The 72,089-nt window shown below is 42.8% G+C and overlaps 7 pseudogenes; 5 read left to right on the forward strand and 2 right to left on the reverse strand.

Moving 5' to 3' along the window:
* Positions 35,841–35,991, reverse strand: LOC110467520 (RNA, 5.8S ribosomal pseudogene; annotated as a pseudogene).
* On the forward strand, positions 36,684–42,538 carry LOC102723688 (serine/arginine repetitive matrix protein 1-like; annotated as a pseudogene).
* LOC110467534 (RNA, 18S ribosomal pseudogene) lies at positions 37,032–38,880 on the reverse strand (annotated as a pseudogene).
* Positions 42,539–43,824: 1,286 nt separating the features above from the next.
* Positions 43,825–45,780, forward strand: CDC27P7 (cell division cycle 27 pseudogene 7; annotated as a pseudogene).
* DUX4L40 (double homeobox 4 like 40 (pseudogene)) lies at positions 62,692–63,634 on the forward strand (annotated as a pseudogene).
* Positions 63,635–64,962: 1,328 nt separating this feature from the next.
* On the forward strand, positions 64,963–65,518 carry PCMTD1P4 (protein-L-isoaspartate (D-aspartate) O-methyltransferase domain containing 1 pseudogene 4; annotated as a pseudogene).
* Positions 67,940–68,923, forward strand: DUX4L41 (double homeobox 4 like 41 (pseudogene); annotated as a pseudogene).

A 72,089-nucleotide genomic window follows, 5' to 3' on the forward strand; every position in this document is an offset into this window, starting at 1 on the left:
TACTGTAGATAAAATAGCAAATAACACCAAATACATATTATATACTGTACATAAAATATCAAAGTACACCACATACATATTATATACTGTACATAAAATATCAAAGTATACGAAGTACATACTATATGGTGTAGATAAAATATCAAACTACACGAAAAACATATTATATACTGTACATAAAATATCCAAAAACACCAAATACATCATACATACTGTACATAAAATATCAAAGAACCCCAAATGTATTATATACTGTACATAAAATATCAAACTACACCAAATATATATTATATACTGTACCTAAACTATCAAAGTACAACAAATACATATTATATAATGTACAAAAAATATCAAAGTACACAAAATATATAATATATTTCTCTTAAAATATCAAAGTACACAAAATACATATTATATACTGCACATAAAATATCAAAGTACTCAAAATAAATATTACATACTGTACATAAAATATGAAATTACACAAAATACATATTATATACAGTACAGAAAATATCAAAGTACACAAAATACGTATTATATAATGTACATAAAATATCAAAGTACACAAAATACGTATTATATACTGTACATAAATTATCAAAGTACCAAATACAGATTATATACTGTATATAAACTATCAAAAAGTACACCATATACATATTGTATACTGTACATAAAATACCAAAATACATGAAATACATATTATATACAGTACATAAAATATCAAATACACCAAATACATATTATATACTGTACATAAATTATCAAAAAGTACACCAAATACATATTATATATTGTACATAAAATATCCAAATGTACACCAAATACATATTATATACTGTACATAAAATATCCAAAAGTACACCAAGTACATATTATATACTGTACATAAGGTATCCAAATTACATCAAATACATATTATATGCTGTACATAAAATATCAAAAAGAACACCAAATACAGTTTATATACTGTACATAAATTATCAAAAAGTACACCAAATACATATTATATAAGGTACATAAAATATCCAAAAGTACACCAAATATGTATTATATACTGTACATAAAATATCCAAAACTACACCAAATACATATTATAGGCTGTACATAAAATATCCAAATGTACAACATATACATATTATATAATGAACAAAAAATATTCAAAAGTACACCAAATACTTATTATATACTGTAAATAAAATTTCCAAATATACACCAAATACAAATTATATAATCTACATAAAATATCAAAAGTACACCAAATACATATTATATACTGTACATAAAATATCAAAAAGTTCACCTAATACATATTATATACTGTACATAAAATATCAAAAAGTACAACAAATACATATTATTTACTGTACATAAAATATCAAAAAGTACTCCAAATACATATTATATTCTGCACATAAAATATCAAAAAGTACACCAAATACATATTATATACTGTACATAAAATATCAAAAAGTACACCAAACACATATTATATACTGTACATAAAATATCAAAAAGTACACCAAAAACATTTCAGTCCTATGGTGAAAAAGGAAATATCTTCACATAAAAACCAGACAGTAGCATTCCTAGAAACTATTTTGTTATGTATGCATTAATCTCATGGTGTTGTACCTTTCTTTTGATTGAGCAGTTTTGAAACACACTTTTTGCAGTATCTGCAAGGGGATACTTGGAGCGCTTTGAGGCCTATGGTGGAAAAGGAAGTATGTTCACATAAAAACCAGACAAAATCATTCCTAGAAACTACTTTGTTATGTGTGCATTAATCTCATGGTGTTGTACCTTTCTTTTGATTGAGTAGTTTTGAAACACACTTTTTGCAGAATCTGCAAGGGGATACTTGGAGCACTTTGAGGTCTATGGTGGAAAAGGAAGTATCTTCACATAAAAACCAGACAGAAGCATTCCTAGAAACTACTTTGTTATGTGTGCATTAATCTCATGGTGTTGTACTTTTCTTTTGATTGAACAGTTTTGAAACACACTTTTTGCAGAATCTGCAAGGGGATACTTGGAGCGCTTTGAGGCCTACAGTGGAAAAGGAAGTATCTGCATATAAAAACTAGACAGACACTTTCTGAGAAATTTCTTTGTGATGTGTGCTTTCATCTCACAGAGTTGAACCTTTCTTTTGATTGAGCAGTTTGGCAACAGTCTTTTTGTGGTATCTGCAAATGGATATTAGCAGCCCTTTGAGACATATGGTGAAAAAGGAAATATCTTCCCATAAAAACTAGTCAGAAGCATTTTGAGAATCCTCTTTGTGATGTGTGCATTTATCTCACAGAGTTAAACCTTTCTTTTTATGGAGTAGTTTGGAAACAGTCTTTTTGTAGTATCTGCAAATGGTAATTTGAGCGCTTTGAGGCCTATGTTGGAAAAAGAAATATCTTCACGTTAAAACTAGACCGAAGCTTTCTGAGAAACTTATTTGTGATGTGTGCATTCATCTCACAGAGTTGAACGTTTCTTTTGATTGAGCAGTTTTGAAACACTCTCTTTATACTATCTGCAAATGGATATTTGGAGTGCTTTGAGTCCTATAGTGGAAAAGGAAATATCTTCACAGAAAATCTAGAAAGAAGAATTCTGAGAAACTTCCTGGTGATGTGTGCTTTCATCTCACACTGTTAAACCTTTCTTTTAATTGAGCAGCTTTGATACAGTCATTTTGTCGAATCTGAAATGTAATATTTGTGAGCCCTTTGAGGCCTCTGGGGAAATAGGTAATATCTTCACATAGAAACTAGACCAAAACTTTCTGAGAAACTTTCTTGTGATATGTGCATGCGTCACACAGAGGTGAACTTTCTTTTGATTGGGTAGTTTGTAAACACTCATTTGCAGTATCAGCAAATGGATATTTATAGCGTATTGAGGCCTTTGGTGAAAAAGGAAATATCTTCACATAAAAATCAGACAGAAGCATTCTGGGAAACTTCTTTGTAATGTGTGCATTCATCTCACAGGCTTCAACCTTTCTTTTGATTGAGCAGTTTTGAAACAGCCTTTTTTTAGAATCTGCAAGTGGATATTTGGAGCACTTTGATTCCTATAGTGGAAAACGAAATATCTTCACACAAAAACTAGACAGAAGCATTCTGAGAAACTTCTACCTGATATGTGCATTGACCTCACAGGGTTGAACGTTTCTTTTGATTAAGCAGTTTGGAAACAGTCATTTTGTAAAATCTACAAAGGGATATTTGTGAGCCCTTTGAGGTCTCTGGGGAAATAGGAAATGTCTTCACATAAAAACTAAAGAGAAACTTTCTGAGAAAATTCTTTGCAATATGTGCTTTCATCTCACAGAGTTGAACGTTTCTTTTGATTGAGAAGTATTGAAACACTGTTTTTGTAGAATCTGCAAATGGTTATTTGAACATTTTGAGATGTATGGTGAAAATGGAAATATCTTCACATAAAAATTAAACAGAAGCTTTCTATGAAACTTCTTTGTGATGTATGCACTCATCTCACAGAGTTCAACCTTTCTTTTGATTGAGCAGTTTGGAAACAGTCTTTTTCTACAATCTGCAAAGGGATATTTCTTAGCCGTTTGAGGCCTCTGCTTAAGAAGTAATATCTTCACATAAAAACTAGACAGAAGCTTTCTTAGGAACTTCTTTTTTATGTGTGCTTTCACCTCACAGAGCTGAACTTTTCTTTTGATTGAGCAGTTTGGAAAGAGTCTTTTTGTAGTATATGTGGAGTGATATTTGTGAGTGTTTTAAGGCCTATGGTGAAAAAGAAAACATCCTCACATAAAAACTAGACAGAAGCTTTCTGAGAAAAGTCTTTGTGATGTGTGCATTCACCCCAAAAAGTTGAACCTTTCTTTTGATTGAGTAGTTTGGAAACAGTCTTTTATAGTATCTGCAGAGAGATATTTGTGAGCATTTTGGGGACTGTGGTGAGGAAGGAAATATCTTCACATAAAACCTAGTCAGAAGCATTCTGAAAAACTTCTTTGTGATGTGTGCATTCATCTGACAGAGTTGAAACTTTGTTTTGATAGAGCAGTTTGGAAACAGTCCTTTTGTAGGATCTGCAAAGGGATATTTCTGAGCCCATTGAGGCCTAAGTTGAAAAAGGAAATATCTTCACATAAAAACTAGACAGAAGCTTTCTGAGAAACTTCTTAGTGATGTGTGCTTTCATCTCACAGATTTGAAACTTTCTTTTGATTGAGCAGTTTGGAGACAGTCTTTTTGTAGAATATGCAAACAGATACTTGGAGTGTTTTGAGGCCTATGGTGAAAAAGGAAATATCTTCACATTAAAACTAAACAGAAGCTTTCTGAGAAACCTCTTTTTGATGAGTGCATAAATCTCATAGAGTTGAACCTTTCTTTTGATTGTGCAATTTAGAAAGAGTCTTTTTGTACAATCTGCAAAGGGATATTTCTGCAAAGTTTGAGGACTGTAGTGAAAAAGAAATATCTTCAGATAAAACCAGACAGAAGTATTCTGAGAAACTTCTTTGTGATGTATCCATTCATCTCACAGAGTTGAACCTTTCCTCTGATGGAGCAGTTTGGAAACAGTCTTTTTGTAGTATCTGCAGAAGGATATGTGAGAGCAGTTTGAGGCCTATGGTGAAAAAGGAAATATCTTCACATAAAAACTAGGCAGAAGCATTCTGAGAAACTTCTTTGTTACGTGTGCATTCATATCACTATGTTGAACCTTTCTTTGAATTGAGCAGTTTGGAAACAGTCCTTTTGTAGAATCTGCAAAGGGATATTTCTGAGCCCATTGAGGCCTGTGGTGAAATTGGAAATATCTTCACATAAAAACGAGACTGAGGATTTCTGAAAAACTTCTTTGGATATGTGCTTTCATCTCACAGAGTTGAACCGGTCTTTTGGTTGAGCAGTTTAGAAACTCTTTTTGTACGATCTGCACAGGGATATTTCTGTTCCCTTTGATGCCTATGGTGAAAAACGACATATCTGCACATGAAAACTAGACAGAAGCTTTTGGAGAAACTTCTTGTGATATGTCCATTCATCTCACTGGGTTGAACCTTTCTTCTGATTGAGCAGTTTGGAAACAGTCTTTTTGTAGAATCTGCAATGGGATATTTGTGAGTCCTTTATGGCCTATGATGAAATAGGAAATATCTTCACATAAAAACTAGATAAAAGCTTTCTTATTAACTTCTTTTTATGTGTGCTTTCATCTCACAGAGTTGAACTTTTCTTTTGATTGAGCAGTTTGGAACCAGTGTTTTTGTAGAATCTGCAAATAGATATTAGGAACGCTTTGAGGACTATGGTGAAAAAGGAAATATCTTCACATAAAAACAAGACATAAGTTTTTGAGAAAATTTTTGTGATGTTTGCATTCATCTCACATAGTTGAACATTTCTGTTGATTGAGCAGTTTGGAACCCATCTTTTTGTATAATCTGCAAAGGGACATTTCTGATCGTTTTGAGGCCTATGGTGAAAAAGAAATATCTTCACATAAAAGCTAGACAGAAGTATTCTGAAAAACTTCTTTTTATGAGAGCATTCATTTCACAGATGTGAACATTTCTTTTCATTGAGCAGTTCAGAAACAGTCTTTCTGTACAATCTCCAAAGAGACATTTCTCAGTGGTTTGAGATGTATGGTGAAAAAGAAATATCTTCAGATAAAAACAAGACAGAAACATTCTGACAAACTTTTTGTGATTTGAGTATTCATCTCACAGAGTTGAACGTTTCTTTTGATTGAGCAGTTTGGAAACAGTTTTTTTTGGTAGTATATGTGGAGTGATATTTTTGAGTGGTTTAAGGCCTATGGTGAAAAAGGAAATATCCTCACATAAAAACTACACAGAAGCTTTATGCAAAACGTCTTTGTGATGTGTGCAGTCATCTCACAGAGTTGGACCTTTCTCTTGATTGAGCAGTTTTGAAACACTCTTTTTGTAGAACCTGCAAATGGGTATTTTGCTCACTTTGACACCTATGATGAAAAAGGAGATGTATTCACATAAAAACTAAACAGAAGCTTTCTCAGAAACTTCTTCATGATGTGTGCATTCATCTCACACAGTTTAACTTTTCTTTTGATTCAGCAGTTTGGAAACAGTATTTTTATACAATCTGCAAAGGGATACTTCTTAGCAGATTTAGGCCTATGGTGAATTAGGAAATATCTTCACATAAAAACTAGACAGAAGCTTTCTGAGAAACTTCTTTGTAATGTGTGTTTTCATCTCACAGAAATGAAACTTTCTTTTGATTGAGCAATTTGGAAACTCTCTTTTTGTAGGATCTGCAAATGGATATTTGGAGCACTTTGAGGCCTGTGGTGAAAAAGGAAATATCTTCACATAAAAACTAGACAGAAGCATTCTGGAAACATCTTTGTGATGTGAGCATTCATCTCGCAGAGTTGAACCTTTCTTTTGATTGAGCAGTTTGGAAACAGTCTTTTATAGTATCTGCAGAGAGATATTTGTGAGCATTTTGAGGACTTTGGTGAGAAAGGAAATATCTTCACATAAAACCTAGTCAGAAGCATTCTGAGAAACTTGTTTCTGATGTGTGCATTCATCTGACAGAGTTCAAACTTTGTTTTGATTGAGTAGTTTGGAAACAGTCTTTTTGTAGGATCTGCAAAGGGATATTTCTGAGCCCATTGAGACCTATGGTGAAAGAAGAAATATCTTCACTTAAAAACTAGACAGAAGCCTTCTGAGAAGCTTCTTAGTGATGTGTGCTTTCGTCTCACAGATTTGAGCCTTTCTTTTGATTGAGCAGTTTGGAAACAGTCTTTTTGTAGAATCTGCAAAGGATATTTTGAGCGCTTTGAGGCCTATGGTGAAAAAGGACATAACTTCACATGAAATCTAAACAGAAGCTTTCTGAGAAACTTCTTTTTGATGAGTGCATACATCTCACAGAGATGAAACTTTCTTTTCATTGAGCAATTTGGAAACAGTCTTTTTATGAAATCTGCAAAGGGATATTTCTGTGAAGTTGGAGGCCTATGGTGAAAAAGAAATATCTTCAGATAAAATGTAGACAGAAGTATTCTGAGAAACTTTTTTGTGATTTATCCAGTCATCTCACAGAGTTGAACTTTTCTTTTGATGGAGCAGTCTGGAAACAATCCTTTTGTAGTATCTACAGAGAGATATGTGAGAGTGGTTTAAGGCCTATGGTGAAAAAGGAAATATCTTCACATAAAAACCAGCTAGAAGCATTCTGAGAAACTTCTTTGTGTTGTATGCATTCATCTCAAAGAGTTGAACCTTTCTTTAGATTGAGCAGTTTGGAAACAGTCCTTTTGTAGAATCTGCAAAGGGATATTTCTGAGCCCATTGAGGCCTATGGATGAAATAGGAAATATCTTCACATAAAAACTAGACAGAGGATTTCTGAGAAACTTCTTTGTGATATGTGCTTTCATCTCACAGAGTTGAACCATTCTTTTGGTTGAGCAGTTTGGAAACAGTCTTTTTGTAGGATCTGCAAAGGGATATTTCTGTTCCCATTGATGTCTATGGTGAAAAAGGACATATCTTCACATAAAAGCTAGACAGAAGATTTCTGATAAACTTCTTAGTGATGTGAGCTTTCATCTCACAGATTTGAACCTTTCTTTTGATTGAGAAGTTTGGAAACAGTCTTTTTGTACAATCTGCAAAGGATATTTTGAGCACTTTGGAGCCTATGGTGAAAAATGACATATCTTCACACGAAATCTAAACAGAAGCTTTCTGAGAAACTTCTTTTTGATGTGTGCATACATCTCACAGTGTTGAAAGTTTCATTTCATTGAGCAGTTTGGAAACAGTCTTTTTGTACAATCTGGAAAGGGATATTTCTGCGAAGTTGGAGGCCTATGTCGAAAAAGAAATATCTTCACATAAAAACTAGACAGAAGTATTCTGAGAAACTTCTTTGAGATGTATCCTTTCATTTCACAGAGTTGAACCTTACTTTTGATGGAGCAGTTTGGAGACAGTCTTTTTGTAGTATCTGCAGAGAGATATCTGAGAGCAGTTTAAGGCCTACGGTGAAAAAGGAAATATCTTCACAAAAACCTAGGCAGAAGCATTCTGAGAAACTTCTTTGTGATGTATGCATTCATCTCAAAGAGGTGAAACTTTCTTTGGATTGAGCAGTTTGGAAACAGTCCTTTTGTAGAATCTGCAAAGGGATATTTCTCAGCCCATTGAGGCCTATGGTGAAATAGGAAATATCTTCCCATAAAAACCAGACAGAAGCTTTCTGAGAAACTTCTTTGAGATATGTGCTTTCATCTCACAGAGTTGAACCTTTCTTTTAGTTCAGCAGTTTGGAAACAGTCTTTATGTAGAATCTTCAAAAGGCTATTTGTGAGCCCTTTCTGGACTATGGTGAAACAGAAAATACCTTCACATAAAAATTAGACAGAAGCTTTCTGAGAAACTTCTTTATGATGTGTTCTTTCACCTCACAGAGTTGTAACTTTCCTTTGATTGAGCAGTTTGGAAACACTCTTTTTGTAGAATCTGCAAATGGATATTTGGAGTGCTTTGAGGCCTATGGTGAAAAAGGAAATATCTTCACATAAAAACTAGACAGAAGCATTCTGAGAAACTTATTTGTCCTGTGTGCATTCACCTCACAGAGCTGAACCTTTCTTTTGAAGGAGCAGATTGGAAACAGTCTGTTTGCAGTATCTGAGGAGGTATATGTGTGAATGGTTTAATGCCTATGGTAAAAAAGGAAATATCGTCACATAAAAACTAGACAGAAGCATTCTGAGAAACTTCTTTGTGACGTGTGCTTTCCTCTGAGAGAGTTGAACCATTCTGTTGATTGAGCAGTTTGGAAACAGTCTTTTTCAATTATCTGCAGAGGGATATTTGTCAGCGATTTGAGGCCTAAGGTGGAAAAGGAAATATCTTCACATGAAAGCTAGACAGAAGCATTCTGAGAAATTTCCTTGTTATGTGTCCATTCGTCTCACAGGGATGAACCTTTCTTTTGATTGAGCGATTCAGAAACAGTATTTTTAAAATCTGCAATGGGATATTTGTGAGCCCTTTGTGGTCTATGATGAAGTAGGAAATATCTTCACATAAAAACTAGACAGAAGCTTTCTTAGAAACTTCTTTTATATGTGTGCATTCATCTCACAGAGTTGAACTTTTTTATGATGAAGCAGTTTGGAAACAGTCTTTTTGTAGAATCTGCAAATGGATATTAAGAAAACTTCAGGCCTTTGGTGAAAATGAAATATCTTCACATGAAAACTAGAAGGAATATTTTTGAGTAAACACTTTATGTTGTTTGCATTCATATCACAGATTTGAAATTTTCTTTTAATTGAGCAGTTTGGAGACCGTCTTTTTGTAGAATCTGCAAAGGGATATTTCTGATAGGTTTTAGGCTTACAGTGAAAAAGAAATATTTTCACATAAAAGCTAGACAGAAGCATTCTGAGAAACTTCTTTTTATGTGTGCATTCTTCTCACAGATGGGAACCTTTCTTTTCATTGAGCATTTCAGGAACAGTGTTTTTGTAGAATCTGCAGAGGGACATTTCTGACCCCTTTGAGGCCTAAAGAGGAAATAGGAAAAATCTTCACATAAAAACTAGACAGAAGTATTCTGAGAAACTTTGATGTGTTATGTGCTTTCATCTCACAGAGTTGAACGTTTCTTTAGATTGAGCAGATTGGAAACAGTCTTTTCAGAGGATCTGCAAATGGATATCTGGAGAGCTTTGAGACCTATGGTGCAAAAGGAAATATCTTCATATAAAACTAGACACAAGCATTCTGAGAAACTTCTTTGTGATGTGTGCATTCAACTCAAAGAGTTGAACATTTCTTTTGATTGAGTAGTTTGGAAACACTCTTTTTGTAGAATCTGCAAGTGGATATTTGGAGCGCTTTGAGGACTATAGTGGAAAAAGAAATATCTTCACATAAAAACTAGACAGAAGCATTCTGAGAAACTTCTTTGTGATGTGTGCATTCACCACAAAGAGTAGAACGTTTCTTTGGATTGAGCAGTTTGGAAACAGTCCTTTGTAGAATCTGTGAAGGGATATTTCTCAGCCCATTGATGCCTACAGATGAAATAGGAAATATTCTCACATAAAAACTAGACAGAGGATTTCTGAGAAACTTCTTTGTGATATGTGGTTTCATCTCACAGAGTTCAACCATTTTTTTTGTTGAGCAGTTTGGAAACACTCTTTTTGTAGAATCTGCAAGTGGATATTTGGAGCACATCGAGGCCTATGGTGGAAAACAAAATATTTTCACATAAAAATTAGACAGAAGCATTCTGAGAAACTTCTTTGTGATGTGTGCATTCAACTCACAGAGTTGAACCTTTCTTTTGATTCAGCAGTTTTGAAACCCTCTTTTTGTAAAATCTATCAGTGGTTCTTTGGAGCGCTTTGAGGCTTATGGTGGAAAAGGAAATATCTTCACATAAATAGTAGACAGAAACATTCTGAGAAACTTATTTGTGATGTGTGTATTCAACTCACAGAGTGGAACCCTTCTTTTGATTGAGCAGTTTTGAAACACTCCTTTTGTAGAATCTGCAAGTGGATATTTGGAGTGCTTTGTGGTCTTAAGTGGAAAAGGCAATATCTTCACATAAAAACTAGACAATAGAATTCTGAGAAACTTCTTTGTGATGTGTGCATTCATCTCACAGAGTTGAAGCTTTCTTTCAATTAAGCAGCTTTGAAACACTCTTTTTGTAGAATCTCCAATTGGATATTTGGAGCACTTTGATGCCTATGGTGGAAAAGGAAATATCTTCACATAAAAAATACACAGAAGCATTCTCACAAATTTGTTTTTGATGTGTGTATTCAACAAATAGAGTTGAACCTTTCTTTTGATTGAGCAGTTTTGAAACACACTTTTTTTAGGATCTGCAAGTGGATATTTGGAGCGTTTTGAGGCTTATGGTGGAAAAGGAAATATCTTCACATAAAAACTACAGAGAAGCATTCTGACAAAATTCTTAGTGCTGTGTCTGTTCAACTCACAGAGTTGAACCTTTCTTCTGATTGAGCAGTTTTGAAACACTCTTTTTTTAGAATTTGCAAGTGGATATTTCAAGCACTTTGTGGCCTCTGTTGGAAAAGGAAATATCTTCACATAAACTAGACAGAAGCATTCTGAGAAATTTCCTTGTGATGTGTGCCTTCATCGCACAGAGTTGAACCTTTCCTTTGATTAAGCAGTTTTGAAACACTCTTTTAGTGGAAAAGGAAATATCTTCACATAAAAACTAGACTGAAGCATTCTGAGAAACTTCTTTGTGATGTATGCATTCATCTCACAGAGTTGAACTTTCTTTTTGTTGAGCAGTTTTGAAACACTCTTTTGGTAGAATCTGCCATTGGATATTTGGAGTGCTGTGAGGCCTATGGTGGAAAAGGACATATCTTCACATAAGAACTATAAAGCAGGTTCTCTAAAAACAACCTTGTGATGTGTGCATTCATCTCACAGAGGTAAATGATTTTTCTCTGATCAGTCTGGAAACTCTGTTCTTGTACAATCTCAAAAGGGGTATTTTTGAGCACTTTGAGGCCTATTGTGACAAATGAAATATCTTCACATTCAAAGTATAAAGAAAGTTTCTGAGATACTTCTTTGTGATACGTGCATTCATCTCACAGATTTGAACCTCTCTTTTAATTCAGCCATTTGGACACAGTCTTTTTGAAGAATCTGCAAATGGATATTTGTGAGCACTTTGAGGCCTATGCAGGAAAATAAGTATCTTCACAGAAAACTGTAAAAAAGGTTTCTGAGAAACTGTTTTGTGATGTGTGTCTTCATCTCACAGAGGTAAAAGATTCTTTTCTTTGATCAGTTGGGAAACTCTGTTCTTGTAGAATCTGCTAAGGGACATTTGTGAGTGCCTAGAGCCCTATGGTAAAAAAGATATTGTCTTCACATAAAAACCAGACAGAAGCCTACTGAGAAACTCCTTGGTGATGTGTGCATTGATCTCACAGAACTGAAACTTTCTTTTGATTGATCAGTTTGGAAACGTCTTTTTGTGGAATCTGTAAAGGGATATTTCTGAGCACTTTGAGGCCTATGGTGAAAGAGAAATTATCTTCACATAAAAACTAGACTAAATATTTCTGAGAAACTGCTTTGTGATGTATGCATTCATCTCACAGAGTGCACCAATTCTTTGGATTGAGCAGTTGGGAAACCATCTTTTTGTAGAATCTGCAAAGGGTTTTGTGAGTGCTTTGAGGTCTATGGTTAAAAGGAAATATCTTCACATAAAAACTATAAAGAAGGTTTGTGAGAAACTTCTTTGTGATGTGTGCATTCATCTCACAGAGTTGAACCATTCCTTTGACTCAGCAGTTTGGAAACAGTCTTTTTTTAGGATCTGCAAAGGGATATTTTTGAGCACTTTGAGGCCCATGGTGAAAAAGGAAACACTTACACATAAAAACAAGATAGAAGCTTTCTAAGAATCATCTTTTTGATATGTGCGTTCATCCCACAGAGGTGAAACTTTCTTTTGATGAGCATTTTGGAAACAGTATTTTGTAGAATTTCCAAATGGTTATTAGTTCACGCTTTGTGTCCTATGTTGGAAAAGGAATTATCTTTACATAAAAACTAGAGAGAATATTTCTGAGAAACTGCTTTGTGATGTGTGCTTTCATCTCACAGAGGTAACCATTTCTTTTCATTGAACAGATTGGAAATTCTGTTCCTGTAAAATTTGCAAAGAGATATTTATCAGCACTTTGAGGCCTATGGTGAAAAAGGAATTATCTTCATGTAAAAACTAGACAGAAGCTTTCTGTGAAACATCTTGGAGATGTGAGAATTCATCTCACAGAGTTGAAACATTCTCTTGATTGGGCAGTTTGTAAACAGTATTTTGGTAGAATCTGCAAAGGGACAATTTTGAGCGCTTTGCATCCAGTGTTGAAAAAGGAAATACCTTCACATAAAAACTAGACAGAATGTTTCTGAGAAACTGCTTTGTGATATGTGCATTCATCTCCCAGATGTGTCTGTTTCTTTTCATTGAGAAGATTGGAAACTCTTTTCTGGTAAAATCTGCAAAGGGATATTTGTGAGCCCTTTAAGGCATATGGTGAAAAAGGAAATATCTTTACATAAAAACTACACAGAAGTTTCTGAGAAACATTGTGGCAATGTGAGCATTCATCTCACAGAGTTGAAACATTCTTTTGATTGAGCAGTGTGTAACAAGTCTTTTTGTGGAATCTGCAAAGGGATATTTGTGAATGCTTTGAGGCCTATGGTGAAAAAGGAAATATCTTCACATAAAACATAGAGAGAAGCTTTCTGAGAAATCTCTTTGTGGTGTGCATGCATCTCACAGAGTTGAACCTTTCTTTTGATTGAGCAATTTAGAAAAAGTATTTTTGTAGAATCTGTAAAGGGATATTTGTGAGCACTTTGAGGCCTATGGTGAAAAAGCAAGTGTCTTCACATAAAATCTAGACAGAAGCATTCTGAGAAACTTCTTTGTGATGTGTGCATTCATCACACAGAGTTGAACCTTTGTTTTGATTGAGCAGTTTGGAAACAGTCTTTTTGTAGAATCTGCAAATGGATATTTTGAGTGCTTTGAGGCCTATGGTGAAAAAGGAAATATATTCACATAAAAACTAGACTGAACGTTTCTGAGAAACTTCTTTGAGATGTGTGCATTCATCTCACAGTGTTCAAAAATTCTTTTTATTGAGCAGTTTGGAAACAGTCTTTTTGTAGAATCTGCAAAGGGATATTTGTGAGAGCTTTGAGGCCTATGGTGAAAAAGGAAATATCTTCAAAGAAAAACTATAAAGAAAGTTTCTGAGAAACTTCTTTGGATGTGTGCATTCATCTCACAGAGTGGAAACATTCTTTGGATCAAGCAGTTTGGAAACGTCTTTTTGTACAATCTGCAAAGGGATATTTAGGAGCGCATTGAGGCCTATGGTGAAAAAGGAAATATCTTCACATAAAAACTAGAAAGAAGCATTCTGAGAAGCTGCTTTAAGATATGTGTATTCATCTCGCAAAGGTAAATGTTACTTTTCATTGAGCAGTTTGTAAACGCTGTTATTCTAGAATCTGCAAAGGGAAATTTTTGAGTGCTTTGAGACCCACGATGAAAAAGGAACTATCTTCACATAAAAACTAGTGAGAGGCTTTCTGAGAAACTACTTTCTGATGTGTGCATTCATCTAACAGAGTTGAAACTTTCTTTTGATTGAGCAGTTTGGAAATAGTCTTTTTGTAGTTTCTGCAAAGGTATATTTGGGAGTGAGTTGATGCCTATGTTCAAAAAGGAAATATCTTCACAAAAAAGCGAGAAGGAAGTTTTCTGAGAAACTTCTTTGTGATGTGCACATTCGTCTCACAGGGTTGAACTATTCTGTTTATTGAGCAGTTTGGAAACAGTCTTTTCATAGAATCTGCAAAGGGATATCTGGGAGCACATTGAGGCATATGGTGAAAAAGGAAATATCTTCACATAAAAGTAGAAAGAAATTTTCTGAGTAGTTCCTTTGTGACATGTGCATTCATCACACAGAAGTAAAAGTTTCTTCCCATTGAGCAGTTAGTTTTTATGTGAAGATATTTCCATTTTCAACATAGACCTCAAACCACCTACATATATCCCTTTGCAGATTCTACAAAAAGACTGTTTCCAAAAGGCTCAAAGAAATCTTCCACTCTGCAAGATGAATGCACACATCACAGAGAAGTTTCTCAGAAAGTTTCTGTCTAGTTTTTATTTGTTGATACTCCCTTTTTCACCATAGGCCTCAAACTACTCATAAATAACCCTTTGCATATTCTACAAAAAGACTGTTTCCAAACTACTGAATGAAAAGAAAGGTTCAAATCTGTGAGGTGAATGCACACATCACAAAAAAAGTTTCTCAGAAAGCTTCTATCTAGCTTTTATTTGAAGATGTTTCCTTTTTCAATATAGGCCTCAAAGTGCTCACAAATGTCCCTTTACGGATTTTACAAAAAGACTGTTGCACACTTCACAAAGAAGTTTCTCAGAAAGCTTCTGTCCAGTTTTTATGTGAAGATATTTCCTTTTTCACCGTAAGTCTCAACGCATTCAAATTATCACTTTGAAGATTCTACAAAAAACATTTTCCAACCTGCTCTATCTAAAAAAGGTTCAACTCTGTGAGAAGAATGCACACATCAAAAATAAATTTCTCAGAATGCTTCTGTCTAGTTTTTATGTGAAGATATTTCCTTTTTAACTTTTCTCCACAAACTGCTCACAAATATCCCTCTGCATATTCTACAAAAAGACTGTTTCCAAACTGCTCAATCAAAAGAAAGTTTCAACTCTGTGAGATGAATGCACAAATCACAAAGAAGTTTCTCAGAAAGCTTCTGTCTAGTTTTTATGTGAAGATACTTCCTTTTTCACCATAGACCTCAAAGCCCACCAAATATCCTTTTGCAGATTCTACAAAAAGATTGTTTCCAAACTGCTCAATCAAAAGAAAGTTTCAACTCTGTAAGATGAACACACATATCACAAAGAAGTTACTCAGAAAGTTTCTGACAAGTTTTTATGTGAAGATATTTCCTATTTCACCATAGGCCTCAAAGGGCTCAAAAATATCCCATTTCAGCTTCTGCAAAAACACTGTTTGCAAACTGCTTAATGAAAACAAAAGTTAGTCTCTGTGAGATGAATGCACACGTCACAAAGAACTTTCTCAGAATGCTTCTGTCTAGTCTTTATGTGAAGATAGTTCCTTTTTCACCATAGGCCTCAAACTGCTCAAAAATATCCCTCTGTAGATCCTACAAAAAAAGTGTTTCCATACTGCTCAATCTAAAGAAACTTTCAACTCTGTGAGATGAATGCACACATCAGAAAGAAGTTTGTCAGGAAGCTTCTGTCTAGTTTTTATTCGAAGACACTTCCTATTGCACCCTAGGATCAAATTGCTCCAAATCTCCATTTGCATTTTCTACAAAAAAGACTGTTTCCAAACTGCTCAATCAAAAGAAAGGTTCAACTCTGTGAGATGAATGCACACATCACAAAGAAGTTTCTCAGAATGCTTCTGTCTAGTTTTTATGTGAACATATTTCCTTTTTCAACATAGGCCTTAAACTGCTTACAAATATCCCTCTGCAGATACTCAAAACAGACTGTTTCCAAACTGCTCAATCAAAATAAAGGTTCAACTCTGTGAGATGAATGCACACACAATACAGAAGTTTCTCAGAAGGCTTCTGTCTAGTTTTTATGTGAAGATATTTCCTATTTCAACAGAGGCATCATTGGGTTCAGAAATATCCTTTTGCAGGTTCTACAAAAGGATTGTTTCCAAACAGCTCAATGAAAAGAAAGGTTCAAATCCGTGTAATGAACGCACACATTACGAAATTTTCAGAATGCTTCTGTCTAGTTTTTATGTGATGATATTTCTTTAACTCCATAGGCCTCAAAATGCTCAGATATATACCACTGCAGATACTACAAAAAGACTGTTTCCAATCTGCTAAATCAAAAGAAAAGTTCTACTCTGTGAGATGAAAGAACACATCATAAGGAAGTTTCCCAGAATGCTTCTGTATAGTTTTCTGTGAAGATATTTCCTTTTTCACCATAGGCCACAAACCCCTCACAAATATTCCTATGCAGATAGTACAAAAAGACTGTTTCTTAATTGTGCATTCATAAGAAAGGTTCTACACTGTGAGAGTAATACACATGTCAGAAAGAAGTTTCTCAGAATGTTCCGTCTAGTTTTTATGTGAAGACATTTCCTATCTCACCTTAGTCCTCAAAAGGCTGACAAATATCCCTTTGCAGATTCTACAATAAGACTTTTTTCCAAACTGATCAACGAAAAGAAAGGTTCAACTCTGATCAAGGAATGGACATCACACAAAGAAGTTTCTCAGAGTGCATCTGTCTAGTTATTATGTGAAGACATTTGTTTTTCACCATAGGCGTCAAACAGTTCAGAAATATCCCGTTGCAGATTGTACAAAAAGACTGTTTCCAAACTGCTCAATCAAAACAAAGGTTCGACACTGTGAGATGAATACACTCATCACAAAGACGTTTCTCAGAACGCTTCTGTTTAGTTTTTATGTGAAGATATTTCCTTTTTCACCATAGGCCTCAAAGCACTCCAAATATCCATTTGCAGACTCTACAAAAGGAGTGTTTCTAAACTGCTCAATCAAAAGAAAGATTCAACTCTGTGAGATGAATGCAAACATCATAAAGTAGTTTCTCAGAATGCTTCTGTCTAGTTTTTACGTGAAGATATTTCCTTTTTCACCATAGGCCTTAAACTGCTCACAAATATGCCTCTGCAGATACTACAAAAAGACTGTTTCCAAACTGCTCAATCTAAAGAAAGGTTCGACTCTGTGAGATGAAAGCACAAATCACAAAGAAGTTACTCAGAATGCTTCTTTCTAGTTTTTTTGTGGAGGTATTTCCTATTACACCATGGGCCTCAAAGGGCTCACAAGTATCCCTTTGCAGATTCTACAAAAGGACTGTTACAGAACTGCTCAATGAAAACTAAGTTTCAACTCTGTGAGATGAATGCACACCTAAAAAAGAAGTTTCTCAGCATGCTTCTGTCTAGTTTTTATGTGAAGATATTTCTTTTTCATCATAGGCCTCAAACCACTCAGAAATATCCCTATGCAGATTTTACAAAAAGACTGTTTCCAAACTGTTCAATGAAAAGAGATTATACACTGTAAGATGAAAGCACACATTAAAAAGAATTTTCTCAGAAAGTTTCTATCTAGTTTATATGTGAAGATATTTCCTCTTTCATCATAGGCCTCAAAGGGCTCAAAAATATCCCTTTTCAGATACTACAAACGGCCTCTTTCCAAACTGCTCAATCAAAAGAAAGTTTCAACTCTGTGAGATGAAAGCACACATCACAAATAAGTTTCTCAGAATGTTCGTCTAGTTGTTAAGTGAAGATATTTCCTATTTCACCATAGGCCATAAAGGTATCACAAATATCCCTTTGCAGAATCTACAAAAAGACTGTTTCCAAACAGCTCAATCAAAACAAAGGTTCAACTGTGTGAGATGAATGGACACATCACAAAGTAGTTTCTCAGAAAGCTTCTGTCTAGTTTTTATGGGAAGATATGTCTTTTTCACCATAAGCCTCAAATGGCTAAGAAATATCCCTTTACAGATTGTACAAAAAGACTGTTTCCAAACTGTCAAATGAAAAGAAAGGTTCAACTCTGTGAGATGAATGCAAACATCACAAAGAAGTTTCTCAGAAAATTTCTATCTAGTTTTTATGTGAAGATAGTTCCTTCTTCACAATAGGCTCAAAGCGCTCCAAATATCCATTTGCAGATTCTACAAAAAGACTGTTTCCAAACCGCTCAATCAAAAGAAAGGCTCAACTCTGTGAGATGAATGCACACATCACAAAGAAGTTTTTCAGAAAGTTTTATGTGAAGATATTTCCTTTTTCAACATAGGCTTCAAAGCACTCCACACATCCATTTGCAGATTCTACAAAAAGAGTGTTTCCAAACTGCTCAATCAAAAATAATGTTCAACTCTGTGAGATGAAAGCACACATCATAAAGAAGTTTCTCATAATGCTTCTGTCTAGTTTTTATGTGAAGATATTTCATATTTCACCATAGGCCTCAAAGAGCTCACAAATATCCCTTTGCAGACTCTACAAAAAGACAGTTTTTGAACTGCTCCATGCAAAGAAAGTTTCAACTCTGTGAGAGAATGCACACATAAAAAAGCAGTTTCTCAGAATGCTTCTGTCTAGTATTTATATGTAGATATTTCTTTTTCAACATAGGCATCAAACCGTTCAGAAATATCCCTTTGTAGATTGTACAAAAAGACTGTTTCCAAACTGCTCAATTAAAAGAAAGGTTCAACCCTATGAGATGAATGCACACATCACAAAGAAGTTTCTCAGGATGCTTCTGTCTAGTTTTCATATGAAGATATTTCTTTTTCACCGTAGGCCTCAAACCCCTCAGAAATATCCCTTTGCAGATTGTAGAAAAAGACTGTTTCCTAACTGCTCAATCAAAAGGATGGTTCAACTCTGTGAGATGAAAGCACACAACACAAAGAAGTTTCTCAGAAAGCTTCTGTCTAGTTTTTATGTGAAGATACTTCCCTTCTAACGATAGGCCTCAAAGTGATCCAAACATTGATTTGCAGATTCTACAAAAGACTGTTTCCAAACTGCTCAATAAAAAGAAATTTTTAACTCTGTGAGATGAAAGCACACATCACAAAGAAGTTACTCAGACAGCTTCTGTCTAGTTTTTATGTGAAGATATTTCCTATTTCACCTGAGGCCACAAAGGACTCACAAATATCACTTTGCAGATTCTATAAAAAGACTTTTTCCAAATTGTTGAATCAAAAGAAAGGTTCAACTCTGTGACATCTCAAAACAGTTTCTCATAATGCTACTGTCTACTTTTTATGTGAAGGTATTTCTCTTTCACCATAGGACTCTAACGGCTCAGAAATATCCCTTTCCATATTGTACAATAATACTCTTTCCAAAATGTTCAACCAAAAGAAACATTCAACTCTGTCAGATGAATGTAGACATCACAAACAAGTTTCTTGGAAAGTTTCTGTTTAGTTTTTATGTGAAGATATTTCTTTTTTCACCATAGGCCTCAAAGCACTCCAAATATCCATTTACAGATTCTACAAAAAGAGTCTTTCTAAACTGCTCAAATAAAAGACACTTTCAACTTTGTGAGATGAAAGCACACATCACAAAGAAGTTTCTTAGAAAGCTTCTGTCTAGTTATTATGTGAAGATATTTCATATTTCACCGTTGGCCTCAATGGGCTCAGAAATATCCCTTTTCAGATTCTACAAAAGGACTGTTTCCAAACTGCTCAAACTAAAGAAAGGTTCAACTCTGTGAGATGAATGCACACATCACAAAAGTTTCTCAGAATGCTTCTGTCTAGTTTTCATGTGAAGATATTTCTTTTTCACCATAGACCTCAAACTGCTCACAAATATCCCCCTGCAGATACTACAAAAAGACTGTTTCCAAACTGCTCAATCAAAATAAATGTTCAACTCTGTGAAATGAATGCACACGTCACAAAGAAGTTTCAGAGAATGCTTCAGTCTACTTCTTATGTGAATATAATTCCTTTTTCACGATAGGCCTCAAAACTCTACAAATATCTATTTGCAGATTCCAGAAAAAGAATGCTTCCAAACTGCTCAATCAAAAGAAAGTTTCAACTCTTTGAGATGAAAGCACACATCACAAAGAAGTTTCTTAGAAAGATTCTGTCTAGTTATTATGTGAAGATATTTCATATTTCACCGTAGGCCTCAATGGTTCAGAAATATCCCTTTGCAGTTTCTACAAAAGGACTCTTTCCAAACTGCTCACTCCAAAGAAATTTTCAACTCTGTTATATGAATTCACACATCACAAAATTTCTCAGAATGCTTCTGTCTAGATTTTATGTGAAGATATTTCCTTTTTCACCATAGGTGTCAAACTGCCCACAAATATCCCTCTGCAGATACTACAAAAAGACTGTTTCCAACCTGCTCAATCAAAAGAAATGTTCAACTATGTGAGACAAATGCACACATCACAAATAAGTTTCTCAGAAAGCTTCTGTCTACTTTTTATGTGAATATATTTCCTTTTTCAACATAGGCCTGAAAGCTCTCCAAATATCCCTTTGCAGATTCTACAAAAGGACTTTTTCCAAACTACTCAATCAAAACAAAGATTCAGCCCTGTGAGATGAATGCACACATCACAAAGTAGTTTATCAGAATACTTCTGTCTAGTTTTTATGTGAATACATTTCTTTTTCACCACAGGCCTCAAATGACTCAGAAATATCCCTTTGCAGATTGTCCAAAAAGACTCTTTCCAAACTGCTCAATCAAAGAAAAGGTTCAACATGTGAAATGAAAGTGCACATCACAAAGAAGTTTCTCAGATGGTTTCTTTGTAGTTTTAATGTGAAGATATTTCCTTTTTCATTATACGCCTCAGTGGATTCAAAAATATCCCTTTGGAGATCCTACAAAAGGCCTCTTTCCAAACTGCTCTAACAAAGGAAAATTTCAACTCTGTGAGGTGAATGCACACATCACAAATAAGTTTCTCAGAAAGCTTCTAATTTTTATGTGAAGATATTTCATATTTCACCTTAAGCCATAAAGGGATCACAAATATCCCTTTACAGAATATACAAAAAGACTGTTTCCAAGCTGCTCCATCAAAAGAAAATTTCAACTGTATGAGATGAATGAACACATCACACAGAAGTTTCTCAGAAAGCTTCTGTCTAGTTTTTATGTGAAGATATTTCTTTTTCACCATAGGCCTCAAACGTCTAAGAAGTATCCCTTTGCAGATTGGACAAAAAGACTGTTTCAAAACTGCTCAATAAAAAGAAATTTTCAGCTTTGTGTGATGAATGTACACATCACAAAGAACTTTCTCAGAATGCTTCTGTCTAGTTTTTATCTGAAGATATTTACTCTTTCACCATGGGCCTTAAACCAATCCCAAATATCCCTCTGCATATACTTCAAAAAGACTGCTTCCAAACTGCTCAATGAAAAGAAAGGTTCAACTCTGTGAGATAAAAGCACACATCACAAAGAAGTTCTTCAGAAGGTTTCTAACTAGGTTTTATATGAAGATATTCAGTTTTTCACCACAAGTCACAAAGCGCTCCAAATATCCATTTGCAGATATATCAAAAAGACTGCTTCCAAACTGCTCAATCAAAACAAAGTTCCAACTCTCTGAGATGAATGCAAATATCACAAAGAAGTTTCTCAGAATGCTTCTGTCTAGTTTTTCTGTGAAGATATTTCTTATTTCACCATGGGCCTCAAGGGGCTCACATAGATCCTTTGGCAGATTCTACTAAAAGACTGTTTCTGAACTTCTCAATGAAAAGAAACGTTCAACTCTGGGAGGTGAATGCACACATAAAAAGAAGTTTCTCAGAATGCCTCTGTCTAGTTTTTATGTGAAGATATTTCTTTTTCACCATAGGCCTGAAACAGCTAAGAAATTTCCCTTTGCACCTTCTACAAAAGACTGTTTCCAAACTGCTCAATGGAAAGAAAGGTTGAATTCTGTGACATGAATTCACACATCACAAAGAAGTTTCTCAGAAATTTTCTGTCTAGTTTTTATGTGAAGGTACTTCCTTTTTCACCATGGGCCTCAAATAGCTCCAAATATCCATTTGCAGATTCTACAAAAAGATTTTCCAAACTGCTTAATCAAAAGAAACGTTCAACACTGTGAGATGAAAGCACACATCACAAAGAAGTTTCTCAGAATGCTTCTGTCTAGTTTTTATGTGAAGATATTTTGTATTTCACCACAGGCCCTAAAGGGCTCACAAATATCCCTTTGCAGATTCTACAAAACGACTGTTTCCAAACTGCTCAATCAAAAGAAATGTTCAACTCTGTGACATGAATGGACACATCACAAAGAAGTTTCTCATGAATGCTTCTGTCTAGTTTTTATGTGCAGATGTTTCATTTTCACCATAGGCCTCAAATGGCCCAGAAATATCCCTTTGCAGATTGTACAAAAAGACTGTTTCCAAACTGCTCAATCAAAGCAAAGGTTCAACACTGTGAAATGAAAGTGCACATCACAAAGAAGTTTCTCAAAATGTTTTTGTCTAGTTTTTATGTGAGTATATTTCCTTTTTGACCATAGGCCTCAAAGCTCTCCAAATATCCTTTTGTAGATTCTTCAAAAAGACTGTTTCCAAAGTGATCAATCAAAAGAAAGGTTCAACTCTGTAGGATGAAAGCATATATCACAAAGTAGTTTCTCAGAAAGCTTCTGTCTAGTATTTCTGTGAAGATATTTCCTATTTCACCATAAGCCTCAAAGGGATCACAAATATCCCTTTGCAGATTCTACAAAAACACTGTTTCCAAACTGCTTAATGAAAAAAAATGTTCAACTCTGTGAGGTGAATGCACATATAAAAAAGAAGTTTCTCAGAATGCTTCTGTCTAGTTTTTATGTGAGGATATTTCTTTTTCACCACAGGCCTGAAACCACTCAGAAATATTCCTTTGCAGATTGCACAAAAAGAATGTTTCCAAACTCCTCAATGAACAGAAAGGTTCAACTCTTTGAGATGAATGCAAACATCACAAAGAGTTATCTCAAAAACTTCTGCCTGGTTTTTATGTGAAGATATTTAGTTTTTCACCATAGGCTTCAAACTGCTCAAAAATATACCTTTGCAGATTCTATACAATGACTTGTTCCCAAACTGCTCAATGAAAAGAAAGGTTCAAATCTGTGATATGAAAGCACGCATCACAAAGAAGTTTCTCAGAATGCTTGTGTCTAGTTATTATGTGAAGATATTTCCTATTTCACTATAGGACTCAAAGGGCTCAGAAATATCCCTTTGCAGATTCTACAAAAGGACTGTTTCCAAACTGCTCAATCAAAAAAAAGGTTCAATTCTGTGAGATGAAAGCACGCATCACAAAGAAGTTTCTCAAAAAGATTCTGTCTAGTTTTTATGTGAAGATATTTCCTATTTCACCATAGTCCTCAAAGGGCTCAGAAATATCCCTTTGCAGATTCTATGAAAAGACTGTTTCCAAACTACTGAATGCAATGAAAGGTTCAACTCTGTGGGATGAATGCACACATCACAGAGAAGTTTCCTGGAATGTTTCTGTCTAATTTTATGTGAAGATATTTCTTTTTCACCATAGGCCTCAAATCACTCAGAAATATCCCTTTACAGATTGTGCAAAAAGACGGTTTCCAAACAGCTCAATGAAAAGGAAGATTCAACTCTGGGAGATGAATACAAACATCACAAAGAGGTTTCTCAAAAATCTTCTGTCTGGTTTTTATGTGAAGGTATTGCCTTTTTCACCACAGGCCTCAAGCCACTCATAAATATTCCTTTTCAGATTCTCCAAAAAGACCGTTTCCAAACTGCTCAATGAAAGAAAGGTTAAACTCTGAGATGAAAGCACACATCACAAAGAAGTTTCTCAGAACGCTTTTGTCTAGTTTTATGTGAAGAAATTTCCTTTTTTCACCATAGGCCTCAAAGCGCTCCAAATATCCACCTGCAGATTCTACAAAAAGACTGTTTCCAAATTGCTCAATCAAAAGAACTGTTCAACTCTGTGAGATGAATGCACACATAACAAAGAAGTTTCTCAAAAAACTTCTGTTTACTTTTTATGTGAAGATATTTCCTTTTTCACCATGGGCCTCAAAGCACTCCAAATATCCACTTGCAGATTCTACAAAAAGAGTGTTTCCAATCCACTCAATCAAAAGAAAGGTTCCACTCTGTGAGATGAAAGCACACATCACAAAGAAGTTTCTTAGAAACCTTCTATCTAGTTTTTATGTGAAGATATTTCACATTTCAAAGTAGGCCTCAATGAGCTAAAAACTGTTTCCAAACAGCTCAATCAAAAGAAAGGCTTAACTCTGTGAGATGAATGCACACATCACAAAGAACGTTCTCAGAATGCTTCTGTCTAGTTTTTTTGAGAAGCCATTTCCTTTTTCACTATAGGCCTTGGTCCACTCACTAATAGCCCTCTGCAGATACTACAAAAAGACTCTTTCCAAACTGCTCAATAAAAATAAAGGTTCAAATCTGTGAGATGAAAGCCCACATCACAAAAAGTTTCTCAGAAAGATTCTGTCTAGTTTTTATGTGAAGATATTTCCCATTTCACCTTAGGCCTCAAAGGGATCACAAATATCCCTTTTCAGATTCTACAAAAAACTGTTTCCAAACTACTTCATAAACAGAAAGGTTCAACTCTGTGAGATGAATGCACACATAAAAAATTAGTTTCTCAGAATGCTTCTGTCCAGTTTTTATGTGAAGATATTACTTTTTCACCATAGGTCTCAAACCACAAACAAATATTCATTTGCAGATTGCACAAAAAATATGTTTCCACACTGCTCAATAAACAGAAAGGTTCAACTCAATGAGATGAATGCAAACATCACAATGAGTTTTCTCAAAATGTTTCTGTCTAGGTTTTATGTGAAGATATTTACCTTTTCACCATAGGCCTCAAGCCGCTCACAAATATCCCTTTGCAGATTCTACAAAATGACTTGTTGCCAAACTGCTCAATGAAAACGAAGGTCCAAATCTGTGAGATGAAAGCACGCATCACAAAGTAGTTTCTCAGACAGTTTCTGTCTAGTGTTTATTTGCAGATATTTCCTTTTTCACCATAGGCCTCAAAGCACTCCAAGTATCCATTTGTAGGCTCTACAAAAAGAGTGTTTCCAAAGTGCTCAATCAAAAGAGAGGTTGAACTCTGTGAGCTGAAAGCACACAGCATGAAGAAGTTTTTCAGAAAGCTTCTGTCAAGTTTTTATGTGAAGATATTTCCTATTTCACCATAGGCCTCAATGGGCTCACAAATATCCCTTTGCAGATTCTACAAAAGGACTCTTTCCAAACAGCTCAATCAAAGGAAAGTTTCAACTCTGTGACATGAATGCACACATCACAAATCAGCTTCTCAGAATGCTTCTATCTAGTTTTTATATGAAGATATTTCCTGTTCATCATAGGCCTAAAATGCTGCAAATATCCATTTGCAGATTCTACAAAAAGACTGCTTATAACCTGCTCAATCAAAGGAAAGTTCAACTCTGTGCGATGAAAGCACACATCACAAAAAAGTTTCTCAGAAAGCTTCTATCTATTTTTTCTGTGAGGCTATTTCCTATTTCCCCACAGGCCTCAATGAACCCACAAATATCCCTTTGCAGATTCTACAAAAAGACTGTTTCCGAACTGCTCAATGAAAAGAAAGTTTCAACTCTGTGATGTGAAAGCACCCACAAAACAGAAGTTTCTCAGATTGCTTCTGTATAGTTTTTATGTGAAGATATTACTTTTTCACCATAGGCCCCAAACCGCTCAGAAATATTCCTTTGCAGATTGTACAAAAGGACTGTTTCCAAACTGCTCAATGAAAAGGAAGATTCATCTCTGTGAGATGAATGCACACATAAAAAAGAAGTTTCTCAGAATGCTTCTGTCTAGTTTTTATGTGAAGATATTTCCTTTTTCACCATAGGCCTTAAACTGCTCACAAATATCCCTCTGCAGATACCACAAGAAGACTGTTTCCAAACTGCTCCATGAAAACAATGGCTCAACTCTGTGAGATTAATGCACACATCACACAGAAGTTTCTCAGAATGATTCTTTTTAGTTTTTATGTAAAGGTATTTCCTATTTCATCATAGGCTGTAAAGGGCTCAACAATATCCGTTTGCATATTCTAAAAAAAGACTGTTTCCAAACTGCTCAAACAAAAGAAATGTTCAACTCTGTGAGATGAATGCACACATCAAAAGGAAGTTTCTCAGAATGCTTCTGTCTAGTTTTTATGTGAAGATATTTCTTTTTCACCATAGGCCTCAAACGGCTCAGAAATATCCCTTTGCAGATTTTACAAAAAGACTGTTTCCAAACTGCTCAATCAAAAGAAAGGTCCAACACTCTGAGATGAATGCACACATCACAAAGAAGTTTCTCAGAAGGCTTCTGTTTTGTTTTTATTTGAAGATATTTCCTTTTTCACCATAGGCCTCAATGGGCTAAGAAATATCCCTTTGCAGATGCTACAAAAGGAATTTTTAGAAAACTGCTGAATCCAAAGACAGATTCAACGCTGTGAGATGAATGCACACATCACACAGAAGTTTCTCAGAATGCATCTGTCCAGTATTTTTTATGTGAATATGTTTTCTTTTTCACCATAGGCCTCAAAGCAGTCCAAATACCCATTTGCAGATTCTACAAGAAGAGTGTTTCCAAACTGCTCAATCAAAAGAAAGGTTCAACACTGTGACATGAAAGCACACATCACAAAGAAGTGTCTCAGAAAGCTTCTGTCTAGTTTTTTTTTGTGAAGATATTTCCTATTTCACCATGGGCCATATAGGGCTCACAAATATTTTTTGCAGATTCTACAAAAAGACTGTTTCCAAACTGCTCAATCCAAAGAAAGTTTCAACTCTGTGAGATGAATGGACACATCACAAAAAAGTTTACCAGAATGCTTCTGTCTAGTTTTTATGTGAAGATATTACTTTTTCACCCTAGGCTTCAATGGGCTCAGAAATATCCCTTTGCAGATCCTACAAAAGGTCTGTTTCCAAACTGCTCAGTCAAAGAAAAGTTCACCTCTATGAGATGAATGCACACATCACAGAGATGTTTCTCAGAATGCTTCTGCCTAGTTTCTATGTGAAGGTATTTCCTTTTTCACCATAGGCCTCAACGCTCCAAACATCCATTTGCAGATTCCACAAAAAGACTGTTTCCAAACTGCTCAATCAAAAGAGAGGTTCAACTCTGTGAGTTGAAAGCACACATCACAAAGAAGTTTCTCAGAAAGTTTCTGTCTAGTCTTTCTGTGAGGATAATTCCTGTTTCACCATGGGCCATAAAGGGCTCACAAATATTTTTTGCAGATTCTACAAAAAGATTGTTTCCAAACTTCTCAATACAAAGAAAGGTTCAACTCTGTGAGATGAATGGACACAACACAAAGAAGTTTCTCAAAATGCTTCTGTCTAGTGTTTATGTGAGATATTTCCTTTTTCACCATAGGCCTCAAAGCGCTCCAAATATCCATTTGCAGATTCTACAAAAAGACTGTTTCCAAATTGCTCAATGAAAAGAAAGTTTCAACTCTGTGAGGTGAAAACACACATCACAAAGAAGTTTCTCAGAATGTATCTTTCTAGTTTTTTTTGTGAGGATCTTTTCCTTTTCACCATAGGCCTCAAACCACTCCAAGTATCCATTTGCAGATTCTACCAAAAGACTGTTTACAAACTGCTAAATCAAAAGAAAGGTTCAGCCCTGTAATATGAATGAACGTATCACAAAGAAGTTTCTCAGAAAGTTTCTGTTTAGTGTTTATCTGAAGATATTTCCTTTTTCACCATAGGCCTCAAAGTGCTCTGAATGTGCATTTCCAGATTCTACAAAAAGTCTGTTTCCAAACTGCTCAATGAAAAGAAAGGTTCAACTTTGTGAGATGAAAGCACACATCACAAAGAAGTTTCTCAGAATGTTTCTTTCTAGTTTTTTTGTGAAGATATTTCCTTTTTCACCATAGGCCTCAAAGCACTCCAAATATCCATTTACAGATTCTACAAAAAGACTGTTTACAAACAGCTCAATCAAAAGAAAGTTTCAACGCTGTGAGATGAATGCACGCATTACAAAGTAGTTTCTCAGAAATCTTTTGTTTAGTTTTTATGTGAAGATATTTCCTTTTTCACCATAGGCCTCAAAGCACTCCAATTATCCACTTGCAGATTCTGCAAAAAGAGTGTTTCCAAACTGCTCAGTCAAAAGAAACCCTCAGTTCTTTGAGATGAAAGCACTCATTAAAAGAGGTTTCTCAGAAAGCTTCTGTCTAGCTTTTATGTGAAGATATTTTCTATATCACCAAAGGCCTCAATGAGCTCAGAAATATCCCTTTGGGGATTCTACAAAGGACTGCTTCCAAACTGCTCTAGCAAAAGAAAGCTTCAACTGTGTGAGATGAATGCACCCATCACAAAAAAAGTTTCTCAGAATGTTTCTGTGTAGTTTTTATATGAAGATATTTCCTACTTCACAATAGGCCTCAAAGGGTTCACAATTATCCCTTTGTAGATTTTACAAAAAAAAAGTGTTTCCAAATCTTCAATCAAAGAAATGTTCAACAGTGTGAGATGAATGCAAATGTCAGAAAGAAGTTTTTCAGAATGCTTCCATCTAATTTTTATGTGAAGATATTTCATTTTTCACCATAGGCCTCAAAGCGATCCAAATATCCATTTGCAGTTTCTACAAAAAGACTGTTTCCAATCTGCACAATTGAAAAACATTTTCAAATCTGTGAGATGAAAGCACACATCACAGAGAAGTTTCTCAAAAAGCTACTGTCTAGTTTTTATGTGAAGATATTTCCTATTTCACCATAGGCCATAAAGGGCTCACAAATATACATTTGCAGATGCTACAAAAATACTGTTACCAAACTGCTTAATCAAAAGAAAATTTCAACTCTGTGAGATGAATGGACACATCACAAAGTAGTTTCTAAGAATGCTTCTGTCTAGTTTTTATTGGAAGATATTTCTTTTTCATCATAGGCCTCAAACGGCTCAGAAATATCCCTTTGCAGATTGTACAAAAAGACTGTCTCCAAACTGCTCAATCAAAAGAAAGGTTCAACTCTGTCAGATGAATTCAAACATCACAAAGAGGTTTCTCAAAATGCTTCTGTCTAGTTTTTATGTGAAGGTATTTCCTTTTTCACCACATGCCTCAAATGGCTCACAAATATCCCTTTGCAGATTCTACAAAAAGACTGTTTCCAAACTGCTCAATGAAAAGAAAGTTTAAACTCTGTGAAATGAAATCTCTCATCACAAAGAAGTTTCTCAGAATGCTTCTGTCTCGTTTTTATGTGAAGAACTTTCCTTTTTCACCATAGGCCTCAAACCGCTCCAAATACCCATTTGCGGATTCTACAAAAAGACTGTTTCCAACTGCTCAATCAAAAGAATGGTTCAACTCTGTGAGATGAGTGCATGCATCACAAAAAAAGTTGATCAGAAAGCTTCCATTTAGTTTCTATGTGAAGATATTTCCTTTTTTACCATGGGCCTCAAAGTCCTCCAAATATCCATTTGCAGATTCTACAAAAAGAGTGTTTCCAAACTGCTCAATCAAAAGAAAGGTTCAACTCTGTGAGATGGAAGCACGCAGCACAAAGAAGTTTCTTAGAAACCTTCTGTCTAGTTTTTATGTGAAGATATTTCATAATTCACCATAGGCCTCAATGGGCTCAGAAATATACCTTTGCAGATTCTACAAAATAATTGTTTCCAAACTGCTCAATCCAACGAAAGGTTCAACACTGTGAGATGAATTCACACATCACAAAGAAGTTTCTCAGAAAGCTTCTGTCTAGTTTTTATGTGAAGATATTTCCTTTTTCAACATAGGCCTCAAACCACATGCAAACATCCCTTAGGAGATACTACAAAAAGACTGTTTCCAAACTGTTCAATCAAAAGAAAGGTTCAACTCTGTATGATAAATGCACATGTCACCAAGAAGTTTCTCAGAATGCTTCTGTCTAGTTTTTATGTGAGGATATTTCCTTTCTCAACAAGGTCTCAAACCTCTCCAAATGTCCATTTGCAGATTCTACAAAAAGATGTTTTCCAAACTGCTCAATGAATAGAAAGGTTCAACTCTGTGAAACGAAAGCACATATCACAAAGAAGTTTCATAGAATGTTGCTTTCTAGGTTTCTGTGAAAATATTTCCTTTTTCACCATAGTCCTCAAAGTGCTCCAAATATCCATTTGCAGATTCTACAAAAAATGTGTTTCAAAACTGCTCAATAAAAAGAAAGGTTCAACTCTGTGAGATGAAAGCACACATCAAAAAGAAGTTTCTCAGAAATCCTCTGACTAGTTTTTATGTGAAGATATTTCCTATTTCACCATAGGCCTCAAAGGGCTCACAAACATCCCTTTGCAGATTCTACAAAAGGACTGTTTTGAAACTGCTCAATCAGAAGAAAGATTCAACTCTGTGAGATGAATGTATACATCACAAAGAAGTTTCTAAGAATGCTTCTGGCTAGTTTTTATGTGAAGATATTTCCTTTTTCACCATAGGCCTCAAAGCGCTCCAAATATCTATTTGCATATTCTACAAAAAAGACTGTTTCCAAACTCCTCAATGAAAAGAGAGCTTCAACTCTGTGAGATGAAAGCACACTTCACAAAAAAGTTTCTCAGAATGCTTCTGTCTAGTTTTTATGTGAAGATATTTCCTATTTCACCTTAGGCCATAAAGGACTCATAAATATCCCTCTGCAGATTCTAGAAAAGGACTCTTTCCAAAGTGCTCAATCAAAAGAAAGGTTCAACTCTGTGAGATGAATGCGCACATCACAAAGAAGTTTCTCAGAAAGCTTCTGTCCAGTTTTTTATATGAAAATATTTCCCTTTTCACCATACCTATCAAAGCGCTCAAAATATCCCTTTGCAGATTCTCTAAAAAGACTCTTTCCAAACTTCTCAATCAAAAGAATGGTTCAACTCTGTGAGATGAATGCGCATATCACAAAGAAGTTTCTCTGAAATCTTCTGTCTAGTTTTTATGTGAAGATATTTCCTTTTTCACCATAGGCCTCAAGCCACTCACAAATATCCCTTTGCAGATTTTACAAGAACAGAGTTTCCAGACTCGTCAAAAAATAGAAACTTTTATCTCTGTGAGATAAATGCACACCTTGCAAAACAGCTTCTCAGAAACATTCTTTATACTTTTTATTGAAGATATTTCCTTTTTCACCATAGGCCTCAGAGAGAGGACAAATATACCTTTGCCAATTCTACAAAAATACTGTTTCCAAACTGCTCAATCAAAAGAATGGTTCAACTCTGTGAGATGAATGCACACATAGCTATGAACTTTCTCAGAAACTTCTGTCAAGTTTTTATGCCATGATACTTCCTTTTTCACCATAGGCCTCAAACTCCTCACAAATATCCCTTTGCAGATTGCACAAGAAAAGAGTTTCCCATCTGCTCAATGAAAAGAAACGTTTACCTCTGTGAGATGAATGCACACATTACAAAGCAGTTTCTCAGAAACCTTCTGTCTAGTTTTTATGTGAAGATATTTCCTTTTTCACCATAGGTCTCAAAGTGTTCACAAATATCCCTTTGCATATTCTACAAAAAGACTGTTTCCAAATTGCTCAATCAAAGGAATGGTTCAACTCTGTGAGATGAGTGCACACATCACACAGATGTCTCTCAAAAGCTTCTGTCTAGTTTTCATGTGAAGATATTTCCTTTTTCACCATAAGCCTGAAAGTGTTCACAAATATCCATTTGCAGATTCTACAAAATACTGTTTCCAAAATGCTCAATCAATAGAAAGGTTCAACTCTGTGAGATGAAGTCACACATCACAAATCAGTTTCTCAGAAACCTTCTTTCTAGTTTTTATGTGAAGACATTTCCTTTTTCAACATAGGCTTCAAAGCGCTCACAAATATCCCTTTGCAGATTCTACAAGAAGACTGTTACCAAACTGCTCAATCAGAAGAATGGTTCTACTCTGTGAGATGAACTACACATCAAAAAAAAAAGTTTCTCAGAAATCGTCTGTCTAGTTTTTATGTGAAGATATTTCCTTTTTCATCATTGGCCTCAAAGTGCTCACAAATATCCCTTTGCCAATTTTACAAAAATACTGTTTCCAAACTGCTCAATCAAAAGAATGGTTCAACTCTGTGAGATGAATGCACACACAACCAGGAATTTTCTCAGAAACTTCTGTCAAGTTTTTATGCGATGATATTTCCTTTTTCACCACAGGCCTCAAACTGCTCACAAATATCCCTTTGCAGATCCTACAAGAACAGAGTTTCCAATCTGCTCAATGAAAAGAAACATTTACCTCTGTGACATGAACACCCACATCACAAAGCAGTTTCTCATAAATCTTCTTTCTAGTTTTTATGTGAAGATATTTCCTTTTTCACCATAGGCCTCAAAGTGCTCACAAATATCCCTCTGCAGATTCTACAAAAACACCATTTCCAAGCTTTTCAATCAAAAGAATGGTTTAACTCTGTGAGATGAATCCACACGTCACAAAGTAGTTTCTCAGAAAGCGTCTGTCTAGTTTTTATGTGAAGATATTTCCTTTTTCACCATAGACCTCAAAGCACTCACAAATATCACTTTGCAGATTGTACAAGAACAGAGTTTCCAGACTGATCAAGGGAATGAAACGTTTAACTCTGTGAGATGAATGCAGACATCACAAAGCAGTTTCTCAGAAACATTCTTTATAGTTTTTATGTGAAGGTATTTCCTTTTTCACCATGGCCTCAAAGTGCTCACAGATATCCCTTTGCAGATTCTACAACAACAAAATTTCCAAACTGCTCATAATTAGTTTTTAGGACCAACATGAGCATTTAGAAACACTGCTTGTGGTGCAGCACACATGTGTTATCCACACTGAAATGAGGAATTCAACAGAAGTTCATGTAGAGCCCAAAATGTGAATATTTGGGGGACCTTGGAGATGATCTAGTTCACTTTATTTTGTAGAAAAGAAAACAGATTCAGGGAAATGGCATGCATTGCCTAAGGTGATTCTGCAGCTTTGGTGCAGAAACAAAACACAGCTAAGGTGATTCATCAGGTTTGGAGCAGAAACGCAATACAATCTCTGTTCTTTTGCTTCTCAGATCCAGAATTTTTTCACAATACTGAACTACTTACGTTTCTGATTCCTTATTTTTTCTTTTAAAATTTTGCCAGTATTGTCTTACAAAGATCCTATTCTTTACCCTAAATATTTAAATTGGTTACCACTATTGTCTCTTTATAAGTAAAATTACTAGTAGTTATTATAAATGATTATTCAATCACTTTTCATTTTTGGGGGTCCAGTACAAAGTTAGTAACAAAGAAACACTATTGGCCTTGGCAATCCAAGAGGAGCTCAAGTCCTCCAGGGCACGTCAGAAAAAGGCTAAATGACAGCTGTGCTGCGAGTGGACAGGATACAGCTCTCATACAGACTATTGAATATTTGATGTTCTTCAACAATTTCATTAATCTTCAGTTTTTTTCCTCTTTGAAGTGAAAGTCTGCTATGACTTTCAAGTTTCTTTTGAAATAATTATAGATTCACAGGAAGTTGCAAAAGGTACAGGGATGTCTTAGGTACTCTTCACTAATTCCAGTGGTGACATCTCGCATAGCCATAGAGCATTATCAAAACCTGGAAACTGACATAGGTACAATTCAGAAAGCTTACTCAGATCGCAACTGTTTTGCATGCATTCATTTTTGTACGTGTGTATGCGTGTGCGGGTGTTCTGTTCATTTTTATGTGGTGTAGATCTCTGTAACTACCACTTCGACAGTCAAGATGCAGAACTGTAGCCTCACCATCAGGCTCCATCTTGGGATCTTTGCTGACACTCTAACACATTTTCCTCCACCCCTTCCCCTTGGCAACCCCATAGTCTGTTCTCCATCTTTACAATTTTATTTCAATAATTTATATAAATGTAATTGTACAAAATCGTATCTTTAAAGGGAAAAAACAAGCCACAGATAGTTTTGTTAGCACTGTAAAATAGTCTTTAACATTCATCTGTTTTATGTTCTATTTGTCTCAGAAAATGTGCTTTGTTCTTTCCCATACTTTCTGATATCAGGATAGGAAATCAATACCAAACAAAACAATTCCATTCATTTTTTTCCACAGCTTTGTTTTCACTGTTGTTGCCTAACATTTATTGTTGCATTTACTCTTTCTCTCTGTTTTCCATCACATAAAAGTAACTTTGTGTTCTTTATCTCTTCTAAGAAAACTTGGTAATGAGCCTTTAATGTGACGACTGGACCACCCTTGTTTTGATTTTATGTTATGGATGTTCTTTTATGTGATCGTTCTCATGGAGAATCCTTGTGAAGCTGGGCTTTTCCAGTGGTTTGTCAAAATGGAAATAGATATTTAACAAACCAAACACAAAATGACCTTGTTCCAGGAATGCATCATTTCTGAGAAAACACTACCTCTTCCAACTAGATATTGTGAATATTACTCATATTATCTTTTACTCCCTTTTATTAAAACTGTATTTTTTTACACTTTTGTGTAACTCGGGTAATGAAATGTGAAACTAAGTGATTGCCTACCAATTACAATTGATGTTAATGATGCTACTGGGAGGCCACCCCTACAGTGGCTGCACCAAGTCTAGGGACATGCTAGCTTTGTTAAGTTACATGAGATTGCCTACGTACTAAATGGAGGTGGGGCATGGGTCCGAGGATGCGGCGGTGCTGCCCTGCCCCAACATGGAAGCTCCGGATGGGGCCCCAGGCACCGCGTGGCCCAGAGCCGGAGGTGGGCACGCGATAGTGGACGACACCACAGCGTCCAGCGGATCTCCAGCAGGGGCAAGCGAACCATGGGACCATGGCCACGAGCACTGCCAGACGGGCCGTGTGGCAGGCTTCCGGGCCCGGACACACCATGACGTGCCGGGCGGGCGGGGGGTGGGCAGGGGGTGGGCGGGCGAGGAGGATGGTGCCTCAGAGGAGTGTTGGGGACGAGGGGCACTGGAGCTGCGGTCAGCCAGTCACTGGGCCGCCTCCAGGGGTGGACGGTGAACCGCAGCGACTGGGACGTGCTCCCCCACCCTCTCCCCGGTGGACCCTTCCTATTTGCCTTCCTCCCAACCCCCAGCAAGCCTCCACCACCGACGACATGAGACAACGACGGCATGGGACCTTCCACCCCGCCAGGGCCAATGAACCCTGCACCATGAGCTGCATGAGGCATGAGGGAGCCCCCAAGGGAGGATCCCAGACCATGAAGGTGGCCACAGGAACTCAGCCACAGCCGGCTATCTTCCCTTTCTGTTTTCACAAGTGGCGGTGCTGCCCTCTCTCTCTTCCTCACAGCCGGGAGCCCCCCTTCCCCACGCCACCCAACGCGTGACCACACAGGGCCTGCGGGGGGAGGGGGAAGGGACGGGCACAGTGGGAGAGGAGGGCGGATGTCACCGGTCTGCACTTGGGGGGACAGAGGGCCCTGTGGGCCCTGCCACAGAACAGCTGGGCACCCCAAGGAGCCCAGAGGCAACCCTGGGGAATTTTGATCGGCAAGCGACGCTCAGACAGGCATAGCCCTGGGAGGAACCCAGGCCACAAGTGCATTCAAGTGTCGATGATCAATGTGTCCTGCAGTTCACATTAATTCTCCCAGCTAGCTGCATTCTTCATTGATGCAGGAGCTGAGTGATCCACCACTAAAAGTCATACAAGGTTGATTTGGCGAGGGCACTCCCAACAACGGGAGGCCCTCCTGGCACAGCACGTCCCCCAGAGGGGTTACCTCAGGCCGGCCAGTCAGACAGCAACGGGACCAGACTCCAGAGAGGGGTTGGAAGGTTTCACAACACAGGGAGGTGGTGCCAACCACGGGGGGGACAAAGGCTGACACCACCCCATGGGAGCCCAGGGGTTCCCGCCCCCACAGTGCGGGGTACAGGCCACATGCAAGGCATGTGTGACAGCACGATGGCCGCTGGGTAAAGCCCCCACCGGCATCAGCGGCGACACGCAAGTGTGGCGTGGCCCCCGGCTGGCCGGGGGGATGGAGTCAGCAGGGGAGGCGAGGGAGGGGCGGGCCCCTCCTGAACGGACTCCACTGAGGGCCCACTGCACCTGACCCACAGGCAGACTGGCGACCCCCCAAGGGGTCCTTAAACCTCCGCACCAGAATGCGCTAGGTACCTGGATGGTGGGGGCGGATGAGGGGGGTGGGACCGGCGTCCAGCCCCCTACCCTCGAGACCCCCTAGCGGGAAGGCTGGGGAGAGCAAGCAGGCTGGGCCGGGCCAGTGGCATGGTTTGACAGAGGCGACGATGGTGGCAGCGGCAGCGATGGGAACCTGGCCAGCCCCAACGGGAGCGGGCGGGATGGGGCCAAGACAGTGCGACAGGGCATGATGACGGCCCCAGTGGGGAGGGCACCGAGACCCCCACCCCACCATGACGCCGAGAACCACCCCCGCGCCCACCGACGCACACATGGGGGCCACAACAGGGGACCGCTCCCCACTGCTCACCAGGCCGGCGAGCCATCCAGCCCACCCCACGACAAGCACACAGTTTCATCCCCACACGCATGTCTCTCTCTACCCCCTCTCTCCCTTCTGAGTTCTCTGGCTCTCGGGGCAGATGGGGCCATGCAACGAACAAAGGGCATGACCCCACCCATGCATGCGCCACAGGGGAACACAGTCAGCCAAGGAGGAAGGACATGGCGGCATCTCCATGGCTTTGCTCTTCTCTGTTAATGATCCCTCCGCAGGTTCACCTACCGAAACTTTGTTACGACTTTTACTTCCTCTAGATAGTCAAGTTCGACTGTCTTCTCAGCGTTCCGACAGGGCAGTGGGCTGACCCGGAGGGGCTGATCCGAGGGCCTCACTAAACCATCCAATCAGGAGTAGCAACCTGCAGTGTGTACAAAGGACAGGGACTTCATGCAAGCTTATGACCAGCACTTACTGGGAATTCCTCATTCATGGGGAAAAATTGCAATCAATGATCACCATTGCCAATGAGGTTCAACAGGTTACCCACATCTGCCACATAGGGTAGGCACACGCTGAGCCAGTCAGTGCAGCGCACGTGCAGCCCTGGACATTTAAGGGCATCACAGACCTGTTATTGCTCAATCTCAGGTGGCTAAACTTGTCCCTCTAAGAAGTTGGGGGATGCCAACCACTCGGGGGTCGCATAACTAGTTGGCATGCCAGAGTCTCGTTCATTATTGGAATTAACCAGACAAATCACTCCAGCAACTAAGGCCATGCACCACCACCTGTGGAATTGAGAAAGAGCTATCAATCTGTCAATCCTGTCCGTGTCCAGGCCAGGTGAGTTTTCCCATGTTGAGTCAAATTAAGATGCAGGCTCCACTCCTGGTGGTGCCCTTCTGTCAATTCCTTTAAGTTTCAGCTTTGCAACCATACTCCCCTCGGAACCCAAAAACCCAAAGACTTTGGTTTCTTGGAAGCTGCCCAGCGGGTCATGGGAATAACGCTGCCACATCGCCAGTCGGCATCGTTTATGGTCGGAACTACAACGGTATCTGATCGTCTTCGAACCTCTGACTTTCGTTCTTGATTAATGAAAACATTCTTGGCAAATGCTTTCGCTCTGGTCCAAACTGTGCCAGTCCAAGAATTTCACCTCTAGCGGTGCAATATGAATGCCCCCGGCCGTCCCTCTTAATAATGGCCTCAGTTCCGAAAACCAACAAAATAGAACCGTGGTCCTATTCCATTATTCCAAGCTGCAGTATCCAGGCGGCTTGGGCCTGCTTTGAACACTCTAATTTTTTCAAAGTAAACGCTTCGGGCCGCAGGACACTCAGCTAAGAGCATCCAGGGGGCACCGAGAGGCAAGAAGCAGGGACAGGCTGTGGCTCGCTAGCCCACCCGTTCCCAAGATTCAACTACGAGCTTTTTAACTGCAACAACTTTAATATACGCTATTGGAGCTGGAATTACCATGGCTGCTGGCACCAGACTTTCCCTCCAATGGATCCTCATTAAAAGATTTAAAGTGGACTCATTCCAATTACAGGGCCTTGAAAGAGTCCTGTATTGTTATTTTTTGTCACTACCTCCCGTGTCAGGAGTGGGTAATTTGAGTGTCTGCTGCCTTCCTTGAATGTGGTAGCCGTTTCTAAGTCTCCTTCTCCAGAATTGAACCCTAATTCCCTGTCACCCGTGGTCACCATGGTAGGCACAGCGACTACCATAGAAAGTTGATAGGGCAGACGTTCGAATGGGTCATCGCTGCCACGGGGGGCATGCGATTGGCCTGAGGTTATCCAGAGGCACCAAAGCTGGCGGCACCCGACCCCCCGGCCGGGGCCGGAGAGGGGCTGACTGGGTTGGTTTTGATCTGATAAATGCATGCATCTTCCCCGTGAAGGGGGTCAGTGCCCTTCGGCATGTAATAGCTCTAGAATTACCACAGTTTTCCAAGTAGAAGAGGAGCCAGCGACCAAAAGAACCATAACTGATTTAATGAGCCATTCACAGTTTTACTGTACCGGCCCTGCATACTTAGACATGTATGGCTTAATCTTTGAGACAAGCATATGGTTCTGATAGAATCAACCAGGTAGGTAGAAAGCGGCCTCTGGGACTCGCGAGGATGAGCCCGGCGTCCCAGTTGCGAGATTGGGCGTGGCAGGGCGGGCGATGGGGCGTGGGGTAGGGAGGGAGGAGCTCCGGGTGGTGGGAGGGGGGTGGTGGGGCGGCGAACCGGACATCCCATCCACCCACAGGACACAACACCCCCCGACGGGCTCACCACTCCCGACCCTTCGTGCCCATGTGCGAGGAGGCCAACCGCCCGACCCGTGTGCGGCAGCCGTGAGGGACCAGCGGCCACTCATGCGCGGAGGGCGCTGGGCGGCCCCGACGTTTGGGCAGCGAACGAGAGGCGGACCGCGGTGCCTGGGGTCTCACAGCCAGTGGCCTCCGAGCATGAAGGCGGCCCCGAGCGGCACCTGGAGTGGCCGACTGGCCTTCCGCGGGCCTGCGGCTCCCCCACCACCGCCACTGTCGAGGCCAGCCCCCTGAACCCTCTTCCCTGCACGCACTGCTGGCCAACCCCAAACCTTCCGGGTGCCCACCAGGCCCACTCGGGGTGCCGCCGACCTGGTCCCGAAGGCGCACGCCCGGGGACATGGACAATGGGCCAACCAGTGGCCGGCGGCAGCGCCACACAAGGCGGAGCCGGGTTTGGTCCCAGACGGGGCCACCACAGCCTAAGCCGGTGAGCTGCTCGGGGAGAGAGGATACGCGGGCGGGGAGGGGGGCACAGGGACCATGAGGGCAAGGGCACCTGGAAGCCCGCAGAGGGGCGGCTCGGGGAGAAACCTCAGGCATGGCCGGGCCACCAGGAAAACACGGCCACGGGATCCCACCACCACAGACACGAGGGAGGTCCCGCAGTGACCCGCCTAGGATGCCGGATGGCCCTCGGCACCCACCAAGACCCGCCTCATGAGCCCCGGGTCCCGCCATCAGGACCCCGAGGCGACCTCAGCCACAAACCCAACGCCAGGGCCACGTTGCTCGTTTCTCATCCATCCTCCAACCCGGTCAAGCTCCAGGAGACCGACATGCCCCCCACTTGGGATGCTTCCCAGGGCCAGGTGGCCCAACCTCGTGCCACGCAAACGCGGTCGTCGGCACCGGTCGCTGCTCTGCAGGGGAGCGGGCAGAGAGCCGGCTCACAGCGGAATGGGTCACAAGCTGGACTGAACGCCAGGCACAGCCACCGCTCACGCAGCCTCCCAAATGCTAGGACGCCGGCCCGGCCCGGCCCGGCGGGATCCTCCCCCGACTCGGAAGGGGGAGGCGCGGGCCACACAGTAGGCGACGAGCTTCCCTGGGTCCCCACCGTGGAGGCTGGCGGAACCCTTGCTCTCCCCCCCTCACCCCATCAAGGGGGCAGTGGAGGAGGGTCCTCTGCAAGCCAGTCGCCACGGCAGCGCTACCATAACGCAGAGAGAGGCGGCAGGCCGGGGGATCCGGTACCCCAAAGGCACACCTCTCAGATCGCTAGAGAAGGCTTTCTCACTGAGGGTGAGTCACAGTTCCCACATGCCAGTCGCCCCTCGTCGGGCCCGCAGAGGCGCACAGGGACGCCTGGGGAAGGGAGGGGGCCTGCTGTACCAGGAAAAATCTGCGTGCGGCAACCTTGAGCCTTCGCGGTCTGGGCAGGGGGCCTGGCCGCTGCACGTGTGCGCAATCCCACAAGGGCCCCCCCGTCGACCAGCCTCCTTTCTCCCAGGCAAAGCACCTCCAAGTAAACCCACACACAACCTGTCGGAGGCAGAACGGTAGCCCCTCGGCTGCCGGACGGCGCACGCGTCATCTGACCCAGCCCACCGCAATAGCTCACACGGCCCGCGCGCACCCGCCAGAGAGGAGCACGGGCCCTGCGCTCGCCAGATCAGGCAGCACTCTTCCCCGCGTGGGAGGAGCGCGTCTCACTCAACCGCCTCAACCCCTACACCAACGAGCTCCCTCAGGACCCACTCGTGGACATCGCGGCGGTGACCGGAGGAGGGGGCGCTGAGGGTGGGAACCACACACCACCGCTCGACCTCGGGCACCTGAGGGATAAGCTGGGGGATGAAGGGGAGGAGCCGGGCTTGGTAGGCTCACGCCTGTCATCCCTGCACTTTGGGAGGCAAGGGAAGGTGGATCCCTCGATCCAAGCCTTGGCAACATGGTGAAACCTCTTCTCTAAAAAAATACGAAAACTAACTGGTTTCATAAACTGGACTCAAAGTTAATAAATAGATAAGTAGGCCGGGAGCTGTGGCTTACGCCTGTAATCCCAGCACTTTGAGAGGCCGAGGCAGGCGGATCACGACGGTCAGGAGATCGAGACCATCCTGGCTACCACAGTGAAACCCTGTCTCTACTCAAAATACCAAAAATTAGCCAGGCGCTGTGGCAGATGCCAGTAGTCCCAGCTACTTGGGAGGCTGAGACAGGAGAATGGCATGAACCCGGGAGGCAGAGCTTGCAGTGAGCCGACATCATGCCACTGCACTCCAGTCTGGGCAACAGAGTGAGACTCCATCTCAAAAAAGAAATAATAATAATAGATTAAAATTGAAAATTTATAAAAAACGTAGCTGGCAGGGCTCAAATGTTCACGCCTGTCATCCCAGCACTTTGGGAGGCCGAGGTGGGCAGATCACCTGAGGTGGCCAGTTTGAGACCCGCCTGACCCACATGGAGAAATGCCGTCTCTACTAACAATACAAAATCAGCCGGGTGTGGTGACACATGCCTGTAATCCCAGCTACTCAGGAGGCTGAGGCAGGAGAATCGCTTGAACACGGGAGGTGGAGGTTGCGGTGAGCCGAGATGGTGCCATTGCACTCCAGCATGGGCAACAACAGTGAAACTCCGTCTCAAAAAAAAAAAAAAAAAATTAAGCACTTTATTCTGTTATTTTTACTTCCTACCCAGAGAAGAATATAATACAACTGTTGTCTGTCTGCCTGCCTGCCTGCCTGCCTGTGACAGGGCCTCACTCTGTCTTTCTCCCAGACTGGAGTGCAGTGACACCATTATGGCTCACTCACTGCAGCCTCAACCTCCCCAGGGTTAGGCGATTCCTCAAGGGATCCTATGGCCTCGGCCTCCCAAAGTGTTGGGGTTACAGGCGTGAGACACCAGCACCCGACCTGAGTTAATACATCTGGTCTCACTATGTCTTAACCACACACCCATGAAGAACTCAAGTCAAGAGAGAGTTTGTAAGAGACTCTCAGCATTCTCTCCCGAAAGCAGTGAGGTGGATGGCAGCCATGTGTCCCGAGCTCCTGTGGTTTTAGGTGGCCGTGCGTAGAGGAGAGATTTCCAATGTTTCCAGAGATGCGCGAGCCACAGTCATTCGGGGCATCCGAGCGCGAGATGAGGTTTCTGACAGCGACTTAAGGGCCAGAAGGGCCAGAATCTGCCAAGGCAAGTGTCCCAGGGTGGGGCCGATGGAACCCAAGGTAGAGGGAGTCAGCAGTCCACACAGAGAGAGCTCCAGCCTTAGGACCCACTGTGCAGACCGAATCAGAATGAAGAGAGTCCTTCGTCCTATATGCCACATCCCTCCACTGAACTTAAGAGTGGATCTGTTTTCCAAACATGAGGTGACTCTCACTTTGCCATGGATCACAAGGGGTTGGGCTTTCCAGAGTCGGCAGGCTAAAGAAGTCATTCTGGCTCAGCCTCCCCCATCCCCTGGTAACTGGTGAGTTTATTTATTATTTTTATTTTTATTATTATTATACTTTAAGTTTTAGGGTACCTGTGCACAATGTGCAGGTTAGTTACATATGTATACATGTGCCATGCTGGTGTACTGCACCCACTAACTCATCATCTAGCATTAGGTATATCTCCTAATGCTATCCCTCCTACCTTCCCCCACCCCACAACAGTCCCCAGAGTGTGATGTGCCCCTTCCTGTGTCCATGTGTTCTCATTGTTCAATTCCCACCTATGAGTGAGAATATGCAATGTTTGGTTTTTTATTCTTGCGATAGTTTACTGAGAATGATGATTTCCAGTTTCATCCATGTCCCTACAAAGTACATGAACTCATCATTTTTTATGGCTGCATAGTATTCCATAGTGTATATGTGCCACAATTTCTTAATTGAGTCTATCATTGTTGGACATTTGGGTTGGTTCCAAGTCTTTGCTATTGTGAATAATGCCGCAATAAACATACGTGTGCATAAGTCTTTATAGCAGCATGATTTATAGTCCTTTGGGTATATACCCAGTAATGGGATGGCTGGGTCAAATCGTATTTCTAGTTCTAGATTCCTTTGCCATCCCCATCAAGCTACCAATGACTTTCTTCACAGAATTGGAAAAAACTACTTTAAAGTTCATATGGAACCAAAAAAGATCCTGCATCGCCAAGTCAATCCTAAGCCAAAAGAACAAAGCTGGAGGCATCACACTACCTGACTTCAAACTATACTACAAGGCTACAGTAACCAAAACAGCATGGTACTGGTACCAAAGCAGAGATATAGATCAATGGAACAGAACAGAGCCCTCAGAAATAATGCCGCATATCTACAACTATCTGATCTTTGACAAACCTGAGAAAAACAAGCAATGGGGAAAGGATTCCCTATTTAATAAATGGTGCTGGGAAAACTGGCTAGCCATATGTAGAAAGCTGAAACTGGATCCCTTCCTTACACCTTATACAAAAATCAATTCAAGATGGATTAAAGACCTAAATGTTAGACCTAAAACTATGAAAATACTAGAAGAAAACCTAGGCATTACCATTCAGGACATAGGCATGGGCAAGGACTTCATGTCTAAAACACCAAAAGCAATGGCAACGAAAGCCAAATTTGACAAATGGGATCTAATTAAACTAAAGAGCTTCTGCACAACAAAAGAAACTACCATCAGAGTGGACAGGCAACCTACAAAACTGGTGAGTTTAAATGAGCTAAGGCTGGCAAGGCCAGAGCTGCTACGGGGGGGAGGGGGGTGGGCGGGGTGGGGGGGTGCCTGAGGCACTGCAGAAAGTGGGTCTGAGCCTCGAGGATGACGGTGCTGCAGGAACCCGTCCAGGCTGCTATATGGCAAGCACTAAACCACTATGCTTACCGAGATGGGGTTTTCCTCGCAGAATGCCTTTATGCAGAAGTACACTCAGAAGAAGCCTTGTTTTTACAGGCGACCTGTTCTTACCGCCCAGAAAAGGCCTATAAAGCATATAGACTCTTGGAAGGACACAGTTGTCCTACACCGCAATGCAAATACCTGCTTGCAAAATGTTGTGTTGATCTTAGCAAGCTTGCAGAAGGGGAACAAATCTTATCTGGTGGAGTGTTTCATAAGCAGAAAAGCCATGATGATATTGTTACTGAGTTTGGTGATTGAGCTTGCTTTCCCCTTCCATTGTTGGGACATGTATATTGCAAGACAGATTGGCTTGCCAAAGGATCAGAATGTTACCAAAAGAGCCTTAGTTGAAATCCTTTCCTCTGGTATCCCTTCGAATCATTATGTGAAATAGGTGAAAAGCCAGATCCTGCCCCCAAACATTTAAATTCACAACTTCACAGAACTTTAGCAACTGTCTGCCCAACTCTTGCACAGCACAAATACCTAATCATAGTTTATGTCACAGACAGCCTGAGACTGTTCTCACGGAAACACCACAGGACACAACTGAATTAAACAGATTGAATTTAGAATCTTCCAATTCAAAGTACTCCTTGAATACAGATTCCCAAGTGTCTTCTATTGATTCAGCTGTAATTTCACCTGACACTCTCCCACTGGGAACAGGAACTTCCATATTTTCTAAACAGGTTCAAAATAAACCAAAAACTGGTCAAAGTTTATTAGGAGAACTAGCAGCTCTTAGTCCATTAACCCCAAGTTTTGGGATTTTGCCATTAGAAACCCCAAGTCCTGGAGATGGATCCTATTTACAAAACTACACTAATACACCTTCTGAAATTGATGTGCCATCCACCGGATCCCCTTCAAAAAAGTCTGTTGCCAGAATCGGCCAAACTGGAGCAAAGTCTGTCTTCTCACAGAGTGGAAATAGCCGAGAGGTAACTCCAATTCTTGCACAAACACAAAGTTCTCGTCCACAAATAAGTACATCACCTCAGGTATTGAGCCCCACTATGGCATCTCCCCCAAATGTGCTGCATTGAAGAAGTTCACGACTCTTTACCAGTGACAGTTCCACAACCAGGGAGAATAGGAAGAAATTAAAAATGAAGTTTCCACCTAAAATCCCAAACAGGAAAACAAAAAGTAAAACTAATAAAGGAGGAATAACTCAACCTAACATAAATGATAGCCTGGAAATTACAAAATTGGACTCTTTCATCATTTCACAAGAGAAAATATCCACAATCACACCTCAGATTCAGGCTTTTAATCATAAAAAGCAGCAGCAGAAGGCTTGATGAGCCTTCTTCGTGAAAGGGGAAAAGGTTATTTAGCTTTGTGTTCATACCACTGCAAAGAAGCTATAAATATTTTGAGCCATCTACCTTCTCACCACTACAATACTGGTTGGGTACTGTGCCAAATTGGAAGGGTCTATTTTGAACTTCCAGAGTACATGCAAGCTGAAAGAATATTCTCAGAGGTTTGAAGGATGGAGAATTATAGAGTCGAAGGCATGGAAATCTACTCTACAACATTTTGGCATCTTCAAAAAGATGGTGCTCTTTCAGTTCTGTCAAAAGACTTAACAGACATGGATAAAAATCCTCCAGAGCCCTGGTGTGCTGCAGGGAACTGTTTCAGTCTGCAATGGGAACACGATATTGCAATTAAATTCTTCCAGAGAGCTATCCAGGTGGATCCAAATTATGCTTATGCCTATACTCTATTAGGGCGAGAGTTTGTCTTAACTGAAGAATTGGACAAAGCATTAGCTTGTTTTTGAAATGCTATCAGAGTCAATCCTAGACATTGTAATGCACAGTAAGTGGTAATGAAGTGTAAAGACAAAGTCTTGTAGATGGTGCTGGTAGTCACTAATTTTTCTTGTTAGATAGCTCTTTTATTGTCATGAATTTGGTTACTAATATTTAGGGATGGTACATACTGGTCAATAACTTCAAACTAACATGTTTTCTTAGGAAATGTATGTCTTTAACAAAATCTTCAGTTAACTAATGATAATAGAATACCAGATCCTTATACTGAACAGTTTCAGTCTTCTACCAAACTTTTGCAGATACTGTAATTGTGTTTTATTTGTTTGTATGCTTGTTTAGTTTTGTTACTTGATTTGTTACTTTTTCTTCGAACAGAGAAATGGTGATTGGGACAAAAAGTGCTTGGGAAATTGGAAAGGAATAGCATAATTCACTTATTGGATAATAGAAAAAAACACTGAAAAAATTCACTAGTTGTTGCTTTTTGAAAGTGTTCCAGTTTATTGAGTTACTATTAAGAACTTAGTATACCCTTTTATTTAGCAGTATCTCTGTTTTCCTTTTTTTACTTCTGTATAAGTAGATACATAGGAAATTACTATCCAGGTCATATTGTTATCAACTGAATAACATACGAAAAAGTTTGGTCCTACATCTGCCTCAACACCATAATTACTGTTGACATTTATTGTATTTTTCTGGACTGACTTAAAAGTTTAAATATCAAGAGAAGGCCAGGCAAGGTGGCTCATGCCTGTCATCCTAGCACTTTGGGAGGTCAAGTCGGGCGGATCACGAGGTCAAGAGATCGAGACCATCCTGTCCAACATGGTGAAACCCCGTCTCTATTAAAAGTATAAAAATTAGCTGGGCATGGTGGCGGGCACATGTAGTCCCACCTACTCAGGAGGCTGAGGCAGGAGGATCGCTTGAACCCGGGAAGTGGAGGTTGCAGTGAGCCAAGATTAAGCCATTGCACTCCAGCCTGTGTGACAGAGCAAAACGCCGTCTCAAGAAAAAAATAAAATAAAATAAATAAATTAATAAATAAATATCAAGAGAAAGTATAATTCTGAAGTCATAACTCTGTGGAAGCTTTTTTGTCAAATACGATTATCTTTGGGGGTAATTTTTATAGCAGTCGAGTTTTAACACTTGATTTGCTTCTAAATCTGAAGCATTACATTACTAAAACATTTTTTGATTTGTGACTATATTGTTTAATGGATTATATCTCATTTTGCGGTAGTAGTTGCAGTGTCTGAAAGATTGCCAAAAAAATAGTGCTAGTTTTGCTGACAAATGTAACAATCAACTTACCAAGACTGCCTTCTCTTCCGATAGCTATGTTCTCCATAATACTTTAAGAACTCAGTTCTTCATAAGACTTGTGTTGTTTTTGCTTTTTTCCCAAGTCTGGTTGAACCGTGTGTTGTTCTTTTTTAAAAGTGTATTGTCTGTTCAGCTATTCTGCAGGAGTCGCATTCTTAAAAACCTTAACCATATCAAAAATTGTGTTTAAAGGAGGATTATTCAGATTGGCCAACTTTTACTAGGAGGAGTTTAAATGCTGACATATTTAGGTAACTCTAAATACTGAGCAACTTTATTCTAACTACAAAATAGATAGCCTTTCTTTTGTTTTCACTTTCACTATCATTAGCACCGTGTTTAATACCTTTTCTTCATCTATAACACAATTATAACCATATATAAAGCCACTCAAATAAAGCAGATATATTGAGCTTTAAAAAAAATAAGAAAGAAAAAAAAAGAAGTCATTATGTGGCACACAATGAGGTGTGACTCGAATCTGGAATCTCCAGTGAAAACCAATGAAACAGGGTCAAACCCCGTGTGTACTAAAAATTTAAAAATGAGCCTGGCTTGGTGGCACTGAGGCAGGAGAATCACTCGAACCCAGGAGGCAGAGGTTGCAGTGAGTTGAGATCACGCCACTGTACTCCAGCCGTGGGGGACAGAGCAAGACTCCATCTCAGAAACAAACAAACACACAAAGCCAATAAAGGTATTTCACTCAACGTGTCAGGCTCAGGTCTCTTGACAGGATACATCCAGCACCCAGGCAAACGTCGAGGGGTGGGGTGGAATCTATTTTGTGGCCTCAAGGAAGGGTTTGAGAGATAGTCCCGCAAACGTGACGGCCTAAGGAAGCCCCTCCGCCCAAGAAGCGATATTCATTTGTGTCCTGTAGCCACCCACGAGGGAGAATCGGGCTCTCTACAGACACCCCAACCCTCACCCCACCCCACCCACCCCGCCTCATGAAAAGAGCTCTTGCTCCGTCAGGCTCTATTCACGCCCTGTGGTTTTGTAACCTCCAGTGTGTATGCGTGGGTTGCGGGGTGGGGTGGGAGCGGCTCTAGACAGAGGAGGGGATAAAGCGGCAGTGTTCCGAGGGTTCCAGGGACGTGGGACGTGAGTGGGGTGGCCAGAGCCTAGTTAACTCATCGCCTGTCAGGACATCTCACCTCCTGGTCCCCTCTCTGACCTATGCTCCACATCTTCGCAGTTCAGTGGGGACCTTGTGGGTGGAAGTCGCAATCCCTTTCTACTTTAGCCTACGAAGGCCGGGCTCCCAAGAGTCTCCCTGGAGTCGGGGCCTTGGGCAGGCTCACAAGGATGCTGACGGTGACGGTTGGTGACGGTGATGTAAGTTGGAGGCCTCGGGCCAATGCAGAGGTATCCATTTGACCTCGGTGGGACAGGTCAGCTTTGCAGAGTCCCATGCGTCCTTCCAGAGACTCATCCAACGATAGCAAGCATGGTCCCGAGGATCCCAGCTCCCAGCAGAGGCACTTTTGTTCACACAGAATCCTGGGCAGGAAAGTTCTCAGCAGGTTTAGGCCTCCTAGACAAAAAGTCAAAGCCACTTCTGGGATTTTTTTTTCAAAGAGCCAGTGGTTCCACAAGGGGCCATGGGTAGTTGTGGAAATGGAGAGACGTGTTTGCAGATACATATTTGAGACAAAACGGACAGGGCTCGGTCACAGTTCATGTAGAACACGAGCAGATGCACATTAAGAAAACCCTCCCAGTATCCTAGGTGAACAGAGGTATGATTTTTTGAGACAGTCGAGGGAGACGCAACGCCAGATTTTATGGTTGGATCTTTATTAATATGTAGTATCTATGAGGTATCCAAGTCCAGAAATCAACTCGCCAGTTCTGTACAGCACTCTGTAGGGAGATCAAATCTGGGATGTCTAAAGTTAAGAATTCAGGTCGTGGTAATGGACTAGATTAGATGTACTTGAACATATTTTGCAAAGAAAGAGAGGGCGGGAGATAGCGAGAGCCAGAGAGCGGGCGAGAGAGAGAGAGAGAGAGAGAGAGAGAGAGAGAAAGACAGAGACAGAGAGAGACAGACAGAGAGACACAAAGATACACAAAGAGAGAAAGACAGAAAGAGAGAGACAGACAGATAAAGACACAGACAGAGAAAGACAGAGATGGACAGAGACAGAGAGAAACAGAAAGAGACAGAGACAGAAAGAGAGAGAGACAGACAGACAGGCAGGCAGACAGTCAGAGAAAGAGAGTAAGACAGAAGGCAGAAACACACACACACACAGAGACAGAGACAGATGGACAGACAAAGAGAAAGAAAGAGAGAGACAGACAGAGAGAAAGAGACAGAGAGAGAAAGACAGAGACAGACAGAGGGAGACAGAGAGAAACAGAGACAGAGAGAGAGAGAAACAGGCAAGGAGAGAGAGAGACAGACAGACAGGCAGAGAAAGACAGTAAGACAGAAGACAGACACAGAGAGAGACAGGCGGAGAGTGACAGACAGAGAGACAGAGACAGAGAAACAGACAGGCAAAGAGAGAGAGAGAAAAAAACAGACAGACAGGGAAAGAGAGAGAGACCTACAGGCAGACAGACAGGCAGAGAGAGAGACAGAGACAGCGAGACAGAGAAAGAGGGAGACAGACAGACAAAGAGACAGACAGAGAAAGACAGAGACGGACAGAGAGAGACAGAGAGAAACAAATAGAGAGAGACAGAGAGAGAGAGAAAGAGAGAGAGAGACAGACCGGCAGAGAAAGAGTAAGACAGAAGACAGACACAGTGAGAGAGACAGGCAGAGAGAGAGACACACAGAGACAGAGAGACAGAGAAAGAAAGAGAGAGACAGACAGAGAGACAGACAGAGAAAGACAGAGATGGACAGAGAGAAACAGAAAAAGAGACAGAGAAAGAGACAGAGACAGAGAGAAACAGACAGGGAGAGAGAGAGAGACAGACAGACAGAGAAAGGGAGTAAGAGAGAAGACAGACACAGTGAGAGAGGCAGGCAGAGAGACAGAGAGAGAGAAATAGACAGGCAAAGAGAGAGAGACAGAGAAAGAGAGAAAACGGATAAAGAGAGAGAGACAGAGAGAGGAGGAGGAAGGGCATGCTCAGGAAATAATTACACATATTTTATAAGGCTTTTGATCCCATAAACGGTGGCCGGGGTGTGCTTTGAAAACAACAACAACAACAGCAGCAAGAGCAGCAGCAGCAGCAAGAGCAGCAGCAGCAATCGCTTACGGATTTCTAGAACATAAGATGTTCTGAAGTCTAGTAAACATCAACCGGCTCTCACTATACGTTCAGAGATTCACAAAATCGTTAGTTAACAACAGGTGAAAACCGCAGCTAACATGTCTTGGGGAAAATATACGTCTTCCTGAAAACTGGGGATTTCTATTTCATCTAAAAAGAAATACATAAGAAAAACGAAAAACACGAACAAAACAAAACAAGCCAACAAACACAGGCCAAGGCACTGTCCCTGGAAATCTTAAGTGAGCAAAGTATTAGTTTTCAGAAAGCATTTCTATTTTGGGCAAATACTAATAAGGCCCAGACTAGAGCTGTGACGTCATTCCCACTGTGAAACTATGCTGGCCCGAGGGCGGAGAAACTAAAACATCATGATAAAAGGTGATAGAGACCCAGCCAGGGTGAAGCTTTCCTAGGGAGGGAGGCCTGAAGAGGGAAGCATGGGAAAAAACCCACAACTGAAGACACGCCCGCTTACCCAGGCGGGTCAAGGGCTATGCCATCGGCCCAAGCTGCCTCTGGGGAAGTGGGACCGGGCCACCCCCATCTTCAAAAACGGTGGCCACTGAGTGAGGCCTGAAGCCCACCGATGCAAATGTCAGCCTGGCAAGAATGAGATCGCCGGCAAGGGGTGGGGGAAGGGGAGAGAAGACGGAGGCACACCGGGGTGGCTCCGGAAGGTTTCCAAGCAGGGTGTTGGGAGGCGGGGGGTGGGGAGTTTGGGTGGAACCCACCTAACTGACTCACTAAATGAAGGTAAAGGGACGTGGGTAGTGGGGGGAGCCGGGGCGGGACTTGAAAATTAAACTGACCCCTCCTAAAACCCAAGTAGAAGAGTCTATGCGCATGAAAGAAACCAAAACAGAAAGAAAACTAAAGCGCTGATCAAAGAACAATAGGGCCCCCTGCAGGGCGGAGGTTCCCTAGGCAACGAGGGAGAGAGGGAGGGGTCTCCAGAAGGGAGAGACAGAAACCGGTTGCCCCAGGTTCGGTGAAGTCGGCCAGACCTCTCCCCGTGTCACCTCGACTTTCAATAACAGTGGCTGCTAGGTGATGCCCAAAGACAACCGATGCCTGCAAGTGTCAGTCAGCAGGGAAAAGAATGCATTTATTTATTTATTTATTTATTTATTTAGAGACAGAGTCTCACTCAATCTACAGCCCAGGCTGTAGTGCAGTGGCGCGATCTCGGCTCCCTGCATGCTCCGCCACCCAGGTTCAAGCGATTCTCCTGCCTCAGCCTCCCGAGTAGCTGGCATTACAGGCGCCTGCCCCACCGCGCCCGACTCAATTTAGTATTTTTAGTAGAGATGCGTTTTCGCAGTGTTGGCAAGGCTGGTCTCAAACTCCCAACCTCAGGTGATCCACCCGTCTCGGCCTCCCAAACTGCTGGGATGACAGACGTGAGCCACCGCGCCCGGCCTTAACCATGTATTTTTAAGTCGAGGAGCTTATCAGGGAAATACGAGAAGTAGGGACGCCACACGTGACAGAGAGAAACGTTTGAAAATGCCCCTTCCATCCAAGTGGGGACCCGGCCTTGACCTCCCGAAATCATACACCGAGTGGCGAAGCCTAGCAAGGCCCGTCTGTCTAGATTCCTCTCGGCCTCTCTAAGCAGGCGCTTCTCACTTTCGTGGAAGGGGCAGGGCCCTCCCCGGCAAAGGGGCTCTGACAGACTGACAGAGAAAGAGACAGACATAGAAAGACAGAGATGGACAGAGAGAGACAGAGAGAAACAGACAGACAGGCAGGGAGAGAGACAGAGAGAGAGAGAGACAGATAGGGAGAAACAAACAGAAAGAGAGAGAGAGACAGAGAGAGAAACAGACAGACACACAGAGACAGACAGAGAGAGACAGAGAGAAACAGAAAGAGAGAGAGATGGAGAGAGAGAGAAAGGGAGGGAGAGAGAGAGACAGACAGACAGGCAGAGAAAGAGAGTAAGACAGAAGACAGACACAGTGAGAGAGACAGGCAGAGAAAGAGAGAGACAGAGAAAGAAAGAGAGACAGAGATGGACAGAGAGAAACAGAAAGAGAGAGACAGAGACAGAGAAAGAGAGAGAAACAGACAGACAGGGAGGGAGAGAGACAGAGAGAGAGAGACAGACAGACAGAGAGACAGAGAAAGACGGAGACAGACAGAGAGAAACAGACAGAGAGAGAGATGGAGAGAGTGAGAGATAGAGAGGGAGAGAGAAACAAAGAGAGGGGGAGAGAGAGACAAACAGACAGGCAGAGAAGGAGAGTAAGACAGAAGACAGACACAGTGAGAGAAACAGGCAGATAGAGACAGAGACAGAGACAGAGAGAAAGAGAGAGACAGACAGAGAAAGAGACAGACAGAGACAGACAGAGAGAAACAGCAAGAGAGAGAGAGAGACAGAGGGAGAGAAACAGACAGGGAGAGAGAGAGACAGAGAGAGAGAGACAGACAGAGAGGCAGAGAAAGAGAGTAAGACAGAAGATAGGCACAGAGAGAGAGAGAAAGAGAGAGAGAGAAAGAGAGAGAAAGAAAGAGAGAGACAGTCCAGGCACAGTGGCTCACTCCTGCCATCCCAGCACTTTGGGAGGCCAAGGCGGGCGGATCACGAGGTCAGGAGATCAAGACCATCCTGGTTAACACGGTGAAATCCCGTCTGTACTAAAAATACAAAAAATTAGCCGGGTTTGGTGGCGGGCGCCTATAGTCCCAGCTACTCAGGAGGCTGAGGCAGGAGAATGGCGTGAACCTCGGTGGTGAAGCTTGCAGTGAGCCAAGATGGCACCACTGCACTCCAGCCTGGGTGACACAGTGAGACTCCATCTTGAAAAAAAAAAAGAAAGAGAGAGACAGACAGACAGAGGAGGAGACAGACAGAGACAGACAGAGAGAAACAGACAGAGAGAGAGACAGAGAGAGAGAGAAACAGAAAGGCAGGGAGGGAGAGAGAGACAGGCAGAGGAAGAGAATAAGACAGAAGACAGACACAGTGAGAGAGACAGGCAGAGAGAGACGGACAGAGACAGAGAGAAAGAGAGAGACAGACAGAGATGGAGAGAGAGACAGAGAGAAACAAACAGAAAGAGAGAGAGACAGAGAGAGAATGAGAGAGAGAGAGAGACAGAAAGGGAGGGAGAGGGACAGACAGAGAGAGAGACAGATGGGTAGAGAAAGAGAATAAGACAGAAGATAGGCACAGAGAGACAGACAGAGAGAGAGAGTGAGAGAGACAGACAGAGAGACTCAGAAAAAGAAATACAGAGACAGGCAGAGAGACAGAGAAAAACAGAGACAGACAGAGACAGAGAAAAACAGAGACAGACAGAGAGAGACAGAGAGAAACAGACAGAAAGAGAGAGACACAGAGAGAGACAGAAACAGAGAGGGAGGGAGAGAGAGAGACAGACAGGCAGAGAAAGAGAGAAGACAGACACTGTGAGACAGACAGAGAGAGAGAGACAGAGACAGAGAGAAAGAAAGAGACAGACAGACAGACAGACAGAGAAAGAGACAGATAGAGAAAGACAGAGATGGACAGAGAGAGACAAAGAGAAACAGACAGAAAGAGGGAAGGTCCTAGCCCAGTAGCGATACAGCGACTTTTCTTTCATTTTCTTTCTTTTCTGGTTTTCTTTTCTTTTTTCTTTTCTTTTCTTTCTTTCATTTATTTATTTATTTATTTGGAGACCAAGTCTCACTCTGTCGCCCAGGCTGTAGTGCAGTGGCGCCATCCTGGGTCACTGAAACCTCCGCCTGCGAGGTTCAAGCGATTCTCCCGCCTCAACCTCCCGAGTAGCTGGGATTACAGGTGCCTGCCCCACTGCACCCGACTCAGTTTCGTATTTTCAGTAGAGACGGGGTTTCACCATGTTGGCTAGGCTGGTCTTGAACTCCTGACTTCGTGAACCACCCACCTCGGCCTCCCAAAGTGCTGGAATGACAAACGTGGGCCACTGCGTTCAGTGTACAGTGCCATTTCTTAGAAATCACTCATGGGAATGCACACTTATAGGTCATGTGTAGAGATTTTATTTATTTATTTGTTTGTTTGTTTATTTATTTATTATTTATTTATCTATTTGCACGGGAAGGTGGGGGGACGGAGTTTCGCTCTTGCTGCCCAGGCTAGAGTACAATGGCATAGGGGACTCAAGGAGTTAACCTATGGCAGAGACGACACATCATTCTGAGTGTAAGGGCCGCAGCGAAAAGTGTCATGGCTCGTGCTTTTAAAGGCTGAAATCCCGGCGGCTCAGGCCTGTCATCCCAGCACTTTGGGAGGCCCAGGAAGGTGGATCACTTGAGGTCAGGAGTTCAATACCAACGTGGCCAACATGGAGCAACCCCGTCTCTACTAAAAATAGAAATATTAGCCGGCTGTCGTTGTGCACGCCTGTAATCCCAGCTACCGAAGAAGAATCACTGGAACCCGGGAAGCAGAGGTTTCAGTGAGCCGAGAGAGCGCCACTTCACCGCAGCCTGGGTGACAGAGCGAGAGAGACTCAGTCCAAAAAAAAGAAAAGAAGAAAAAAAAAAAAAAGAACAGGCCCAAATACTGCATTGTAGCTGAATGTTCCCCCAAAAGGCCGGAAACCCCCTGACTCAGGTCCAGGAGGTGCTGTTTCCTTTCACTTCTCTCTCTCTCTCTCTCTTTCCCTCTCTCTCTTTCCCTCTCTCTCTCTCTTTCCCTCTCTCTCTCTTTCTCCCCTAACTTTCATTTCTTGTTCAAACATACATGTGCAAGATTGTTACATAGGTAAACTTCTGACGGGGGGGTTTCAGTGTGCAGATGATTTCATCAGCCGGATACTCAGCGCAGTACTCGACAGTTTTCATGTTTTGTTGTGTTTTGTTTTTTCCTGAAGCTGTCTTTCCTTCCACCCCTCCTCCCTCAAGTAGGCTCCCGCTTCTCTGGTCCTCCTCGTTCTGCCCACGCAGAACTCTCATCTATAAGTTCCCACTTATGGATGAGAACACGTGGTATTTAGCTGATTGTTGCTTTCATCTTCGGCGGTGGCGGTGAAAGAGGCATGACACTAAATCGACCCTTAGGACGCTCCCCTCCGTCCCCACCCCACACCACCTCCCCGCACACACCCTCATTCCTGCATCCCCTCCTCAAACGCAGGAAAGGAAGAAAGACAAATTAAAGTAAGAGGTCAGCCTCCAAGGCGATGGAGTCAGGGGATCTCAAAGGGTGAGCAAGCGATGGGGGTCGGGGGATGTCTTGGCTGAGCTTTCAACAATAGGGGACCGAGTTTCCAGCCCCACCCACACCCCCTAATCCTCAGCCGCAGCCAGCCTCTGGGTGGGGTTGCGCCTGTAAAACTTCTGAATGGAGAGAAGCCCAAGGCGATGGAAAGCATCAGCTCCAACTCCAGGAAGGAAATAGGGCTTTGTGCATTTGAATGGGGCTTTAGAAGGCCGCGCTGCGGCTTCCAAAGTGATGCACCTCGCCTAGCCTCACCTCGCCTCGCCTCACCTCGCCTCGCCTCCCCTCGCCTTGCCTCGACCAGAGCGAGACTCCGTCTCAAAATCAATCAATCAATCAATCAATCAATAATAAAAAAATTCATCAATGAAAGAAAGAAAGAAAGAAAGAAAGAAAGAAGAAAGAAAGAATTAGTACAGCGGTCATGTTCGTGAATCATTCCCCGGAGTCCAGGCGCAGTGGCTCACGCCCTTCACGCCAGCACTTTGAGACGCCGGGTCAGGAGGGTTGCAACAAAATGATGAGACCCTGTCTGTGGAAAAACATTTAAAAATGAAGGCCAGGAGCAGTGGCTCACGTCTGCCATCCTGGCACTTTGGGAGGCCGAGGAGAGCAGATCACCTGAGGTCGGGAGTTCGAGACCAGCCTGACCAACATGGAGAAGCCCCGTCTCTACTAACAATACAAAATCAGCCAGATGTGGTGGCGCATGCCTGCAAACCCAGCTACTCGGGAGGCTGACGCAGGAGAATCGCTTGAACCCAGGAGGCAGAGGCTGCAGTGGGCCAAGATCGCGCCATTGCACTCCAGTCTGGGCAACAAGAACGAAACTCTGTCTCGGGAAAATAAATAAATAAATACATAAAAATGATCTGGGCACAGTGGCACATGCCTGTGGTCCCAGGTACTCTACTCTGGAGGCTGAGGTGGAAGGATCACTTGAGTCCAGGAGCTTCCACACTGCAGTGAGTGAGTTATGATGGCACCACTGCCAGGGTGACAGAGCGAGACGCTGTCTCTAAATCAGTCAATCAATCAATCAGATCACTAGAAGGCGCTGTATGTGTCTTACTTTCAAAGGGTCTCTCTTTAGGCCAAGCAGGCGTGGTGCCTCACGCCAGTAATCCCAGCACTTTGGGAGGCCGAGGCGGGAGGAAAGAAGGAAGGGAGGAAGAGAGGAAGGGAGAAAATAAGAAAGGCAGGAAGTCAGTCAGGCAGGAAAGAAAGAAAAAAATAAAGAAAGAAAGAAAGAAAGGGAAAGAAAGAAAGAAGAGAAAGAAAGAAAGAGAGAAAGAAAGAAAGAGAGTGAGAGAAAGAAAGAAGAAAGAAAGGAAGGAAGAAGAGAGAAGAAAAAAGAAGAGAGAAAAGAAGAAAAGAAAAGAAAAGAAAACGGGGAGGGGCATATCTCTTTGACTAGTGACTACCCAGGATACAGCTGACTGAAACCTCGACCTGTGGGGCCTCAAGTGATCTTCTCCTTGTCTCAGCCTCCTGAGTAGCTGCGACTACAGGTGGGTATCAGCACGCACAACACATCTTATAACAATATTATGATTATTATTGAGACAGAGTCTCACTTTATCTCAATAATTGCCATGGCACGATCTCAGCTCACTGCAACCTCGGCCTCCCTGGTTCAAGCAACTCGCCCGCCTCTGTCTTCTGAGTAGTTGTGATTACAAACCTATGCCACCAGTTCCTGGCTAATTGTTCTATTTTTCATAGAGATGGGGTTTCACCATGTTGGCCAGTCAGGTCTTGAACTCCTGGCCTCAAGTGATCCACCCACCTTGGCCTCCCAAAGTGCTGGAATGACAGCCGTGAGCCACTGTGCCCGGCCCAGATAATCTTTTTAATAAATTGTAAAGAAGGGGTTTCGTCAGCAGCTGGGTGGAGGGTGGGGTGGGTTTTACTCAGACTGCGTACTGTGAAAAGTGTAAATTAGTGTGGTTTGTGAACTAGATGTGGAAATTGTGTGTGTGTGTGTGTGTGTGTGTGTGTGTGTGTGAGAGAGAGAGAGAGAGAGACGAATCCCACCATGAGGACCCGGAAATGGTGTTTGATTTGGGTCCCTGTCTACTCACCTCTCTGTCTGTAGATGACTGAGGATTCCACAAATGAAGGTCAGCAGTATCTATTGAGCTGTTTCTCCCTCTCATGGGTCTCATCTGTGTGGTGGAGAAAGGGAAGAAAAGAGGTTCTGATGGGAAGTTGTCTTCATGCCTGAGGAAGCTGAAGGCAGGCTGAGGGAAAGGAGGGCATCCTATGTGACATTTCCATACCTGCACACCCTTTACAATGCTGGGGCTGCCAGTCCACCCTGTACGTCAACCCACCCCCAAGAACAGCATGGTCCGGGGTGATCCAGTCCATCCCATCCGGCCCACCCGGGGCATCTGGTGGAAGTCTTCGCTGGAGGATTCGAAAGCAGCATTAACGTCGTTCCCTTGGGGTCGCCGGGCAAAGGCCAGCTGGAGGAGGGTGGCGGGATGTGAAGCGGGGCGGGGCATCGGCCTCAGAGCTCCCTGGAAGGTGGCAGGCAGCTGGTGGGGGACGCTGAGCCAGAGACGTCTGGCAGGATATAGATCTGGAAGCCGCGTCAGTCCTCTCCCATACCTCTCCCATGGAAAATCCCATCGCGGCAGTGGGAGCCTTGGCTGGGGGAGAAGCGGGGACAAGGGGGAGAGGGAAGGAGGCCCTCAGGAGGATTTAGCACCGAAAACCCACCCAGCCAAGCTCCCTCCCTCCTATGGGGTCCAAGGTACACCCTGGGAGGCGGCAAGAGAAACGTTCACCCCGTGCTTTTTGTCTTTCTCTTTATTTTTTTCATCTTTTCAATTTTACAAGAGATGCTCATTTCAACAACTAGACCGTGGATGTGACGGGAGAAGTGTCAAGGCCAGGAGTTTGAGACAAGCCCGAGCAACTGAGCAACACAAGTAGGAGAGCCCAGCTGAAAACAATGAAAAAAAGAAGGAGGAGGAGGAAGAAAGAAAAGAAAAGAAAGAAAAGAAAAAAAAAAAGAAAAGAAAAGAAAAAAGGAAAACAACCACCAAGAAAGTTAAAATTCTCTAATGGTTCAGGCACAAAAAAGAGCGATTTCACGTCTTTTCCCACAATATGGATAGAGCTGGAAGCAAGTATGTACCCAGTGAACTGCCTTCTGCTTACAAGTGGGAGGTAAACAGTGGGTACGCACACGGTCATCAAGATGGAAATAGAAGACACTCCAAAAGGGAGGAGGAGGGTAAGAGGGGGACAAGGGATGAATAAATCACCTGTCAGAGACAATGTTCGCCACGTGGGTATCGGATACACTGGAGATCCACTTCTACAACCAGAGGCAGCAGTAGGCCGATCTAACAAACAAGCACGTACACCCCCTGAGTCTGTAAGATACCAAAACAATGACGACAGCACCACCAGCAGCAACAACAACAACAAAACAGAAGCTGGAACACAAAACCACCACCACCACAATCACCAGTTGGGGGTTGGGGGAGGGTGGCCGCGCTCGAGGCCCTCAGGCTCAGTCCCCTCGGGTTTAAAAAAGAAAACAGCAGACTCATTCCTGTCTGTAGGCAGGAAAAATCCAATCAAAGTTCTCCATTGCTAGAAAGGGAAGTAGAATAAGGAGAAGGGCTTATTGATCTTCTTGTGGTCGATCGAGACCATACGTGTAGTAAAAAATTAAATTCAGACAGGAATACTGTCTACACTGTTCAAAAGCATTGGAGATCAGACACACCACACTCCACGGGGCTTGTGCCACTAGAAAGAAAAGGCAGGCCGGGCGAGGTGGCTCACGCCTGTCATCCCAGCACTGTAGGAGGCCGAGGCGGGCAGATCACGAGGTCAGGAGATCGAGACCATCCTGGCTAACACGGTGAAACCCCGTCTCTACTAAAAATACAAAAAAATTAGCTGGGCCTGGTTTGGGCGCCTGTAGTCTCAGCTACTCAGGAGGCTGAAGCAGGAGAATGGCATGAACCAGGGAGGTGGAGCTTGCAGTGAGCCGAGATAGCACCACTGCACTCTGGCCTGGGCAAAAGAGCGAGACTCCGTCTCAAAAAAAAAAAAAAAAAAAAAAGAAAAGCCAGGCATAGTGCTGCATGCCTGTAGTCCCAGCTACTAAGGAGGCTGTGGTAGAACAATCACTTGACCCAGCAGTTTGAGGCTGCAGTGAGCTATAATCATGCCACTGCACTCTGGACTGGGTGACAGGTGAAACCCTATCTCAAAACAAAGAACAACCAAAAACCTACAAGCATTCTCAGAGATAGTGGGTTTGGTTCCAGACAACCACAATAAGGTAAATGTTACAAACAAGTTAATCGCATAAACACTTTGTTTCCCAGTGCTTATAAAAGTTATGCTTAAACTATGTTGTAGTCTAATGAGTATTTAATAATTATTAATTAATTAATTAGTAATCGCATTATGTCTACAAAACTATGTACATACATTAACTTAAAATACCTCATTGCTGAAAAATACTAATGAATATCTGAGCCTTACCAAGTCATAAACTTTTTGCTGGTGAGTGAAGGGGTGGCCCACCCCTCCAGACTTGTAGGTATTTCTAGTCAGGTGGGACAAGAGACTGAGAAAAGAAGTAAGACACAGAGACATAGTATAGAGAAACAACAGTAGGCCCAGGGGACCGGCGCTCAGCATACCAAGGACCTGCACAGGCACCAGCCTCTGAGTTCCCTCAGTTTTTATTGCTTATTATTTTCATTATTTCAGCAAAAAGGAATGTAGTAGGAGAGCAGGGTGATAATAAGGAGAAGGTCAGCAAAAAACATGTGAGCAAAAAAATCTATGTCACAATTAAGTTCTAGGGAAGGTACTATGAGTGGACGTGCACGTAAGCCAGATTTATGTTTCTCTCCACCCAAACATCTCAGTGGAGTAAAGAATAACAAAGCAGCATTACTGCAAACATGTCTCGCCTCCCACCATAGGGCGGTTTTTCTCTTATCTCAGAATTGAACAAATGTACAATCAGGTTTTATACTGAGACATTCAGTTCCCAGGGGCAGCCAGGAGACAGTGGCCTTCCTCTATCTCAACTGCAAGAAGCTTTCCTCTTTTACTAATCCACCTCAGCACAGACCCTTAACGGGTGTCGGGCTGGGGGACAGTCAGGTCTTTCTCATCCCATGAGGCCATATTTCAGACTATCACATGGGGAGTAACCTTGGACAACATCCCGCTTTCAAGAGCAGAGGTCCCTGCGGCTTTCTGCAGTGCATTGTGCCCCTCGTTTATTGAGACTAGAGAATGGCGATGACTTTTACCAAGTATACTGCTTGTAAATATTTTGTTAACAAGGCACATCCTGCACAGCCCTAGATCCCTTAAACCTTGATTTCATACAACACATGTTTTTGTGAGCTCCAGGTTGAGTCACAAAGTGGCTGGGGCAAAGCTACAAATTAACTTCTCAGCAAAGCAATTGTTTAAAGTACAAGTCTTTTTCAAAATGGAGTCTCTTACGTCTTTCCTTTCTATATAGACACAGTAACAGTCTGATCTCTCTTTCTTTTCTCTTACAGTGAGGGTCTTGCCTCTATGTTGATGGCTGCTGACTGGTCAGTGTGGGGGCTGCTGAAGGTTGGGTGCTTTTGTAAATTTCTTAAAACAATGAATTTTGTTCCTTTCACAAAAGATTTCCCTGTAGCATGTGATGCTGTTTGATAGCATTTTATCCACAGTAGAACTTCTTTAAAAATTGGAGTAAACCCTCTCAAACCCTGCTGCTGCTTTATCAACTAGGTTTATGGAATATTCTAAATCCTTTGTTGTTATTTCAACAATGTTCGTAGCGTCTCCACCTGGAGTAGATTCCATCTCAAGAAAATATTTTCTTTGCTCATCCATAAGAAGCAACTCCCCAGATGCTCAAGTCTCATAATGAGTTTACAGCAATTTAATCTCATCTAAAGGCCCTAATTCTAATTCTGGTTGTCTTGCTATTTCTACCACATCTGTAGGGACTTCCTCCACTGACATCCTGAGCCTTCAAAGTCTTCCATGAGGGCTGGAATCAACTTCTTCCAAACTCCTGTTAATGTTGATATTTCAACCTCCTCCCATCAATCACAAATGTCCTTAATGGCATTTGCTATTAAGGACATTTATGATTCACACGAAGAGGTTGAAATATCATGAAAGGATTAATGGTGAAACCTTTCCAAAAGGTTTTCAATTCAGTTTATCCAGATTCATCAAAGAAATTACTATCTATGACAGATATACCTTTACAAAATGCATTTATTATTTAATAAAAACACTTGAAAGTCAAAACCACTGCTTGATCCACAGGCTGAAGGATAGATATTGTATTAGCAGCCATGAAAATAATATTAATTTCCAAGTACATCTCCATCTAAGCTTTTGGGTAGCTAGGTGAATTGTCAATAAGCAGCAATATTTTTCTTTTTTTTCTTTTCTTTCTTTTTTTTTTTTGGCCTTTATGTAGTTTCCTTCTTGTTGCCCAGGCTGGAGGGCAGTAGCATTGTCTCGGCTCACCACAACCTCCACTTCCAGGGTTCAAGCCGTTCTTCTGCATCAGCCTCCCAAGTAGCTGAAATTACAGATACCACCACTATGCCTGGTTAATTTTTTTGTATTTTTATTAGAGACAGGGTTTCATCATTTTCACCAGGCTGGTCTTGAACTCCTGACCTCAGGTGATCCACCCACCTCGGCCTCCCAAAGTGCAGGGATTACAGGTGTGAGCCATTGTGCCTGGCCAAGCAGCAATCCCTTTAAAGGAATTTTTTTTTGTTGTTGTTGTTTTTTCTGAGCAGTAGGTCTCAATAGTGGGATTAAAATATTCAGTAAACCATGCTGTTAACAGATGTGTTGTCACTTGGACTGTAATGTTCCATTTCTAGAGCACAGAATGAATAGATTTTGCATAATTCTTAAGGGCTCTGAGATTTTCAGAGTGGTCAGTGAGCACTGGCTGTAACTTAAAGTCACCAACTGCAGTGGTCCTCAAAGAGAGTCAGCCCATCCTTTGAAGTTTTGAAGCCAAGTGTGGACATCTCTCTAGCCATGAAAATTTTACATCTTCACTAAGCTTAATCATTTCTAGCTCTGGACTTCAAGTGAGAGACGTGAAATTCTTCCTTTCATTTGAGCTCTTTGAGGCCACTCTGGTTACTAATTAACACCCCCGGCAGGTGTCATCCTCCTCCCTCCTCAATCGAGTTCACCCACACCAGGGCATGGGGAACTGGGCTTGCCGCACCCCACAGGCCCTGCACGCCTGGAGCTCTCCCACAGGGGGCTTTCGTGAGCCAGGGAGCAAGGGCCGTCCCACCGCTCCAGCCTAGCCAGGCTGCGCAGGCAGAAGGAATCTCTCAACCTGCCCCGGCACGCTGGGATTTTGTGTTTGCTGCCCTGGCTCCTCTAGAAGTAGGACTGTCCCACCCTCAGACTCCTCGGTGGCCTCCGCACCCCCAAAAATGCCAGGAGGACCAGGACCCGCAGCACGGCGGCCTGCTGGGTGCATGCTCAGTGGGACAGCTTGGGTACCCTCAAGCTGAGTCACAGGGGCAAAGTATGTTTGCGCCACCCACGTCCCACCAGAGTCCGCGGTGGGGCTGGAGCCCCAGGTCGCCATGGCGGCGTGGGAAACCGAAGACGGGGCACCTCCACTTTCGAAGCTGGCGACCCCAGAGACCTCCGCGTCAAGCACATATGCAAGCCATCCAGGCACCTCCCAACCGCTCCAGGAGCCGGGGCGCTCGTCTACACTCACCCCCAGCCAGTTAGATGAGCTCCTGTAAACCCCAGAGTTCCAGCAAAAGGCACAACCTTTCCTAGATCCGGCGCCACTGGGGGAGCTGAAGGACGTGGAAGAGCCCGCTCCGCTGGAAGCACTCCTCAGCTAGGAAGAACAGCGGGCTGTGCTGGAGGAGCTTTAGGACGCGGGGTTGGGGCGGGGTAGGGGCAGGGCGGCGGCCTCTCTTTCGCGGTGAACCTCTGACTCGGTATGGAGAGGCGTGTCTTCCCTTCCAGCTGACCTGCCTAGGATCCCTGAGTTCCAGGTCGCGTGAGAGACTCCACTCAGAGGAGGGCTGTCATTCTTTTCTGAGCATCCCGGGGATCCCAGGGCCCCTCCAGGTACCGGGAGGCAGACTGTCTACTGCTCATGCGCGGATTAGCAGGCAGTAGCCTAGGTTTTCTAACTAGCCTAGGTGGAGCTCTCATCACTTCCCTCTTGCCCCCCACCGCGTTCTTCAGTGGGGAGGGCGGAGAACTCCATCCCGGGAAACACTGGCCCGGGCAGGCGCCAGGACTGCTCTTCTTTCCGCGTCTCGCCAACTCTGCCTCCCCGCCACACCGTCACTGGCCTACCCTTGCCCCGCCAGCTTCCTCGGCATCACCGTGGAGCGCCTGACAGCTAAATGCAGACCCGAGACCCCGGGCAAACCGGGGTGCTGCCCTTTCTACGCGGGAGGGAACTCAGGCAGAGATGGGGAGAGGAACGGAGACAGAGAGGGAGGGAACGATGGAGGGAGGAAAGAACGGATGGACCGAGGGACCTTGGAAAGGATGGAGGGATAGAAGGAAGGAGAGAGGGAAGGAGGGAGGGAGGGAGCGAAGGAGGGGGGGAGGAACTGCGGGAGGGACAGAGGGAAAGAGGGAGGGAGGGAGCAAGAAACAGAGAGAGGAAGGCAGAGAGAAAAGCAGTCTTCTGACTCCAGGACCACCAGGATCTTGCACTCCGGGAAAATGCTGGGTGCCCAGTGCAGGCTAAGTGCTCCGCCCACAGCCGCGTCGGCCTGCGGGGCTCTCACCGGCCCTCTGGATCGCCAGCCTGGGTTACTTCATCCGAGAGCGATTCAGCCGAATTTCGTCTCCCAAGGAATGAGGGAATTGCCCAGAGAGCAATGAGCCGAGACTCGGGTGATTGTCCATTTTTCATCCACATGGTTCACAGATGAGATAGCCCCACGTTGAGCCTGCAACGGAGCGCTAGGTGGATAGTCTCGTCCACACAGGAGTCACACTCAGGCTGACTGAAGCGTGGTTTCGGGTTCCACGTTCCTTTGCCTTCTGCAAGGGGACCTGTTGCTCATGCATCTCTGGCCCCCGAAAGCGTGACCATGTTGACTATTTGTTTCCCGAGCTCTCTGGGGACACAGAAACCTCCAGAGAACCGCGGAAAAGCAGCATCGTGTCTTCGCTCTCCTTTCCAGTTCCCTGTTTGGAAACAGGCCATAGTGGAGACTCCCCATGTTGCAGGAAACAGGAATCCCTCTTCAGGCCGTAATGCACCGGGCCTTTCTTTTCTCTGTAGTTTCGCTCTCGTTTTCTACATGAAAATGAATGAGATCCGTAAGGAATCAGAAAAGGATTTATAGCACACAAGTCTTGACAACTGTCACATTCCACTTTGAAATCACTCTGAGGTGAAACAACAATTTTCCAAGATTTAAAGAAAAATAGATTTTATAAAAGGGATTCTTTTATTCACTCAATACATCGTTTATGTTACTGACAGTAACAAGTGATATTTTTTCCACTATAATTTGCTCTGATGAAATAAATAATTCTTTTAATTCCTAATAAATGCTACATTTTCAAGACTAAAGGAATTATCAGTAGGCATTCTTTCTTCTTGATCTAAGTTATTTGTCTCTAAAATATGTCAAGTAAGCTTTTAAAGATTCAGGGAAGGGCAGCTTCATGATTTTTTTCTCTCAGTAAATTTTGAGGTGGCTTCTCTGGCTTCATCGCTTCACTGTGATCTTTTTCTTCCTCTTCTTTATTATTTTCTTCCATTTTTTCATCCTCCTCACTGTCTAGAGGCTGAGGAATAAGCTGATTACCCACAAATACGTAAGTGGTAATTCTCTGTTTAACTCTCTTTCTTTTCCTTTTGGGTGGAGCCCTTTGAGGAATCCCCTTGGCCTGCATCTCATCATTTATGAAATTTCTAAGTGTGCATCAAATGTAAATACGAGCCAAGTCCTGTAGATTCCTGACAGTGATTCCTTACAGATTTGTAGTGGGGAGGGTTAGATTTAATTTTATATAAGGTTTGAATAATTGTTAAGCTTATGTAACCTGATCTGAATTTGCACTTCCTCTATGAAAACTTCACTTATCTAATAAGGAAATCAAATGCTTTGTAGACCTATTTACCTTACTTTTGTTGCAATCACTGTTGCTGGGTTGCTGTATATATATTCTGGGCAATATATGAGTGCAATAACAATACAAAATATTGAATAATTTAGCTTTTAAAAATCCCACAAATTTTATGGAATTTTACAGCCCTGCTACTTTTGCTTTTGAATCTCTTGCCAAATACACGAGTAAAATATCTGCTTCTCTCAGAGAGATTTTAAGAGCACAGCAAGTGAATTATTAAAATAGGAAGTATGTACTTAATACAACTCTTTATATGGACACTTTACATTTTCAGTATTTTAAAAAATGAGGTTACCTTAACTCTCTAGAATTTTAAAAGTATATTTAGAATTGTTTTTTCTGTAGTTCACTGTATAAAGTATTTGTTTTTTTTAAAAAAGCAAAACCATTGTTATGTGTGACACTTGATAGGCCACAGAACGAGTGAATGAGCATGAGTGAGGCCACTTTCTTAGAGGGCTGTAAGTAGCAGCGCCATGGTAGACCTGGTCAGCGGATGCACTTTAGCAGATGGAACTTCTAATTTATCTGAATATTTATCTTTGACAAGGTAGGGCTGAGCCTACATTTGTTTTGGAACTTTCTACTACAAGAAATATTCACAGAAATTGTATGTAGATACTCTTTGTTTGGAAAATCCTGTTCAGAATCCTAGTGTAATCTTTGGGACTTATGCCATGCTCATTTGACTTCTTCCCATACTTTTTATGTTTCTTTTGGTAAAACTATAATGGTTTTCATTTTTCACTTAATATCACACAATTAAACTGTCATATTTGAGTTTATTGTAACTTATCAGTGATAAAAAACAGATAGTAACTGCCATTGTTTGTTTCTTTGTTTTCCTAATAAGGCCTGAAAACAGCCATTCCTTGTTAAGAAAGTGTGCAGTGTAACATATTTGCTAGAGTTACATGGATTATATATTTCTTAAAGGGAAAAATTTGAGAGTATCATGGATTACCACCAGCATTATTATTATAGCAGTTGCTCAGATTTGGTTAAGGAAGCCCAATCAATGTATAGTGAAAGGATTATTTGCTCTCTGCTAAGATTCAGATATTGTTTAAAAAATCTCAGCTCCAATAATTCCACAACATCTAAAAACAAGTGTTTGTGATCATGTGTAAGCATGAAATTGTTCCAAGTAAGTGAGGATATTGTAGTTATGTGAAAGACAGTGTCAATGGAAGGTTATTTGTTTTATACCAGTGGCTGGGATGGTGGAATTGGGGTTATTTCTACAGTTATTCTTAGACGATTACTAAACTGTTAAGAAATGCCCCATATCATTTGTATCTAGGAAAGAAAAAAGTCAGTATCATACTGCTGTCATCTGTCAGAAGTGTTCATTTTATTTTGAATTAAACGTGGCTTTTTAAGTTACCTTGAATTCCTGGTGACCACATGTTTTTATCTGGAAAACCTGGGGAAAGTTATCTGTCCCATCTACCCTGCTGTTTTTGTTTTTTGTTTTTTGTTTTTTTGTTTTTTTTTTTCTCGGTTGGAGCTGCTGTTTAGATGATGCTTTTACTATGTAGGAGAGAGTTTTTGTTAAGGATATATTTGAAGATTGGCTTTTCCATATTGTCTTTCATTCTTTGACCTTGGCAAAGTGTACAGTAGATTTTCATGATCATTGCAGATTTCTTGTCATTGAAACGTATCTTTTATGTTTTTAAATGCATTCATTTTACACTCATGACTTTATCATTGACTTTAAGAGGTAGAAATAAAAAATGAAAATAAAAAAAATCAATGAGATCCACACACCTGCGTGTGTGACTATCACGGCAATGGAGACACCCACAGGCATTGCCGGCTTCAGGGAGAGGGACTGGAAAACTCAAGACTATCATGGAGGTTCAGTTCCACACTCTACCCTTCCAGGGTGGTTTCTCCCTGAAATCGTGTGTGAACCCAGAGAGAAACTTCCAGTTTCTGTAGAATTCTGGAGAACTCAGAGAGCCAGTCCCAGAAGCCCCCCTTTCCCATCCGATCTGGCCCCACCTTCACCTACCACACAAGGCCCTGTGTCTGTGGTTTCTGGGCCCTTCGGAGGGCGGGTTACCCAGGGCCCTTGGGTGTTCATGCATATTCATGAAGGGGTGAAGCTGGTGGGTCTTTATAAGGGCCACTGGCGGGGTCGGACTCCTGCCTGGACCTGCGTGCAGCACAGAGGCCAACTGAGGCCCACGGGAGCCGCCGGCCTCTATCTGTCTGTGTCTGTCCGTGAAATTCCAGCCAGGTGCCCTCGCGATGGCTCTCCCGACACCTTCTAACAGCCCCTTCCCCGCGAAAGCCCGAGGACGAGGACGGCAAAGGAGACTGGTTTGTAACCTGAACGAAAAAGATGCCCTGCCAGCATGCTTTGAGCGGAACCTGTACCCGAACTGGCCAGAGAGACCTGCCTATTGGAGTCCAGGATTCAGATTTCGTGTCAGAATCGAAGGTCCAGGCATCCAGGCCAGGGTAGCAGGGAACCCGCGCACGCAGGCGGCCTGTGCAACGCGGCCTACAGCGGGTGCCACCCTCCCTCCTTGGTCGCCTTCACCCACGCCAGGGCGTGGGGAACAGGGGGCTTTCGTGAGCCAGACAGCAAGGGTCGCCCCTCTGCTGCAGCCCAGCCAGGCTTCGCAGGCAGAAGGAATCTCCCAACCTATCACGGCACACAGGGATTTTGGATTTGCGGCCCTGGCTCCTTCGGAAGTGGAGCTGTCCCACCCTCAGACACCTGGGTGACCTCAGCATCCGAACAGATGGCAGCAGGACCAGGACCCGTAGTACGGTGGCTTTCTCGGTGCGTGCTCAATGGGACAGCTTGGGCCGCTCAGGCTGAGTCACAGGGGCAAGGTGTGCTTGCGCCGCACACGTCCCACATGAGTCCATATTGGGGCTGGGGCCAGGGTCCACAGGTCGCCAGGGCTCGTGGGAACGCGAAGCCGAGGCACATCTACGCAGCTCGCGCCCATGGAGGTCTCGGCGTGTCAGAAGAAGATGTAAGCAATCCAGGCACCCTCCCAACCGCTCCAGGAGCTGGAGTCTTCATCTGTACTCGCATCCACCCTGTTATATGAGCTCCTGTCTACCCCATTTTTCAGCAAAGGACACAGTTTCAGCAAAGGACACAACCTTTCCTAGCAACGGAGCCGCTGAGGGATTTGAAGGACTTGGAAGAGCCTGCTTTTCTGGAACCACTCCTCAGCCAGGAAGAACACTGGGCTCAGCTGGAGGAGCTTTAGGACGCGGGGTTGGGACCGGGTGGGGGCAGGTCAGTGGCTCCTCTTTCGCGGTGAACCTCTGGTTCAGTATGGAGACCTGTGTCTTCCCTTCCAGCTGACCTGTCTAGGATCCCTGAGTCCAAGTCCAGCGAGAGACTCCACAGAAAGGAGGGCTGTCATTCTTTCCTGAGCATCCCAAGGATTTCAGAGCCAGCCCAGGTACTCAGAGATGGGCCGTCTACTGCGCATGCGCAGGTCCGCGGGCAGCCGGCTAGGGTTTGGGACCAGCCCAGGCAGGGCTCTCATCCCTTCCCCCACTCCCCCACACAGTACATCCCCCCCTCCCCCGCGTTCTTCAGTGGTGTAGGTGGAGACCTCCACCCCGGGAAATACCGATCCGGGCAGCGGCCAGGCCTGCTCTCCTTTTCGCAGCTCAACTCCACTACCTCCCCGCTCCACCCTCCCTTGCCCACCCGTGCCCCGCCATCCTCCTTGGCATCACGTGAAGCGCCCGGGAACTAAATGTAGACCCCGAGATCTCGTGCAAACCGTGGTTCTGCCCTTTCTAGGCGGGAGGGAAGCCAGGCAGAGATGGGGAAAGGAACGGAGACAAAGTGAGAGAGAGGGACAGAGGGAGGAAAGGACGGATGAAAGGACGGACCTTGGAAGGGATGGAGGGAGGGAGGGAGGGAAAGAAAAAGGAAGGGAGGGAGGGAAGGAGGGAGAAAGGGAGGTATGGATGGTGGGAGAGAGGGAAGGAGAGAACAGAGGGAGGGAGGGAGACAGGGAGGGAGAGAGGGAGAGAAGGAAGAACAGAGGGAAGGATGGACAGAGGGAGAAAAGGAGCAAGAAACAGAGAAGGGAAGGCAAAGAGAAAAGAGGTCTTCTGCCTCCAGGCCCAGCAGGACCTCGAACTCCGGGAAAATGTTGGGTGCCCAGTGCAGGCTGAGTGCTCAGCCCACAGCCGCCTCGGCCGGCGGTGTGCTCACCGGCCCTCTGGTTCACCAGCCTGGGTTACTTCATTCGGGAGCGATTCAGAGGAATTCCACCTCCCAAGGAATGAGCGAATTCCCCAAAGATCAGAGACGAGACTCGAATGGTTGTCCGTTTTTCATCCACATGGTTCACAGATGACATATCCCCACGCTGAGCCTGCAACAGAGCGCGAGGCAGATACTCCCATCCACACAGGAGTCACACTCAAGCCGAGTGAACCATGATTCCGGATTCCACGTTCCTTTGCCCTCTGCAAGTGGGACTGCTGCTCACGTGTCTCTGGCCCCCGAAAGCGTGACCATGTTGACTGTTTGTTTCCCGAGCTCTGTGGGGACACAGAAACCCCCAGCGAAGGGTGGAAAAGCAGCATCGTGTCTTCGCTCTCCTTTCGTTTCCAAACAGGCCATTTTGGAGACTCCCCATGTTGCAGGAAACAGGAATCCGTCATCAGGCCGTGATGCCTCAGTCCCTTGCCCAGGCTATAGGCCCACCAGGCAGCCTCCCTTTTGCTGACACTCCAGGCCTTCCCCCCGGCTCGCGAGCTCCCGATTTTCCAACACATCGGGCCGGCTCAAGACAGGGTGTGCTTGGAGGAGTCAGGGCCCGGGGCCCACAGTCCTGGGATCCCCTCTGGTCCTCCGCCTTGCCACGGAAAAATTGTTTTGGATCCTTCGCCACCCCTCCTGCAAGGCCCCCTCTTGGCCCACACACCCAGAGCAGTCAGGGCTGCCCAGGGGCAAACAGCTGGCCCAGCCCCGCAGGCCCTTTTTCTCACAATACCCACACCATCGTCGCTTGTCCCAACGAGGACCCGCCCGTGGCCAACGGGACAGGAAGTCCCTGCTTTGCCCCGCGCCGGCACTAGAGCCTCGGCAGCCTGATCCCGGGAAACAGGAGCTGACGGACACGCAGACACACCCCACCACTACCACGAGCAAACCCACCACGACACACACACAGATACACACGGGTGCATGCACACAGCACACATGGACACACACACAGACACACACACGGACACACAAAGACACACACACGGAAACACACACACGGACACACATACAAGGACATACAGACCAAGACACAGACACAGCTTGAAAGAGAGCTAGGGAGACCGGGATGGAGAGATACAAATGGGGGGAGAGAGAGAAAAGTGCAGGGGGAGAGAGACAGAAGGTGACAGAAGAGCGAGGGTTGGAGGGGGAAGTAGAGAAAGGGAGAGGGTGAGGGAGTTGTAGAGCGAGAGAGACCGAGCCTTGGAGAGGGAGGCTCTGCTCAGGTAGACAGGGCACTTTGAGCAGGCCGAGGTGAGGTGGAGGGTGCTTGGGCCAGGCTAGAACAGGGGGTCAGGGCCGCCCATGCGGGAAAACCAACTGAGCCCTGAGACGTGTTTTTTTTTTTTCTTGGATTGGTTGGTTGCTTTGGGGGTGCGTTTCATAGGGTCCTTCCTTTGTTTGCTTCTTCCTGTCTCCTTGGTGCTGTGGGCCCCGAGATTTGTAGAGTGCACCCGTCCATCTGGTGGAAGCCGTGGCACCGAGCGTGTCCATGGGGCCAGGTCTGGGTCTCTCTCGTGTCCTCGGGACTAGAGTTTACACGAAGTTGGTGGCAATGGGAAACAGGGTGCACAGGGACAGATTTCTTCGTGGCTGGCGAAGACAATGTCCTTCCCCCGGGGAAAGCAGCCCACGGGTTCTGGAGCGGAGGTCTTGGATGGCAACTGTGGGACCTGCTGCCCCAACTTGGATGGTTGCGGGGGCGCTTGATGAATGAATTGAGTTGCCTGGGGTCCGGGGAGCAGGAACACACCCCGGAGGGCAGGAAACCCGCGTCTGCGCCTTCCAGGTCTAGTACCTGCTGCAGCGCCCCGGCTGGAGCCGGGCTCCTGGTGGGGCTGCAGCCAGGCGAAAGAGGTGGGATGCTGCCACCTGGCGGTATTGCAGCTGCAGACCCCCACGAGGAGGTTTCATTTTGACATAAATCTTTTTCTTTCTTCAGCTGATCTGTATCCTTAATTTTAGATTAGTGGTAACTCCACAAATCTAGAGGCACAAAATATGGTTGCCCACACCTTATAATCGCATTACCACCTCCCATTACCACCACCTTTCCCCCTCCTCCCCACCCTCAACCTGTAGACTAGGTCTCGCGATGTTTCCAAGGCTGGCCTCAAATTCCTGGGCTTAAGTTA

Source organism: Homo sapiens, chromosome 22 (assembly GCF_000001405.40).
Source record: "Homo sapiens chromosome 22, GRCh38.p14 Primary Assembly".
NCBI classification, from domain to species: Eukaryota; Metazoa; Chordata; class Mammalia; order Primates; family Hominidae; genus Homo; species Homo sapiens.